We start from the raw sequence: 72,089 nt of genomic DNA on the forward strand, positions 1-72,089 counted from the left end.
TATTATCACAAACTTAATAACAAATATTAGCAACACCATGGTTTTATTTTTCAAACCACTATGAAATGAACACGATAAAACAACAATGAAACCAAAAAAACAAAATAATCTAATTGATATTTATGAACAATAACAAGTGCTTTGATATAGAGTTGTTCATATGCTACACAATAAGAAGTGCTTGATGAACTGAATAATTGATATTAATTACTCGAAAAAAATTACTCAATGATTACAGCAAACAATACAATAAAATAACCATGAATGCATTTATGAAGAAATGAAATAATACAAGTAAATAAAAAAGTTTTCCAACTCACCATTGACGGCATTTTTTTGATCGTGTTTTCTTGGTTAACAATGACAAAATTTTTGGTGAACACCGACTGCCATTTTGATCGTGTTTTCTTGGTGAACAATGACAAATTTTTTTTACCCACAACTAAATATTATGCGGAATGATAGTGATAGACGTACAAGTAATTGGTAGGTTTTCGTATTCAAAGGTGGGATAGAAATTTATCTTCTTTTTTTGATGAATTTTAATGGGTTTCCAGAATTATTAGGGTTTTTTGATGATTTTAAAGGGTTTTTATTGTTAGGAGGTTTTGAATGGTGAAAAGAAGAGGGAAGCATGCAAAATGAATTATTTGGCTTTGTTTATTGATTTTGTCCACTGGATCCTACTGACACAAGAACAATCACAGTGTCCTTTGCCTACCCTCTCTCATACTATCATCATTTTCCTTTTTTTTCCGCCAAAAACAACCCTCTTCTCTCTTCATCCCATCCATTGGATTCACTCATCCAAGGGCTCTTATAAAGACTTAGGGGCTCAGATTTAATTGTAGATCAGGTATCTTAGGTGAGTCCGTCCCGTAAATCTCCACCATTAGATCTTATGAACAAATCAGGGGCTCAGATTTAATTGTAGATCAGGTATATAAACCCAATAACTCAATCTAACACCCCATATTCATTATCACTTTCTCTCTCTTCTTTCACTCTCTCTCTAAACGAACGACGCTCTCCCTCCCTTCCTTTTTATCCAATAACACAATCTCCCCCAAATAATCTCAAACCTAATTATAATCACTTAAGTCTTCTTAAATTTCACTCTCTTTCAAATTTCCGTTCTCCTGTAACATAGATTCTCCCATATTATTCAACCTAGTGTTATAGTTATTTTTCAATTCAGGAATCAAACAATTGAAAAATCAATCAAACTCGCTTTTCAGATCCTTCAATTGAGATCGCATATTCCGATTTCCGGGTTAGTTCTAGGCCTTCTATTTACTTTCGAAATTCTTATTCTATTACAGCAATTCGATTTTGTTATTGAATTTCGAATTTCTATAATTGATGTTTAACTTTGAATTTTTGTTGATTGAATTTCTACATCCTCCATCACTGTTTAGTTTAGCTAATTTTTCTTAAATATAAATCGGATAAACAATTTGTTAGATTAGATCCACTTCTTGCATGTGTTTCATATTATTATTGTTGATTGTTCATGTTATTAATGTCGATTATATTTGTATTTATATTATTTCCGATTAAGTTAGGGTTATGACATGATTAAACTGATAATTTTTCATTTATTTGTGCTTTGTTAAATTTTGCGATTGATTCATATGATTATGTGCGATTTTATGAATTGTTTCGTATTATAACATCATCTTTATATTATTTATTGTCTATTATATGTGTTCGCAATGTTTGTCAAAAAATTAGGGATGTGACATAGTAAAATTCATATCTGCATTTATTTTCATGAAATTTGGGATATCTATGGAGATTAAATTAGCTTTCGCGTCGTAAAACAATCAACACATGTTACTATAATAGCGTTACTGTAACAATAAAACTGCATGACAGAACTGGACTTTGAATAATTGTGAAACAGTGTTACTATATAATACTGTAAGTGTGTTACAGTAATAGTGAAACTGTGTTATAATATCTTTATTATTGTATTATGTTAATTTAGCACCTTCTTTTGATGAAGTTGTTCATTATAATGTCATCATTTATTATCGACAACCATTAGAGAAGTGATTGTTGCTTTAATATTTGCATGTATGCCATATGAAAAAGAGGTTAGCTCCGTATGAATAATGGGTATTACTATATCAATGTCAAGTTTAAGCTAGTAGGAGGAGGATACCTTTATTATTATTCATTTCAATTGAAAGTTCGATTAGTTAGTTTAAAGGCTATTAGCTCAAATGGGAGAGCAATGTGCAAAACTGGTACAAAAGTATGGGTTCGAATCCCATATAGCCTATTACTTTAAGATTGTATTGTTAACTTTTCAAACAAACCATATAGGCTAATGTTGTTTATTGTATGGTCAACACCACTTGTTGCTTTACTTTATTAGAGAACTTTGTGCGTTCCTCCTAATTCCGATACAATAACCAATCCTAATTCTGCCAGTCACAGTAATAGTGTTACAGTAACATCAGTCATTCATCAAAGTAACACAATGTTACTGTAACATCTTCGCTACATTAAATTCATCAATTTAGATTAATATTACTGTAACAATGTTACTGTAAAAACATTTATTCATTAAAGTAACACGACAACAATTTTACAAGAATAATTATTTATTAGTTCATTTATTATATAAGATGGTGTATAAAGTAGTTTTGAAGTGTAATGATAAATGTTCTTTTTTCATTTTTAAAGTGACGGTGTTATTGTAACATCATTACGCAACAAAGTAACAATGATACAATAATTGTGTTACTGTAACATCATTCATTCATCAAAGTAATTAACACGGATACAATGTTAAAAAATCAAACTTTAATTATTACAATAATAAAAGACAAGTGAATACTGATCCGTCCTGATATGCTCAAATGCATGTGAAAAGCCTACAACAAGTATACATCATAATCACACATAATGTTAAAAGTCTCTACTAGTATTTCAACTTCAATATCGTTGTTTTTCCTTCGCGCCTATCTTCATGACTGATTTCTCAAACCTTTTTTTGTATACCATCTTTTTGGTGACTTTTTTTTGTGTAACTTGATTTCTCAAACCTTCTTCTTCAAATTTCCTGACATTCAAAACAAAACACTAGATCATTAATAATAAAAATATATGCAAAAGCCGGTGGTCCACTATTAGTGATCGACAATATTTGTGAGTAATAATGTTATAGTAAATTTAGTGATCAAATATACGATGTTATGACAATATTTCAAGTTCAGTTCAACAGTAAAATTACAACATCATGGCATGCAGTAACAATATTACAGTAACAATATTACAGTAATAATGTTACAGAATTACAGTAAAATTATAACAGTAATAATGTTACAGTAACAATGTTACAGTAATAGGCGGTGAGTATGTTACGAATATTAATTTAATATATCGCAATTTAATAAGTACAAAATAAAACGAACATTATCACTAAATTTTATCATGTCTTAACCCTATCTAATTTTTCGCACAAACAGTTGGAACACATAAAATCGACATTAACAACAACAACAACAACAACAACAATATGAAACGAGAATTAATTTCTCAAATTTTAATTCGAAAAAGCGAACATATAATCAATTGACAGTCTATTAATATAATTCTAGATCTAGAACAAAAACAGTCAAATTAAACCTATTTTTTTGGCGAAAAATGAAATATTCAGTTCGAGCAAAATATTAACCCTAGATCTAGAACATCAACAATCAAATTAAACATTTTCTTCATATAATTCAAAAGCGGCAATAACAACTTACAAATTAAATTTGAATTTATGTGATAACATTAAACACAAAAAAAAAAAATTAATTAACAATTTGTTCATATCAATCAAAAACAACAACAACATCAACATTAACATGCGATAACATCAATCACAACAAAATTATATAAAAAAGGCATAGATCATCGATTTGTACCTCTTCATTGTGTGAAAAACGCAAGTAGTAGAATCGTCATTGAACGACTTGAACAATTTGAGTTGATTTTTTAAGGATTTCGTGAAATTTTTACTGAATTTTTCCGTTGATTTTGGAGATTTTTAATAAAAAAGAGGAAATTATGTAAATTTTTTATATACAAAGATTCTACGTTTTACACTCCTTCAGTTAGTAGAGAGAGGAGTTAGGTTGGTAGAGAGAGAATTTTTATTATTATTATGAGGCTTAGATGACAGCTAGTTTTCTTTTATAATCTGACAAATTGTTAGGGGCGACGTGGCTTAATGAGAGCTGTTGGATCTTTAGATCCAATGATCCTCATTTACGGGACGTACTCACCTAAGATGTTGGACTCACCGGATGCTCACTCTATACATACATACAAATATATATATATATATATATATATATATATATATATATATATATATATATATATATATATATATATATATATTCGGGATCATATGAGAACCAATAGGATGTTGAGAACCATAAGAACCACTAATAATAATACTAATACTAACATTAATAATTAATAATACTAATAATTATAATAATTTTACGCTCTCAACCCCTCCCCCTCCCCCTCCTCCTCCCAAACCCTTCAATTTCAATCATTTTCCCATTTTCACTTTCTCACTCATCTTCTTCTCTCTCTTCGACCATCATCATCTCCGTCGCCATTTCCGATCGTCCTCTACGATCATCGTCGCCGATCATCTCTCTCCTACCTTCATCGTCTCCGATCATCTGCTTCTCAAATTGCGGTTCAATCCATTCATCAGCAGCATTTTCACGAGATTTATCAATCCCATTCCTAAAAATTCAGGCAATATGCTTCTCAAATTAATGGCGATTGTACTCTAATTTTATCATGCATGTATTTTTCCCCCGACATTCATCAATTCCTATCAAGCTATTAACCCTAATTTGCAGTAATTTCGCAAATTAAGGTCTTTTATTGTTATTCTATGACGAATTCTTAGATTTCTAGTCTTATTTTCGACTGCATGTTCCAGTTTTTGTTCTACGTTTTGAAAATGTGGAATTTAGATGATCTCTGTGTTATTAATGATCTATATTGCTAAGATTTGTCAATTTGCTTGATGATTTCGGATGTTTTCTAAAGGCTTAGGTTCCACGGATTATAATTTTCGAGTGTCTAGCATGATAATCTGATTGTGTCACCATTCGCATTGAATTTATTTAGAATCAAATTTGTTCATTTTTTAAGTCTTTCTTCAGCAACATCATATTGTGTCAAGCGTCAAGACTATGCATTGAACTCATTTGCATAGAAATTCAGAGTTTATATGTTGCTTATAGTTTAGTGAGTTTTGTATTTTTGTTCTGATTGCATGTTCAAGTAATTTTTTATAATTGAATTTGTGGATTTGTGAGGGTCTTTTGGTTTTTAATGATCTATATTGCTCGGATCTGAAACAATATTCCAGCTGGTAGTTGCTTGATGTTTTCAACATTTTTTAGCCAAGTAGGCTTAGGTTTTAGGATACCCGTCCTCTGTAAGTGCATGAAATAAGGTCCAGTGTGCATGAAATAGGGTTCAATGTGCATCAAATAAGGTTCTGTCCGCATCAAATAAAGTGTCACTTTAAAATCGTGATTGGTCCATTGTCGATAAGGTGCCAATGCTTAATTAGTAGAGGGCCCTTGACTCAGAAAATCTGCATATTTTGTTTACATTTTAATGCTCTTGGTTGTGCATTGGCCGAAATTTCTATTTTCACCGTGTTAACATCAGTCAATGCATTCACAGATATGAGGCGAAAGATTGCTGCAAGGAAGAAAAAAACACGAGTAAAAATAACACAAATAAAAGGAGGTAGATCAGTGAAATATTATTTCCCACCAAACCCAACAAATTCAAGCATAAATGATGTTGTTGACCAAAGTACGTTGAGTAAGAAAATTTGCATAGCTTTGTCTGTTTTTGTGTTTCATCCCTTACCCCAAAATAATGATAAGACTACATTTAATGCTCTCTCTAAACTTGGATGCAATACCTGTACTGCATGCTTAATGTGATATTTTCTGAATTTATCTTAGTGTTTTTCTGCATGCTTAATGTGATATTTCAAATGACGGAATGCTTGTACTCTTTTCCTTACTAGTTTCTATTTCTGATTTTTTCATTCGAGAGTTCAATTTGTGATGCTTGTAGGTCATTCTATTACTGGTCAATTAATTATACATAGCCAAGTATGGTCAATTGGTGCAAGGGGTGGGTAGTCAATATTGTTGCAGAAGATAAAGCACTTTTTGCCGTTAATTATTTAAGAGAAAAAAAAGAGGCTATGAGTTGGTCATTTGCTGCCTTAGTCAAAGTTCAGCTCACTGACAACTGTTATCAAGCCCAACTTGATGATGTTTTCAATAATCAACATCTAGTGACTAGCATATTTAACCGAGTAAATTGTTAAGAAGATAAGGCAAGTATGGCATTGGTCTATAGGAATTAGTCTCAGCTTTTCCTTATACACCCAAGTGCACCTCGCATTGAACATGCATATTGCCTTTCTCTACGTACCAATGATATCAATGGTGTAAAAATTATTCGTAGGGGTCCTAGAATAATTTACAAAAGACGCAAATGCTTTATGACTGAAGATTTGGCAGCTAAACTGCTCATGCATCATCAACAAGAAAAAAATACTTTTCAAAGAGAACACCTTAACGCTCTTGATGATGCTGAACGCGCATATGTGAATGAGTTGCTTCATGCTTTAGCTACGCCATCTCCAGCACGTGACATAGTAGTTGCCATTTCAACAGAGTTAACAACTCGGGCAACTTTCCCTTTTTTCGGTTTTTTCCTCGATATATAACTCAACTGCTCAGTTTGTACCACTTTTTGGCATTTTGATATCGTCATGTATTTAGGCCTTTAACCGTTAAGGTGTTAAAGTTGCCCCATTTTCAGTCTTTTGTAGTACTCTTGTATAATTCCATGTATTAAGCCACCTTTGTATAATTATGTAGTCGGGTTTTTTTCATTTTGGATGTTGTAAAACTTTGTCATGTATGGATGATATGTTTTATTAATGAAGTTTCTTTTCCTTATTTTGTTAATCATCGAGCTTTCATTGTTTCATAATTACATGAAGTTTCTGGATCCATGGAACAGCCTTTTAGATTCAACAAAAAACAATCTAAGGGCATTAAAATAACCCTGTATATGCATGAAATAAGCTGGCTTCTTAACCTACTTACTTTGACGAGATAATCCTCGCAAAACCAAGTACTACAAACAAAAACCGAACAAATTCCTCCGCGTCGATAGAGTCCGCGTATCCAACCAAAAGTTACTGAGCAAGTAACACCAGATATGCTTTCTGGTAACAACAATGGTGAGGGTTTACCTTTTCTTGTCCGTTTTAAAGATTTACAGTCCATGTCGTTTGTTCCAATATTAATGGTGATGGTTTAGGGTGCAATACCCTTATGAATGCATCAAGTAGCCTTGTAGATGCATCAAAAAGCAATCTATATGCATTAACCAACCATGTCTTGTGGTTTTCTTCTCGTTCGAATGATAATAGCAAGGGAAAGAGTTTAGGGTTGGATTAGGCGGACCCACGATAGCGGTCCGTCTAATCCAATACTAAACCCTTTCCCGTCCCGTTTTAGGATACCCGGACCCCTATTTTAAATCCCGTCCCCAAAAACGGTTCACTCTGCCCCTTCTAGGGTGTCTTTAGGTGTTCCTGTTCGAATACCGCGGTCCGCCTAATCAAACCCTAAACCCTTTCCCGTCCCATTTTAGGATACCCGGGCCCCTGTTTTAAATCCCCTCCCCAAAAACGGTTCACTCTGCCTCTCTAGGGTGTCTTTAGGTTTTCGTCTTGTTCGAATGACAATAGGAAGGGAAAGGGTTTAGGGTTGGATTAGGAGGACCCGCGGTAGCGGACCGCCTAATCCAACCCTAAACCCTTTCCCGTCGCGTTTTAGGATACCCGGGCACCTGCTTTAAATCCCGTCCCCAAAAAGGGTTCACTCTGCCCCTCTAAGGTGTCTTTAGGCTTTTCTCTTCTTCGAATGACAATAGGAAGGGAAACGGTTTAGGGTTGGATTAGGCGAACCCGCGGTAGCGGTCCGCCTAATCCAACCCTAAACACTTTCCTGTCCCGTTTTAGGATACTCGGACCCCCTTTTTTAAATCGCGTCCCCAAAAAGGGTTCACTCTGCCCCTCTATGGTGTCTTTAGGTTTTCTTCTTGTTCGAATGACAATAGGAAGGGAAAGGGTTTAGGGTTGGATTAGGCGGACATAGTACAACCCTAAACCCTTTCCCGTCCCGTTTTAGGATACCCGGGCCCCTATTTTAAATCCTATTTTAAATCCCGTCCCCAGAATTTTCCAATGTTAAAAACATGGACTAACCTTGTATATGCATCAAATAACTATTTATGTGCATTAAACAACTTCGTATATGCATGAAATAAGCTGTCTTCCTGAAGCTAATCACTGTTTGGTTTGGCGTACAATAGTCTTATGAATTCATGGACCATCCTTGTATATGCATCAAATAACTATCTTTGTGCATTAAACAACTTTGTATATGCATGAAATAAGTTGTCTTCTGAAGCTAATCACTGTTTGGTTTGGCGTACAATAGTCTTATGAATTCATGGACCAACCTTGTATATGCATCAAATAACTATCTATGTGCATTAAACAACTTTTTGTATACATGAAATAAGCTACCTTACTAATGCTAACTACTTTGACAGATAATCCTCTCAAACCAAATACTACAGCAGCAGAGGTAGAACAAATTTCACCGCGTCGACGGTGTCCGCGTGTTTAAGCCAAGGTTCACGAGGAAGTCGCACCAGATTTGTCTCCTAACAAGAACAAGAGGAAGGCTGCAGAAACAAGCAAAGGGCCAACGTAAACTACAAAAAGAAGAAAGCGTTCTGACAAGTATAAGCCTCTCCTCACTCGGATGGGCCCTTCCTTGATCACTAATTTCATCGAGTTGGGGCCATCCGAAAAGCAAATTGAAGCCATCCACGGTTGGGGTTCGGAGGTTTGTTATAGCTTAAGTCAGAACAAATCAATGGCCATTTGGCCAGATGGATTGTCGAGACATTTAATCAGTTCAACTGTTCATTGATGAACCGCGATCTTGTTATCTCGGATGAGGATGTCCACGTTGCAACTGGACTTCCTATGGGACCGATTGACATTGTTGCAGCTGGAATGTTCTGTAAGAAAACGGAGTACAAAGAGGCTGTCAAGAGGTATAAGGCTCAGTTTACCACCTCAGATATTACGAAAAAGGTTCTCTTAGATAAGATGATGGAGCAACAGGATGGTGGAGACGATTTCAAGAGGAATTTCCTCATCTATATTGTCAATGTTCTCTTGATGGGGTAGTAGGTGATCATCCTAGCCCTCGGATATTAAGCTCCCTTTAAAATCTCTCTGATGTCCCTAACATGAATTGTTCCAAATTTGCACGGTCCCATATGATCAGCAACGTTTTGTGATGGAAGGCGGCTATAGCTAATCCCCCTAAAACTTATTTTAAGGGACCGATTTTAATTTTCCAGATTTACTACTTGGATTGATGTGTTTTCATGACGAGAACGGTGCGTCTATCATTTCTCTTATAAGCGAATTGGACGGATGAGAAAATTAGAGAAAGGGTTAAGTTGGAGAAGCATAAGGGGGGCGGCTTTGGCAAGGGCTCTGTTGAACCCATATTTGATTATGTACACCTCAACATGAACGTGAACCTATACTTGTACCTGTACCTCAACCTCAATCTCAACTTGAACATGAACTTGAAGCTGAACCGGTTGATGAGAGGAAAGAATCCATCAAGGTTTTGGCAAGCACAGCCATTTGACTTGCAGACATTTATGGTGACTTTACCAAAGCAGTTAGAAATGCTAAGTGTAAGGCTCCTGCTTTCCCAGCTGTCACGCAAATGTCAAAGTAGGCAGATTGTTTATTTGAAGGATTTTCCCTTTCACAGCAGAGTACAGAAGAATGTGAAAGGGAAGGTGCTGAATGTGAAAGGGAGGGTGCTACCACGGAGAAGATGAAGGAGGATGAAGTGGAGAAGGACAATGAGAATGATGAGAATGAATTGAAGGAGAAAAAAGGAGGAGGGGGCAGTGGAGGAGGAGTTGAAGAAGGATGAGGGTAAAGTGGAGGAGGAGGAGTTGAAGAAGGAGGAGGTTGACACGAGTTGTGCAGATGATGCATTTCTAGACAATCCCACTGTCATGGCTGAATTAGAAGGGATCCTTAATAGTGCATACACTCATGTTGGCAAGGTGTTTGATTCACATCATGAAAATTTGTGGAACGAAAAAAAGGAAAAGGAAAAGAGGGATAAGGCGCTTCTGGAAGGACCGTCTTTCAGCCTTTTTAGTGGTGATGATGCACCATATAACTCTCAAGAGTTCCTTGAGTCCAGGTTGCAGGCTGCTTCAAGTGTTCCTCATTCAAGCACAACAACTACGACGTCTGTTCCAGTAGTTCGTCCTTTATCGCCAATTCTGATCTCGTCCTAACCATCGCCTGTAGTTATCTCCTCTCAAGTATCGTTGGATGAATCGTCAATTGAGCCCTCTTCTGCAACTGCCCCCTCAGATTATGCCATTGCGAGGCAGGTGGCTAGTAGAAGGGTGCTCCCTAAGAGGTGTGTTGAGGTAGCGAATGTTTACCGGTCACCTTACTTTATCAGAAACGTGGACATGGTTCGTGACTTGAGTCGATCGGAAAAACTGGTAGGAGACTATGCATTTTCATATGACTTAGATGAAGAGTACGTATCACTCTCCTATATTTCTTTAATCTTATTCGGCATATATGTATTATATTTTATTTGTATAACACTAAGGTTTCATGTTATCATAACTGTATAGAGAGGTTTTATTTAGCTGTGCGGGTAAGACTCTCACACGAAGTCTTATAAAGAGTTTTGCTTCTTGATCGTCGAGTTCATACAGATATCATTTCTGTGTGGTGTGATTATTTGAATGAGGGAAACAATTTCAGAGATCGTAAATGCCCTTGCCGTCTATTTATCACAGAGACAACTGACATAAGTGTTCCATGGTTGTTCTCAACCTTGGGCTGCAATAGACTTTTGAATGCATGAAGTAACCTTGTAGATGCATGAAATACCAACCTAGGTGCATTAAACAACACTGAACATGCATCAAATAAGTATCCAATTATTACAGGTTTTTATTCTCTAATACGGGTCGCCTAATTCAATGAACAGATTGACTCATTGGATGTCAACTTTGCAGACGTGGAGTTGGTAAGTCCTTCAAGATTTTTACTTTACCATGGCTGTTCTCAACTAAGCGTCTTTATTTTCATTGTTGTCTTTGTTTTCAATGTCGTACAGGTTTTTATTCCTATTGTTACACCCTTGCCATTTGTCTTCTGTTACCATGTTAGTAAGAAGATGTTAGAAGTGATGCACTTGATGCCTCCGTCAACTGACTATTCTCGCCATGTTAGACTTGTGGTATGTCTTCAGATCTTTTCGAAATAAAGTGCCTGATTTTCGTCTAATTTTTGTGAGAGATTATTTACTTGTCATTGTTTTACCTTTATCAGAAGAACTTGTTGAGTACGCTTTCAAGTAAGATTCCAAAGCTGGTGTCTTCATGGCTTTTTATTCCTAAGTTGTATCTTCCGCACGTTGCCGTTGATGTCGAGCATGATACTAGAATCTACCTCATGCGTCATATGGAGATGTACAACGGGGCTAAGGGACGCTTAGGTTCAAAGGTGGGTCTAAAGGGAGTAAGTCTGTATTATTTAATTCAACTTTTCCTTGTATGTGCATTAAATATGAAGGTACTGATGTTTATTTCTTTTGTTGTTATTGTTCAGACAGTTGATGTTAAACGTTATGTTGTGAGGGTTTGCAATGAAATTCTAACTTGGCGATACAACTCTTGCAAACTTCAAGTGACAGCTGCAGCAAAGGCTTATAGGAATGGCGGTCAGATTCGGTAATGCAAAATCTTAAGTAGCTTTGTTTCCCGTTTTTCCTTTTTTTCCTTTTTTTCCTCGTTAATCAAGGAGCTTTTATTTTCCCCTTTTCTCAGTAATCAAACACCACATGATGATTTATCATATACAGATGCACACTTGATCAATTATATTCGGAATAATGGGAAGAATAAGGAGTAAGTTCTAACTGACCATACATCTTTTTTTAAACTTCAGTTTTTGTCCACTCTTTGTTTTTCCGTGTTTTCTAATTACAACATGTGCATCATTAGTGAGGTCGTTGTAGAAACCGATTGGTTGCAAGTTACCCAAGGCGCATTGCAGACCTTGCTGCCAGGAAATTGGGTAATGGATATGGTTATTGATGTTGTTGGTATTCGTACTACAATCGAAAACCCAAGTGCTGTGTATATTCCGATAATCATAAAGGTATTCATACTACTTATTAAGTCAAATGCTTGTTTTTGGTTTTTGAAATTACAAAGAATTTTGACAAAGGTTCTCAAATTTCAGGGAGTTGTCGGTAAAAAGGGGTTTCAAAGTCAATACGTCCGACTTGACTACTTGCCCCTCAATCTAAACACAACCCAACTGGTAAATAAACATTCTCTTACTTTTTTTTCCATGCACTTTTTTTCAATGCACTTTTTTTTTCATTTGAAGTCGATACATCCTACTTGACAAATTTGTAATATTTCAGGCTTTCTTTCCTTATTGTGTGGAGAGATCACATTGGTTTGCATGTGTTGTTGACTTTGAGAAAAGGATGAACTTCATACTCGACTCCAGCCTGCCCAGGTGCCCTGAAGTCAGACAAAAATTTTTAGTTGAACAGGTATGATTTATTAGTTTTTGCACAAAAACATGTTGCCCCTGACTTATTATATCTGGAAGGCTGCTCAACAGTTTTTGACAGCCCAAAATGCATTGTCGAATGAAAATACTGTTGGTGATCTTTATGTGCATGAAATACCCTTGTATGTCCACGAAATAACCTTCAGCGTGCATGAAATACCCTTTTACCCTTGGAATAGCATCGATATTTTTTTTTGAAAGTTATGTCGGCACATTTAGCTGAGAGTTTATTAAACGAGTTTATTCAATTGTGAATATGATATACGAAAGGCAGCTCAATAGTTTTCGACTTTCCAAAATGCATTGTCGAATTAGAATACTTTGTGGCAATCTTTATGTGCGAAATAACCTTGTCTGTGCAGTAAATAACCTTGTTTGTGCATGACATAACCTTGCATGTGCATTAAATACCCTTATACCACAATCACAATCACAATCACTCACTGTCTTGTTTTTGTATAGCTCCTGCCTGCTTTGGATATCATCGCAAGAGACTCTCCAAGATACACAAGATTGTTGGAGATCAAGACGTTTCAGTGGGAGGTTGTGCAAGTGCCTCGACAAAAGAACGGGTATTCTTGTGGAGTTTATTTGTTGAAGTGGCTAGAAAATTTGTGTGATCAAGCATCATGGACTGATGAGCGTTCTTACGAGGTATAAATTTTTCAACAAAGTTTTGTAAACATTATTCAGTATATTTTATTTCAAGCCTTCAATATTTGTTGTCAAATGAAATTTATATGTAGGATTTAGATGAATATGCTACGAGTATGATTACACGTCTCATCAAATGGAAGCGAAACACGAGAAAGGTAAATATAAAAAACTTTCGAATGCCAAATTTAAATTTTGCCTAATTTTAATCTTCTTTTCATTAGATTCTGTCTCGGAGTGACTTTTACATAATATCCCCCCCCCGGTTTTTTTTGTAGGATTATCACTAGGTGATATTTTCTAAACACTTGAGTCGAAGGATGTGCAAAGGGAGTGACAGATGACCTAATACAACATTCGAAATACTGAGCCATTTTTTGATCTGATTCCTTGACTCGAGTGATGTGAAAAGGGAGTAGACCCTGGAATACTAGATTCTTGGTACATATTAGATTCTGCAATATGTAGTACACTAAGTCTTGAGAGTACATATTAGATTTTATAATATGTAAGTCGTGTAAGACATGAAGTCATGTTTCTGGACTAATTCTGGAAACATGTCACGAGGCAACGAAAACGAGAGACAATTTTCAAAATTGGACAACGAACATGTCACGAGGCAATGAAAACGAGAGACAATTTTCAAAATTGGACGACGAAAAAGCTGTACGGAAATCTCTCTAACATCATAAATGCATTAAAAAATGTTCCACGTGCATGAAATAAAAGTGTGCATGCATGAAATATGTAAGTCATGTGTCCAAGGTCAAATCTTAGAGTAATCTCAAGTGAACTTTTAAAATGTTGCATTTTCATTTAGATTTTCGAATTTTATTATTAACTTAGACGGCTAGGGATGTGGTAGCAAAGAAGGATGTAGTGGTAGATCATATTTCTCCGGTTTCTTAATACTTGTCTTAATATTGCGTTAGAAAATGTTTTACGTGCATGAAATAACCATGATGTGCATAATTAAACCATGTACATTTCTCCGGTTTCTTAATATTTTCGCTCGGACCGTCACTTTGAATTTTAAAGACTTGTCGTACACGAAGATTCATTTCAATTGATCACATTTTAGTGTTGGGATATTCTCATTTTGGATTACCAAATCTGGTGAAACAGTGAATAAATTAATCGCCTTAAGGTTTCTTGATACTCGCCTAATGTGTGCATGAAATAACGTTCTTTGTGCATGAAATACTGTTGTATGTGCACGAAATAATGGTGACAGGAACACTCATGTTTTACATTCTATAAGTGTACGTTACATTCATTCGTCTTAAGAAAAAAGTCCAACATCTATCAAATAAAATAAAAAGTCCCTAATTATTCAATAAGGCAAATGTCCAACATCTATCAAATAAAATAAAAAGTCCCGAATTATTCAATAAGGCAAATATCCAACATCTATCAAATAAAATAAAAAGTCCCGAATTATTCAATAAGGCAAATGTCCAACATCTATCAAATAAAATAAAAATCCCGAATTTTTCAAAATAAGGCAAATGTCGAATGCTTTAAATATTCTTTAAAAAAATTACTGTACTCATTGTCGGTTGTCCTTCGGTCACAATTCCTGCTGCCGTGGTTCGCCATCTCCCGACAAGCCCTGCATTTTCTTAACGCTTTCTTGTTCACTTCCCCAGCTCATTCTCTTTGTGAGATCAACCTTTTTCCCGAGCCTTTGTTTTTGCACTGCCTTGGAGGCAAAACCTTAATCTCACTAGGGATGCTTGTTCCTAAAAGCATCCCAATTTCAGCATTCTTGTCCTTTACCTTTGCAATACCAGTATTGCCACTTTCATCAGGGGCATTTTTTACCCTTTCCTTGAACTCACACAAAATCCCAAACAACTCATCACAATGCCCAGTACTCTATTTAACAAGTGCCACACAAGTAAACAACTCTGACAACTCACCAACTTTGTTTATTTGTACATCCATTGATGTGCAATCAGCAAGCAACTGGCCATTAGGGCCGACGATTGGCTGGAAGGTTGCTAGTTTGCTCCACCGACTAAGCAGGTAGTCACTTGGAACTTTCTGAATTCCCCGATCTTTAAAGACACACAGAGCATGTCGACAGAGTATTCCATGTCTTTCAAACTTCTTGCAAGTGCATACCACTAAAACATCATCCTTCTTAAAACCAACCTTATACGTTTTGTTTCGAACTTGATCTATGATATCTGTGTATAGAATTAGATATGTTTTATCTTTTTCTTTATCCCCAACACCACATGAATAGCAAGCTGCTTCGACTTCCTTTTGAAACTCGCCGAAAATTGTTGGAGTGTAGATTTCTTATGCATGCTTTTTTAGGGCTAATGGAGTCGACAACTGGGGGAAGGAGTTTTTTTATTGTGCAACGAGTTTCGAATGAGTTCATCTTTGTGCATCCTTCGCACTCTCAAATCTCATCCAAAACTCTACTAGGGTTAAATTAGGATTAGTGAAGTTGCTGAAAAAGTGGTTTTCTGACTCTGACCTGGAGGTTGTTCTCATCAAACCTCCTAAAAATAGGTCGCGAAAGTAAGCTGGAACCCACATATTTCTAATGTTGTACTTCTCCTTAAGCCACTCGTTATCCGACAACCCATGAGATTCAACTAGTGTTGTCAACCTTTCCTCAAATTCAGGCGGCTCCACATCTTCGCTCCAAACACATCGGTTTATCTTCTTCAGAAACTCAGTATCTTTACATATTACAGGCCCTACCTTCTCAGGCAACTTGTTCAGTATGTGCCACATGTAATATCTGTGTTGCACCTTGTCTTTCTAGGCTAATTTCATTCCTTCTTCTATCCCCGCATCTTCACCAGTTATCATACACCCCTCATCTTCATCAGTTATCATAAAAACTGGATGACGACCCCCCATAGCCTCTACGAATTTCGTAAATAGCCAAGCAAAGGAGTCCTTGCTCTCTTTAATAATAAGTACAGCCCCAAAGGCCACGCATCTCTTATGATTATCCACCCCCGTAAAAGGGCCAAATATCATCCTATACTTGTTTTTTCTAAAGGTCGTATCAAAAGAGGTCATGTCCCCGAATAGCAAATAGTTTTTAATACTAATAGGTTCAGTCCAAAACACATGTGACAATCGACCTATCTCGTCTACCTCAAAATCAAAATAAAAAGATGGACACATGTGTTTTATCTTCATAAAATGCTCAATAAGAATTTGAGCATCCCCTTCTGATAAATAATTTTTGATATCTCTAGAAATGTTCTTAAAGTCTTCCAATGACGCACCCACATTCCTATAACCTCTAACATACTCCTTGAACAACCTATACGACTTAACTGGGCCTATGTTATTTTTGGAGTTGTCAATTATCATTTTTTTTTGTGAACTACATTCAACTCTCTTGTTTGTGTCAAATGTACCATTGTTGATGGTGTTTGTGGCATATGATTATGACCTTCATGAAAACCATAAATTTGGTATTTACCCATATCAGGATCTTCCTCCAAAATTCGCTTAAATTTAATACAAGAAGGGCATTCTATCCTAGTCCTTTGCCTCCGGTGATTTTTCCCTTACGCTTCACATACTCCAGCCTTATTACACACAACGTTTTTATGCGTAACAACACCCTTTTTAGACTTTTGTGAGCTTAATCTAGTCACAAACCCACATTCTTTTGCATATGCTTCATAAAACTCAACACTTAGTTCAAGCTTATCGAATATCATACCAATAACATGCTTAAGATGGATGAGACACTCAAAAACCCGATTCGTGTTGCTTGAAGAACCTTCTGCTGCCTCCTCGTCCTCTGCCTCCTCTACTATGATATCTGCATATATGGTGCAATTAAAGTAAGAAAGATGAGGGATACAAAAGAATATGAATTACACTCTCACAAATTAGTATTGCTGGATAACCCAAATACACTCTCCCTGACCATAAACATTCTATTACATAACCACGTGTATAGAACAACACCGTTCTAACCTCCAAAGCGAGGGTGTCTTAATACTTGCCTTGTACATGCATGGGAAAATGCTGTATGTGCATGAAATAAACTTCTACATGCGTCAAATAGGAGGCAAATTGTGTTCCGTAATATACAGTTTGAGAAGTTTAACTACTCTATCCAACAAGCAAAATATAGCTTTCATGAATCATAAATTCCAACAGAATTGTACCTTCAACAAATTCGAAAGTCACAACTTCAGGAACATCATGTTCAACTGCTATTGCAGATATTTCTAATATAGGCTGACATGCATTAGCTTCAACAGTCACTCCTTCGTTTGTAATGACATTTGAAGAAGTTTGTGATAGTATTGAGCATTTGTCATTGTCATTACTGCTGCAACAAGAAATGTCAAAAATTAAATAAGCAACAATACAACAGTATAATTCATGAAATTGGGTCCCTGATTTTAACAAATGTAGGCAATTTCACAATTTATCCAACCCTAATTTCTTTATTAAGCCAATTTGATTCAAAAATTCACACATTGATGCGCCTAAACAGGAATTTGATGCACATAAACGGTCTCCAGTGTCCTGATTTCAACAAATTTAGGTGATTTTCTAATTTCTCCAGCCCGAATTTCTCAGTTTCCCCAATTTAATTCATGAAACCCTAAATTCAGAAGCATAATTTATCCATCTAGAAACTTAATAGATGAATCAAACCCTAATTTCATGATTTCAACAAATTTCTCAAATTCCCTAACCCTAATTTCTCAGTTTCCCCAATTTAATTGACGAAACCCTAAATTCAGAAGCATAATTCATCAATTTAGAAATCTAATCGATGAATCAATCCCTAATTTCACGAACAATCTAATTTAATCGATTAATTCAACTAATTTCACATTAAATAATCATCAAGATCGAAATTTTTACCTTGAATTTAAAGGCTTCATTGATTGCAGCAGCGTCAAAAGGCTGATTGTCGAAGAATTTATCGTTCGATTGTAGAGAAATTTAAGGTTTGATTATCGAAGAGGCGATGGCGGAAGGTTTTCATAGTCGACGAGATGAGTTGAAGAGAGAGAAAGAATGATGAGAGAGAAAGCAAAATTAGAAAACGAGTAAGATTAGTTGGGTTTGGGTGGGACGCGCGAAAAAGTTTGGGCTTTAGTTGAGTTAATCTCAGCCTGTGTATTATTAGATCCAAGGGTTGTTAAGTGGTTCTCATGGTTCTCATTATATGGGTGGTTCTCACCGGATCTCTACTTATATATATATATATATATATATATATATATATATATATATATATATATATATATATATATATATAGAGAGATCTAACGAGTCTCTTACCTCATTTGAGTCCTTAAGTTCTTATAAGGACCCTTAGATGGACAACATCTAAGGTGGAGATTTTTTACAAAATATAGGGCACAAAAAAAGGGAAAAGCTTGGGTAGGAAAGAGGACAACATTTCCTGCAAATTGTCCTTACCAATGATCAAAACTGGCGGACAAAAGGATATATCCTTTGTACTATATTCACACTCCCACATTCTTCCTTCCTTAACACACTTATTTCGAACTTTATTCTTTCTTTCTTCTCTCTAAAACTGGGTTCTTCCATCTGAAAACAAAGTTTTCAGCTAAAGTTCTCTCTAAATCCTGCAAATCAGCATAAACATGCAAATAATAGATGGCATCAATGGTATTTCTTCATTTTATTCATTGTTTTCAGTCACGTTTTAATATTTTCAGTTGAATAGGATGGATGAAGGTAATGATAAAATTTGCATGTCATCGAATTTGTTCATTCTTGTTATAATTATTTGTTACTGGGTTTGCAATGAAGATTGTTAGAAGTAAATCTTCATGCTGAGTTTTCATTAATTTGAGTTTTGAGTAGTATCAACGCATTCTGACAACATTTACATGAACACTTTTGCTATAGTTTTACATTTACACTTTTTAATTGTTATTATTATAGCTTTAATTTGAGTTAGCATTCTGACAACATTTACACTTTTGCTGACATTTACACTTTTAAACCATCACATTTACACTGCATTTCATTTACATTTACACTTACACATTTGGATGTTTACTTTTGCTATAGTTTTACATTTACACTTTTTAATTGTTATAGTCACCTTTTAATTGTTATTATTATATTTTTAATTTGAGTTAGCATTCTGACAACATTTACACTTTTGTTGACATTTACACTTTTAAAGCATCACATTTACACTACATTTCTGCTGACATTTACACTTTTGCTGTAGTTTTACATTTACACTTTTTAATTGTTATAGTCACTTTGCATTTTCATTGTTATATTTTTTATGTGAGTTAGCATTCTGACAACATTTACACTTTTGCTGATATTTACACTTTCAGAACAGCACATTTACACTTCGTTTCTGCTGACATTTACACTTACACTTTTGGATGTTTACATTTACACTTACACTTTTGGGACCTCATAATTTGGACATTTACACTTTTGGAATATTTACATTTATGGAACACTCCCTTTACATTTACACTTTACTTCGACTTACGTTTACACTTACACTTCATATCTGATGACATTTATACTTAAACTCTATGGACATTTACACTTACACTTCATATCTGATGACATTTACATTTACACTTACACTCTGTGCACATTTACAGACTTGCTAAACTAGAATGGAGTTCAACCTGACAGGTAGAAGCTGTGTAGGGAGGTCGAGAAGAGGTTTACACCGTACATCGGCCAGAAGTTTGGGGGGGTTGAGGACGCGGTGACTTTTTATAAGATATACGCCATTGCTTGTGGGTTTGATGTACGTAGGTACACAACAAAAAAATGGCGTGGCGGTGAGATCAAGTCAAAGCTCGTCATCTGCAATCGAGAAGGTTTCGCTCACAAGACGCCCAGTAAAGATCGGGATGACGGACTGGTTGGGGAGAAGTCACAGAGGATATTCAGGGTGACTAGAGTGGGGTGTAAAGCGAGGATACGACTATATATGAAGAATGGTCTTTTATTAATTGACCGATTTCACGAGGGTCACAATCACGAGCTTATCTCACTTAAGGACAGAGAGTTCCAGAAATTGTCGCGTAACATAACAGATTATCACAAGATGATAATCGTTTCGAACTCAAGGGTTTGTAATATATAATCACTCTCTATACTAAATAAATAATTCCATTCATGTTATATTTATATGACGTATCTGTTAATGATTCATTGGCAGCTGAAGATAGGAGCAACAAAGACATACAGAATCTACAAAGAACAAGTGAATGGATTCGAAAACATTTGAGCAAGCTTAAATGATTTTAAGAACTTCCATAGGGATCTTAAATGTTTCATTCACGAACGGGATGGTTAGTATTTTGTTGACCATTTCAAGGAAATGACTGAAACAAGAATAGGTTTCTACTTTGACTATGACTTTAACGATGATGGCAGCCTACGTAGGGCCATATGGGCGGACGGTACTGCCCGAGATAATTACAAAATTTTTGGTGATGCGGTGTCATTCGACCCAACTTACTCCACAAATAAGTATTCTATGGTATTCACACCATTCACAGGTGTTGACCACCATAAACGATCTGTGACGTTCTGTGGGGCTCTAATTGCAAGGGAAGATTATGAGTCATTTAATTGGGTTTTCAGCCGGTTTTTACAAGCAATGGGGTAAGGAACCCAAGTACATAATTACGGATCGGGACCCGGTATTATCAAATCTGCCCCTCTTGTTTTCAAGACAATGCGCCATCGATTACGTATATGTGGCATATAATGAACAAAATGCCCAGTACGTTTGGCGTCTCTAGGAGTTATTATAATGACTTCATGTGTAAAATTAATGACATTATATGGGACGATGAGCTTGAGGCAGCAGAATTTGATGGTATCTGGGAGCAAATAATTGAAGATCATGGTGTTGGCATAAATGATTGGTTTGCAGATACGTATGCTATAAGGGGACAATGGGTGATGGCGCATTGCAGAGACTTGAGGATGGCGTCGATTATGAGGACGACTTAAAGATCAGAGAGCAAAAATAGCTTTTTCAAGAGGTTTGAGCATACATAAGGAACATTGGTTGAGTTTTGGATGCGTTTTGAGAGCGCTATGGACCAACAAAGACATACACAGAAGCAGCTTGACAACATGGATAAGCACTCGTTCGCAGTTGCGTCAACACATCTGGCATTAGAGATTCATGCTGCAAAGGTGTACACTTATTCAGCTTTCCAGAAATTCAAACAAGAAGCCGTCTTCTCAATTGATACATGTAGAACAGGAGGTTTCAGTGAGAGAGGCGAGCTAGAGGTAACTACTGTCAAAGATTCATCTAGAAAGAAGAATTTTGAAGTTGCATACAATCCAGGTAGTTTACACTTCCTATGACATTTACACTTTCTGTTTTTATCTCATTTAAATTCCTATAACTTAACATTTACACTTCTAATAACTTAACATTTACACTTTACAATTCATGACATTTACACTTCCTATTAGTTTACATTTACACTTCTAATAACTTAACATTTACACTTTACAATTCATGACATTTACACTTTACATCATATGACATTTACACTTCCTATACCTTACCATTTACACTTTTCCACTTAATGACATTTACACTTTACAGTTCATGACATTTACACTTTACATCATATGACATTTACACTTTCTGTTTTTATCTCATTTAAATCCCTATAACTTAACATTTACACTTCTAATAACTTAACATTTACACTTTACAGTTCATGACATTTACACTTCTTATTAGTTTACATTTACACTTGTGGACAGCGGGGGCCCACGGGGGCGCTTGGGAGGAAAGAGGAACAAGCGTTTGCATTTTTGTATGGAGTCGCCACCAATTTTTATGGGAAATTGGAACCGTTCGAATACCTCGTGCCATGTCAAGACACAAAGTAGAGACATGAACACTAAGCAATCGTTACCCTTAGCATTCTATGTCTAGAATGACTCTCGTGGATGCCAATGAACACGGGTGTTCACGGAGATCTGGAGTAAGGGGTGAGGGTACGTATTAGGAAGCTCTTTTGATCGAACACCTAATCCCGCCCGCCTCGATAGCGGCCTCTACTAATGATTAGGGAAGTTGTCTATACTTGATATATCGTCGGCTATATGCATGCAATGCAAAATCCAAGTTTTGATCCTAACATATGAATTAATGCTAAGTCGGTGAACAATTAATTAACATACAATTGGGTCGAAGTAGGATTTAATGTCCAATTACATGTGAAAACATACAAATGATAAAAGAAATACAATAATTATAAATTACAATAATGAAAATTACATTAATTACAACGGATTAGGCGATTTATGTCGAAAATATCTTTAAAACAGATGATTTGGAAAAGACGAATAAAAGAATAAAATTACGAACAAATCATAAGGTGATAATACGATTAATAGTTAATTATAGGTAAGCTAATTAAACTAGGTCAAGGCAAAAACGGAGTTCAGGGACAGAATTCAACCGGATAACAGCAAGCAGAGTCGTTCCTTGAATAAGCGCAGCGTGACGCTACGTCTGCTCGACACAATTCTGGTCAGTTGTGAAGCCGGAATTGCGAATTGTTAATATCAATTGGTAAATTTAATGATCGATTAAATTATTTACTCGGATGAAAGTGATTAATAGGTTATTTAACATATGAATGAGTCATGAAAGCGATAAAACATGGATGAGACGGAATTAAGATGGATTAATTACAGGAGTGAACGATATTAACAAACTAAACAAATTAATTGGACTAAACTAAACATGATGAATTAATGACGAATATGCGATGAATATGACAAAAGACAGATTAAAATATATCGAAGACGAATTCCAGAAACTCGATATGAACGAATTGAATCCCTAAAGCCCGAATTGAATTTAATGACGAAAACCCGCAAATATGAGATTATAAGGGATTTAAGTCGGATTTAATGACGAATTAAACATGTTAAAGATGATGAATTATATACATGTGAATTATATGTTGTTATATCAAAGAATTAACAGGAAACAAACGAAACAAAAACAAGAATTTGACGAATTGCAGAGGACGAAGGAAGAAGAAAGGAAGCGAGAATCTGGCGGCCTCACGAAGAGGCGCGCGATTCTTCGTCCTTTCTCGACAGTCGATCTTAAAATCCGTAAAAAGAGGTTTTAAAGCACGGTTTTAGAAATCGGTTTTAATGAGGTATTTTCGACATAAACCTTACATTGATGATTACAATACAATAAAATACAATAAATAAAAGAGAGATTAACACCCTCAGACTTACATGTTGACAAAACGAGAAAGACTAAGATATCAATTAGTGATGCTCGACGCGAATGCAAAGAAAGTGCCCTCGTAAGAGGAAAACGATTAGATTAATTAAGTTGATTGATGTGGAGTTGGTCAAATTGGTCGGTCATGCAAACGAGGCTAGTACTCAGAAGGATCCGAGCTTACGTGGTCGAATGTTCAAGCACGTAGACGCCAAAAAGTAAGAACAAAGGTCTAGAATGCAAAGGGAGAAGAGAAGGGAGGACACTCGCGTGAGAAATATGAGGAGCGAAGGCTCCTATTTATACTAATCACGTGAAGGAATTAGGGTTTCGGAGACTCTTTGGAAGTGAATCTCGGAAAGATATAAAAAGATACGAAAAATTACGCAGAAAAGGGCCTGGGAAGAGGCGCAGCAGCCACTGCGTCTCTTGGAAGAGGCGCAGCACCTGCTGCGTCTGTTCCCAAGTGGTTTCCTCCTGCGGAAGAAAGATTTCCGTGTTAAGTTATGGTAGGACGGAAATAATTCGGTTTTCCTTAATATCTTATGTGAATATTACGGGAAATTGTTTACTAAAAGATGAAGATTGTGAAATATTTATAAAAATATGGAATAGAGATATCCGGAACATTCCAGAACATTCTGACTCGGGATTTAACGGTTATCAGAAAATGAAGACGGTTTTAGGCCCGGACTCCAAATGTACTCTAATTACTGTCAAAACGACCGTATCGGCACGTAGATGACAACTAAGAGGTAGATATTAATATTTGAGCAATCACTTGACGATAATCTTACGAATTGTCACAAATCGTTCCGCGTACCAAACATGCGGCCCAATCATCACCGGGTGGTTTGCGGGAGGTGTAGAAATGAGGTATCTACAGAGCCCCCACTTTGACTGAGGCTTGGACAAGGTGAAAGTCAAAGTATAGCCATCAGGTCAATCGAAGATTACAACCCGACGACTATGGCAACGCGAGGCGGTTCAAGGGGTCTGAACCAAGGACCTGTCGTCGGGAACATTTTAGAGTCTGTCGACTATCGGGGAGGGTCGTTTAAAGTCCATTAGACTACGTAAGGAGGTTCGCCAGCCATAAGAAGAGACCATACCTGAGACTTCTTCTCGAGATGCTTCCGGAGGTGCGTAGGAGCTAAGGTTAAGCATAGGAGCTAAGGTTTAAGACCTAAAGGATATATAAGGATTGTGCTAGGGTGTGGGGCCATAAAGGAAGGCATCGACGGGAAGAAGGCCAAATATAAGTTCAACTTAAGGGTAACTAAAGCTTGGGTATAGGAACTCTATTGGTTTGGGAACTTCTGTAGAACGACACCTTTGTCGAAATCTGCGGGGAAACACGAAATATTGTGATTAGCAGGACACAGGCGGGAACTGCTGAGAGAAAACTGCTTGGGTAGTCTTCGAGAAATAATTGCGAGTAGCAGGACACAGGCGGGAACTGCTGAGGGGAAATCTGCTTAGGTAGATGTTAATCCTCATGTCTTGAGAGGGACAGTACGTCCGCTTACTCTCGCTGGAGACATGATTGGAAATTATTCTTCATGTCATGAGAGGGAAAGTGTATCCGCTTACTCTCGCTGGAGACATAATGAAGGCGTTTCGAATTCTGTGGAGGAATAAATGCTCGTTGTGACAAGCAAAAGGTTTTGGAAGAAATAAATAATATGCGACAGTCTGCTGCTGGCTGAGAAATGCGGGCCGGAACGAAAGAAAATCGTCGAACGGACCAAAAGGACAAAATAGCATCGGGGAAGAGGCGCACCAAAGATGGGCCCACAAATAACGAACTAATAACGAATTTTTGAAAATCCGTATGGAGGGAACACAAGGAAGAGGCGCAGCAAGAGCTGCGTCTCTTGGAAGAGGCGCAGCTCCTGCTGCGTCTATTCCCCAAAGTGTTATTTCTGCGTAAAAACGCGATAATCAGAGGCTTATGTTCATTATTTCGAAATACAAATTCAACAATTTCTCTCTCAAATCTTCACCATTTCCACCAAGGTTTGATCCAAAAGCTTGCATTAATTATGACTAATCGAGGTATGTGTCTCATTCTTGCATTAATCTTCCTTATTTGCTCAATTTTGAGTCGAAAAAATTAGGGTTTATGACCCATTTGATCGAAAATTTGGGGCTTTTCCCCCAAATGCATTTGCCTTGTCAAATTGACATTAGAAATGGATAATTGGTAATATTAGGAACATAACCATGTATTTGTCTCGAATTTTCGTCGAGTTTTGAGCCTTTGAGTGAATTTTGAGACGGTTTTACAGCTAAACCGTAAATTGCTTCGAAAATAGCCTTAGGATTGCCCATTTGCGATGAAATTTGATATTTGGGATCCTTGAATGATGGGTAAACTTTATACCATTTCGGAATTTTGGTTTGTGACGGCTTTTTCAGGACACTTTTCTAAGGCATAATCGCTGTTATAACGAAATGCTGCCGAAATTTCGGCTCGAACCTGGAACTAGGTTTCAAATTAGGCTCGACTTGACCCAAATTACCACATGAGTGATCGGGTAGGTGGGAATATGGCCAAAGATGGCGAGAAAAGAGCGATTTCAGGGCTTCCGAAGGCTCGAAAATCCCTTAACCAAGGCTTGTCGTCACGTGGCGCGGCCTAAATTTGCTTTAATGTTGCAGGTGATGAGGCTTCTACTTCTGGGAGAGCTCCCATGGAGATATACACTGCTACTGTCGAGGAGGCTTTAGAGCAGGCCTTCACCGCTGCGGTGATGGCTGCTGGGGACGAGGTCCACGAGGAGGAGGCTGTCGAGGAGGAGGAGGAGGCCCCGAGACGGGCCAACGTTGGGCGAGGAGGTCGTCAGCTGAGAGGAGCTCCTGCGTGGGCTGAGACTTGGGAGAGAAGGCACCTGCTGTGGGCTGCAGAAGGTCACCTGTCCTACAGGACGGTGAAGAGCTTGGTAAATAGGAATTCACTACTCATTACTCATCCTCTTTCATTCATTTGTTCAAATCTCTTTCAAATTTTAATCAAAACTAAAGATAGCTTTTGTTTCAAATCACAATAGAAGGCCGGGAACATCAGGTCGTTCTCGGGTTACACGACAGCGATGGAGCACTACGAGCGGCTGTCGGCGGAGGAGCGGGTCATGATCGAGCGTGGAGGGTTCGGTTCTTTGGTGCAGGCCTGGAGGGATATCGCGAAGAGGAAGCTGCGGGCTAACCTTAGCCTGGTCCGCGCTTTCTTGGACCGATTCTGGGATACGACTTCCACGTTTCACATGCCTTTCGGTAAGGTGGGAGTCACTCTGGAGGAGTACGACATGATTTCTCGGTGCATCGTGCGGGGACCGAGGGAGGTGGAGTGGCGGAGACGCGCAAGAGGGTGGACTCGGCCGAGGCGAGGAGATTGATCGGGCCGGAACTTGTCGTCGAATCTTTACTGATCTGCGGGTTCGATACCCGGCTCCTACGTTCGAGACTACTTTGCGGGAAAGATCCCGGCGGTGACGATTGACGGGAGGGAGACGGCTCCTCCTCCTGTCACCGAGCGAGGGCTCGTTTATGGCTCTGGTGGTTCCTGTCTTCGATTTACCTCGGAGACAAGGGCGAGAGGCTGTCGATGAAGCTTCTTCCCTTCCTTTCTGACCTGAGTTCCCTAGGGCGTTGGGACTGGGTCACTGCTGGTTTTGCGGTCCTCATCCCCTTCATGAGGGCCATGGTTCGTCCGAAGGTGATGGAGATGGGGACTTCTCCTGGCGCTGTCGGGCCTGGACTACTGCTGGAGGTATGAACCTCTATTCGGACTTAAATCAATTCCTCTCTTTGTCAAATTATGAAAGATCATTATTAAATATATTGTTTCACAGGCGTGAGTGTACTCCTACTTCCCGGGCCTCGCGCCCAAGAGGACGGAGCCGCTGGAGAAGGCCTATCCCGTGGTGAGGGATTGGGTGATGTGCAGGACGAAGAGCAAGCGTTCTTCTCACAGTGTCTACCGGCGGGACATGAACGCTCTTCAGCTGGACAGCGTAAGTATCTTACTTATATTCATGTGCTTCTTATATTATCTTTTAAATTGATCATAGGAATGATTCCTTGTTTACCTTGTCACAGTGGGTGCCCAGACCTTGGGCGGAGTACCCTGGAGCGCCTCCGTTCGTGGCTGAGGTCCATCGACCTAGGAGCTCGAGCCCACTGCTCTTGAGGACGTCGATGGATCCTATGTGGTACTTGGGCGAGCCCTTGGCTCGTCAGTGCTCTCGGGACATGTTGACGGTTCCCGTCGATCCTCCCAGGACGATGTTCAGGGAGCCTTCTAAGGCTGAGAGGGAGGCGGACTTGGCTGGTGCCAGTGGTGACGCCCTCCTTCTTCCTGGCGAGGACTACTCGGCGTTCTTCTATGGGAGGTTGGCGTACTGGCCGATAGTGGTGAGCATCTTTTATTCTTCCTCTTGATTTGATTTTGAGAATTATGATGAAAGATCATCGATTAATGAGAACCATTTGACTTTGCAGGAGGTCGAGGCGGCGGGCATCGAGTGAAGGAAATGTAGATTCATATACATGTTAACATACTCTTATATGTCTAAATAATTTGTCATAAAATTAATTACGGATCTTATGCATGCAAACAATAATATAAATAGAGGAGAAATCATGTCCTTACATAGTAGATTTCGGCTATTAGGGCACAAGAGAGATCACCTTTCTCTTCTTGTTCTTGAGCTTTTCCAATGGAAGAACAAAGATCTAAGTGTAAGATCTCTCCCTATGTATTATACCCAAGGCTCCTCTTAATATAATTAATATTACAAATACTAGTTATAATATTAATCAAAGGTAGAAAATTGAACCAAAACTTTTATAAAACACTTATTTGTTTCGGTTTTTAAGAGAGAAGAAGAGAGGATTTTTCTTCTCACTAGAACTTGTATTTTGGATGAGTTGAATGAATGAATACACTAAAACATTTTAGTGTTATTAGGTGAAAATTATAGGAAAAACAATGATGGCATTGCTCTTCTCCAAACCGTGTAAGAGGAGGACATAAGGGGAGCCAATGCATGGAGAAATTGTTCTTCACAAGGAACAATAGGCTTGCATGGCTAGGGTTGCCTTTAATCATTGTGTTTTCCACTAATTACAAACAACATATAATTAGCTTAAATCCCTCTATTTTTCGGCCCACTCAATAATATGGATTCCATATTATTTTTGTCAATTGTTAATATGTCACATGTCATATGTGACATAAATTTGTTATGTATTTTTAACATATTAAAAATCAACGTATTATCAAAAATACGTCACATACAAAAATCGACTTAGTAATTTTATAATTACTTGTGCCAAAATATTTTACCATTTATAAATTACAACTGATTGCATTTATAACAATTCATCCAATTTAATTGTTACATTAAACAATTATTTCATCCGAGTAATGATACAATTCAATTACTCGGACCGTATCTTATTAAATCACATTTCAATATGATACGTAAATTTTACTTCCAAAATCGTCCATCAATTTTCAAGTAATTTAATTAACTCGCAACATTATACGATTAATTAAATAATCAATTAAGAGTGTTGCCCTTTAGGTATGACCTAGGGGTCAATCGATCACCACCGTCACACGACAGTAATGTCAAACTCTAGTCACCAATCATTACCGATATATGTTGACCGGTTGACAAGAATAATATTACTTCCCAATTGTATTCATTTTAATGAGACTTAAACATGTGATCATCATGATCAACAGTCGTGATCGCATTATTGTCGGAGGACACATATTCCAACAATCTCCCACTTGTCCTCGACAAGTGTGCGTCACCAATTCTCTTGTCCTATTACTATCTCCCACTCAATGCAAGGTGTCTTTCAGGTCGTACTTGCAAGTGATCATATCGAGAGTGGTTTCCTCGATCCGGAGAATAACTGATTGACCGGATTTATCTGTCATAGATAATTTCCGAGCGTGGCCACGCATTTCCAGTTCATTACTCCTCGAGTGGCCCTGAGATATTGTTATAACCCTGACAAGGGGTGGACAATTCCTATCGCACTCATTCCCTTCGACTAGCCACAACCATCATAACCCAAAATATGCCCATTTGACCCCATTTACGAAGGTCGTAGTAACACAAATCAAAGTTAATCTGAAACAATGCCATCTTAGGCGAATAGTCTTTAGTCAAAAGAATCGACTCATTTGAATACTATAGTAGCTCTCGCCACGACCAGGCTCTATAAACTTGCCAGAACTCTATAAGCGGTCATTAGGCCCGACAAAATGTTCCTAACAGTCTGCCTATGTGATCGACTAGTCATCTCACATGACTCTATGGCACTTGAACTTGCCATCAATCGCATCACACTCTAGTCACTTCGAGACGTCACCTCATATAAGTAACTATGGGCGAAAACAATGTTAATCCATGTTCACTTTAACGGGGTTCAATTGTCTCTACAACCCGTTTGGATATAACAATGTTCAAAGTGAGTTAATAATAACTCAAACGACAAATGTCGACATCACACTCGGGTAGTCAAAATCATATTACAACCTTGTGATGTTTATCATAAGTGTAAACACTTATTGACTGCAATAGAAGTTTAACATCTCATGTGTCCATGTGTTCAAACTTCTTACACTTGCAATTTCCTTCACATTCATGTTCTCATACCATGAATTTTACCAAGTACACATCAAGGTCCTCGACCTTGGTTTTGGTTCTTTAACTTGAAAGAACTTTCTTATCGATCATTTCATAACGAACGAATTTGCGATGAACAATACAACTTGTACCGATCAAGTATTCCTATCCACACACAATGCACTAGGTATATGTTTTGTAGAATCTTGTAATAGTTGACAAGATTATTAGCTTAGTACTTCTCACAAGTCCTAGCTTAACTAGGAAAGATTGTTTTTGAATAACCTCTTATTCAACCAAGCATCTTTCCAAAACTTCTCATTTCTCTTTTCAAGTTTGAAAGATTTGGGATTCTCATAAATCCTTATATGTGCTCGGATCTTCTACAAAATGTGCAACCTCTTATCACATAATGGAATATTCCGACAAGCACTGAAATCGCTCATCGGATTCTACTTGAGAATTCATGACGTTTCTATTATGGCTCACCAACCAATCATCTTGCTCTTATGCATATGATTCAAAATTGGACATGTACATGATTATTCTAATGGCGGAAACATTAGTTACTAATAATCATGAGATCAACCGTTCTCGTGTTCAATGAACTACCATGATCAAGCTAATGGTAATCCCATTTTCATTCATATGAATAACCTATGTGTATGTTGATGTGATGTGTATCTCTTAATACTAATCCAACATCCCTGATGTAATTGGATTCATCATTGTCCATTTTCATCCAGAATTGAAAACTCAAAGGCTTCTTTATGAAAGAAGGCATTAGCTCGTCATTCTTTAATGAGTGATGAGTCGTAAAATTCAAAAGATGATAACTCCCACTAAATTCCATGTCTTCACATGAGAATTTCCTAACTCCCACTCAATTCTACATATTTCGAAATTGACTTCTCAATCGGAATATATCAAGAATTGAAATATAAATTGCACTGCCAAGTTATTAGGATAAAACCATATATGTTCCCATCATATCTTTTCAAAATACCTATTTTGAAGTGGTCTCTTCTTAACCTTACGGAAAGAGGTTTTGAATCTCCAACACACTCATGTCATAATGATGTGTAACAATGTCATTATTCAAACATAAACAATATCTAGAATACGTCCTTCACAAATACCCTTTTGGAAGGAAATTTAACCATTTCATAGGGAGGTTAAGCAATGACATTTGTATGGTTTAACTTTTAGCAATTGAGGATATCGGTATATCAAATCTTTGCAACTTAATCTTGATTACAACTAGTATGTTACTTTGATTCATTTAGGCTCTTAAGTAAAACTCATGATTGAAACTATTTGGTCAAAATTTATCATATAGAACTTAGTCAAAAACTTGTTAAGACTTTGCATTAGTCATTTTCATCCAAAACTTCTTTTGGTCTCCTCGCGTAGTTATCTTGAGAATATACTCTTATGATTACTACACTTGGTCTCTTTAGTCATATAGAACTAACTTGAGACCATAGATCTCATCTATTCGGCATACTATGTAAATAGATATACCTTTATTCAAATCATTTTCTCTTGTGTAGATCTACATTTACACAAGTACACAATTTTATCTTGCCTTGTGTCCTCATTTTTCTCCCACTCTATCTTTAGAATGAATACACTAGACATTCAAAGATAGCATATGAGACACAAATTAATGATGTTGAAGTATAAGGAGAACTATCTCATAGATAGACTAATAGTTATTGATTTCATATGAGTTCTTGGTGATTGACATTCCTTTAAGAGAGTTCATAGACTCAAAATCGCTTCATAAATGATCATACACAAGCCTTAAGCATGTGGACATATAATGAAACCCGTCATTATAATTGTCTATTAGATCATCTTAAGTGAATAATCTTATGTTTCAAAACGCAAGCATTTAAAGATGAAATTTTAGAACATAAAGGATAAATGATAAAACGGGTGACTTGGGTTGCAAACCAAGTCACCAACATCCAAAATACAAACCATTATCCAAAATACCTTTCCATGTCGAACACGGAAACTTAAAGTTCTAAAATCCAAAACATTACTTAAAATAAGACAATGAAAAACAAAGCTCCATAAAAGCTATCCTTAGCTTCTCCATGGTTTCTCATGCTTGTTTTTCTTTTCCTTTGTCTTTGCTTGGTGGAGGCCCTATTTACAATAAAAAGGGAGATACATTATCACAACTTTGCATCATAATACCATAGTTGAATTTAGAAACATAAAAGAAGGTTAGTCATTTACCTACTGGAGTGATCTTTCCAGCTTTGATATCACCAAGGTACTTGGAACAATTTCTTTTCCAATGTCCCATGCCATTACAATAATGGCACTTGTCAAGAGGACCCTTCTTGACTTTGGAAGTGCTAGCTTCACAAGACTTAGCTTTGGTGAATGTGGGAGCTAGCTTCTTGCCCTTTCTCCCATTCTTCTTGAACTTTCCCTTACTCTTTGTGCTTATGTTAAGCACATCCTTGGGAGGGTTTACATTTATCCCCATGTCCCTCTCGGCTTGCACAAGTAACTTGTGCAACTCCTCAAGAGACACATCCTTGTCTTGCATGTTGAAATTCACCCGGAATTGCACATATGCCTTGACTTTGGACAAGGAGTGTAGAATCCTATCTACGATGAGTTCTTTGGGGATTTCAACCTTTTGAATTTTCAAGGTCTCGACAAGCTCCATGAGTTTGAGCACATGAGGGCTAACCTTTTGGCCCTCTTTGAAGTCGAGATCAAAGAATGCCGCGGCCGCCTCATATTGGACGATCCGCGGAGTTTGTGAAAACATGGTCACAAGTTTGGAGTAAATCTCATTAGCATTGCCCATTTTAAAGGCTCTCCTTTGGAGGTCCGCCTCCATCGCAAATATTAAGACATTTTTCATTGCGGCGGACTCCTTTTGGTAAGCCTCATAGGCTTCCCTAGTGGCCGCGGTGGACCTAGTGGAGGGTTCGGGTGGAGAGGCCTCGGTAAGGTAACGAAGCTTGTCGTCACCTTCGGCGGCTAATTTGAGTTGGGCATCCCACTCGGAGAAATTTGACCCATTCTTTTCAAGTTTACATCGATCCATAAAGGATCGGAGCCAAGATGAAGTAGCGAGTGGTGTAGCATTAGGAGTTGGTGTTGCCATTTGTTATGAAAAAGAAGTGGTCTACAAAACAAAATATAAGGAGTAAAACAATTGTCGTTTTAATAATACTCGTAAAAATGTATGATTTAAACAAGTTTTATGCATTTTTCTAGTGACCTCTACCCAACTAGATAAATGATTCCAAGACCCAAATTCATATTAATTTGGGCACGGTGTGGCCGATGAAACCCTCATCAATATAACTCGGTGGATTAACGTTTTAATCGATTCTACTTTTAGAACTCTTGGTCGATAATATTACATTAACATTTATCTATAGCCCAAAACACATTCAACAAGGGGACGGTGTGGCCGATAAAACCCTTATCGAAAAACTTTTGTTGAGTCCAATCCAAATTTCGAATAAATGTGTCCATGATCCAAACCCACATTAACTTGGGCACGGTGTGGCCGATGAAACCCTCATCAACATGAATTCGGTGGATAGACATTTATCACCCACTTCCCCTACGTAACAAGGTTTGTACCCCGGTGTGGCCGAGTGCACTCCCTCACGAAATAGGTTTTCATGGTTTCTACTCTTTGGTAAGGCTATGTCTCAATTAATTGTTTTAGCGAGAGGTCATGTCAATTTATTATCTATCACGTTTTAAGTGAACTAAAGCGGTGAACTACGATAATTCGAATTGACACGGTCGATATACTCGATAAAATAACAATGCATGTTTAGTTATGGCGATTTAGCGATGCATGTGACATAAAATAAAATGCAAGCATAAAAGTAAATAAATCCTAGTATGGCCTTTCCTAAAATAGAAAAACTATTAATCTATTACATATTCGGAAACCAACTCCATTGGTCCCTTGAACTTCGGTTGTGGTACGCATCTTGAGGTAACACCGTCTTTATGTATCGCCATTCTTGAAGAAATCCGTCTTTTGGAAACTCCGGAATGAATAAAATTACATAATAAATTACATAATTTCCTATTATACATTTGTAACTAAAATAAAATAAATCTATTAAATTACAAAACGGTGATACGAGATCACAATAAAATTACAACCGAATCGATATTCCCATACATTTCGGGAAATACCAATTAAAATCTAAGGCCATACTAAGTAAAATTACATAATTCAAAATTACATAAATTAAAATTATGACAATCATAAAGAAAATGCAGCATTATAATATGTATGAACATGCTCAATTTTTTATGCTAAATCGCCTTTTAATTAGCCAATATCGTATTACTCGGTTTTTACGGATTTGCGTGATTTCAACATTTTATAATCACAAAAATACATAAACTCATATTTATGCATAAGTTAATTACCCTAACCTCTTAGGACTCAAAATATAGTCTTCACTAATAATTTGACCATAATTAACCTTTATTTATAAAATTGTTCATAAATGGACCAAAAATTACAAAAATAAGCCATTAAACTTCAAATAAATCTAAAAATTTCAATTAAATTCAAAATTCAAAATTTAAATTCATGAACATTCTGGAAAAATTCCATGACACTCATAATGTTCAAAATCTTAGGTTAAAAAAAAAAATTCGAAATTTTTCCGGAAAAACAATGTTGCGGTTTATCGATTTTTAATAAAATAATCATAAAAACATGGAAAAATTATTTTCATTAACTTTTCAATTTTAGATCTGAAAAATATGATAAGATGCAACATTACACGTTTTTCCTAAGTCATAGATTATGTTTTATTAATTTTCAACTAATAATGTCACTATTTATGCTATTTTTCTTCAAAAATTCATAAATCATGCAAAAAGACTTCTTTATAGCCAATTATTTTACATACATCTTGTAAAATTGCATGTGACAACATATTAATTTTCTATGACCAGATTCGAAATTTAACTCATATTAACCTATTTTTCACTTAAATCCGAATTTAATAATGAAAAATTCATTTTTCGAGCATAATAAGTCCAAAAATTATGAAAATTTACAGGTTATCTCAAAATAATATATGTGACAACATATCCAAAAACCAAGTGAAAATTCGAAGTATAGCTAATTTTAGACCAAAAATGACATTTTTACTCATAAAATCACATTTAAATGCCATTATTGTAAAATATGAACAATAAAAATCCGAAAAATTAACCAAAATATCCTAAAACATTTTAGGACCAGAAATATTAACATGCATGTAATAATTTCGTGATATATCATAATAACACAAATTTTACAAGTTTTATTTGTTATTCATATAACTTGGAAAAACTTTTAACCAATTTGCATGCAAACAACCGTGGCTCTTGATACCGATTGAAGGAAATGTAGATTCATATACATGTTAACATACTCTTATATGTCTAAATAATTTGTCATAAAATTAATTACGGATCTTATGCATGCAAACAATAATATAAATAGAGGAGAAATCATGTCCTTACATAGTAGATTTCGGCTATTAGGGCACAAGAGAGATCACCTTTCTCTTCTTGTTCTTGAGCTTTTCCAATGGAAGAACAAAGATCTAAGTGTAAGATCTCTCCCTATGTATTATACCCAAGGCTCCTCTTAATATAATTAATATTACAAATACTAGTTATAATATTAATCAAAGGTAGAAAATTGAACCAAAACTTTTATAAAACACTTATTTGTTTCGGTTTTTAAGAGAGAAGAAGAGAGGATTTTTCTTCTCACTAGAACTTGTATTTTGGATGAGTTGAATGAATGAATACACTAAAACATTTTAGTGTTATTAGGTGAAAATTATAGGAAAAACAATGATGGCATTGCTCTTCTCCAAACCGTGTAAGAGGAGGACATAAGGGGAGCCAATGCATGGAGAAATTGTTCTTCACAAGGAACAATAGGCTTGCATGGCTAGGGTTGCCTTTAATCATTGTGTTTTCCACTAATTACAAACAACATATAATTAGCTTAAATCCCTCTATTTTTCGGCCCACTCAATAATATGGATTCCATATTATTTTTGTCAATTGTTAATATGTCACATGTCATATGTGACATAAATTTGTTATGTATTTTTAACATATTAAAAATCAACGTATTATCAAAAATACGTCACATACAAAAATCGACTTAGTAATTTTATAATTACTTGTGCCAAAATATTTTACCATTTATAAATTACAACTGATTGCATTTATAACAATTCATCCAATTTAATTGTTACATTAAACAATTATTTCATCCGAGTAATGATACAATTCAATTACTCAGACCGTATCTTATTAAATCACATTTCAATATGATACGTAAATTTTACTTCCAAAATCGTCCGTCAATTTTCAAGTAATTTAATTAACTCGCAACATTATACGATTAATTAAATAATCAATTAAGAGTGTTGCCCTTTAGGTATGACCTAGGGGTCAATCGATCACCACCGTCACACGACAAAGAATGTCAAACTCTAGTCACCAATCATTACCGATATATGTTGACCAGTTGACAGTAACAATATTACTTCCCAATTGTATTCATTTTGATGAGACTTAAACATGTGATCATCATGATCAACAGTCGTGATCGCATTATTGTCGGAGGACACATATTCCAACATCGAGCCCCCAGAGTACCCCGAGACCCTCGAGTACACTGACGCGACCGGGAGGACGACGATCTCCAAGCTGCGTGACTTTGACATAGCTGTGACGGATGCTGGCCTGGACGACTGGCAGCATCTGATTCGGAGGGTGAGCCTCTAACTTGTATAACTTTTGTGTAAGAACACATTTGATTGAGTTTGTTCAATTGTTGAAAATTTCTTTTTGAAAATGCAGGTTGCGCCGCCTCGGTTTGTGGCGTTGTGGAGGGTGGCCAACCGGCTGCGAGCTACTGCCGTCGAGGCACTTGTCGGCGGTCGAGGTCGTCAGGTATGAACCTTGCGCCTATTTCATTTATGATTTTTGATTTTCCGATTTTGCTTGAAACGATTTACATGAGCCAATTTTGTTGTTTACAGGGTGACCGCGAGCTGGAGCGAGAGTTGACCCAGTCTCGGGAGGAGACAGCTCGCTTGCTGAGGGAGCTCGAGGTTCGGGACGCCGAGATTGTCGTACTTGCGGCAAGAGTTGCAGAGTTGGAGGGCGACCAGCAGTAGTTTTGTGTAGCTTTTTTTTGTTTGTTGGCCGTATTTTGTACATTTGTACATTTGGACATTGATTTGGACATTTTTGGACTTTGTTTGGGGCTCGAGCCCCCAGTTTGTTGTACATTTCCTTTGTTTGGTGTATATACGACGGCCTGAGTGCCTTTTCTGCTGGGTTGTGTTGCTTATATCTGCAGGTTAGTTTTGAACAGGTTTGGTAGATGACGGTTTACGCCGTCATGCTGCCGAAATTTACATAGAAAACACGCAAAGCATACATTTTTATATACATATGGCCTTAATTAGCGCAAAACGAGTGACTCAAAAGAATGCAAAAAATGCAAAAATTTTGCCGGAAATGACTGGACGGTAGGGAGGGTTACCCCCTAAAAAAAGAAAAAAATAGAAATCTATAAGTTAGAAATGTAGAAATGAAATTAAGAAATTGAAATTAATATATAAATGTTGAGATTCAGTAAAATAAATGAATTAAATGAGAAATATAAAACTAAAATGAATTAAAACGAAAATTATTCTCTAAAATGATGAATTAAAATGAAAATTACTTCCTAAAATGAAAATATACAAGTGTGATAAAATGGCAAAAATGTCGATGTCGCCTCGAAATGCGTGCCCGCGAAACTAGGAAACCTGAAACATGGTAATCTTCACGTATTTACCAAAATAATAACCCGTAGGAATAGGAAATTATTCGTCATGGAATTAGGAAAGATCCAACGCAGAAAATCACAGAAGTGAAGCTGAGGAAGAGGCGCAGCATGAGCTGCGTCCCTTTGAAGAGGCGCGGCAGGTGCTGCGCCTGTTCCCAAGGTGTTCTGCTCTGACGGATTTTTGGAAACAGGAATTAGTATAAATAGAAACGTCGATGGAGCTTTTTATTCACACAAATCTTCCATCTCTTCTTCGTCTAATTACATAAAATTCTCAAAATAAATTTTCTCATCATGAATACTTTGGAGATCCGCTTGAAGGAATGGACCAACGAATTTTCGAACATGGAGAAACATGATATGGGTGCTTATAATGTTGGGTCATTGTTGAGTTTAAAACTCATCAAGGTTGTTAACCCGTTCTTGGATGCTTGCCTTGACTATTGGGACCCGAATTACCATGTTTTTGCGTTCCCTGGAGGTGATATTTGCCCATTTCCTGAAGAAATTGCTGCTATTGGTGGGTGGGATCCTGAACACTTGCCTGCTATTCCTTCTACTTCACAAGGGTACAAGAGCAAATTTAGAGACTTGCTTGGGTTGACTAGACTTGAGGTGGACCGTCTAGTGACCTCGAAAGGCGTGAGAATGCTGGACTTCATAGATCGATTCATCAACAGGGCCGACCCCACCATTTCTCATGTTGCTAGGCGGAGGGCATTTGGCTTTTGCTTGTTGCATGTGTATGTCTTCCAAGGGCATGTTGATGAAGACTTGAGAGGTGATCCCCGTCTTCTGGGCCTTGTTGAGCAAATGGAGCTGCGCAGGAGCCCAGCTTGCTTATGCTTAGGAGAGATTATTTTGGGCTTGGATAATAGGAAATCCAACCGCGATCTACCGTATTTGGGAAGTCCCGTCATTCTGCAGGTAAAAGACATTCTTCTTTTTCTTCTTTTTTTTTTGTCGTTTTTTTTTTCGTTTTTTTTTTTCGCTTTTCGTTTTTCTTTTTCGTTTTTTTTTTCTTTTTCGTTTTTTTGTTTTTTTTTTCGATGTCTAATACCCGCTTTTGGTAGGTTTGGCTTATGGAACGGCTCCGATTGATCGAGCCCCCAGTTCATGTGCTTTCCTATCATGCTCGCTCGATTGCGATGAGGACGAGGTTGTACATGGTGGACTTCACTCGGGTCTGTGATTACTGGAAAAACAAACTGAAGAGCGACGATGGCCCGTTGATTAGGTGGGTCGTACCGTGGTGGCACCTCAAATCCGTCACTGGAGTGTCTTCTTTGGATCCCACTAGGTCCGTGCGCATTCCTGGATTGGAGTTTATGGTGTGCGTCTTCCCGGAAAGGCTGATGAGACAAGTTGGGCTGAAACAGACGATCCCGAAGCTCGATACCGTCCCGCAGACTGCTATGGCGCTTACTACGGAGAGCCGAAGAGAGTGGGCCATTAAATTGGCCCAAAGAAACATGTGGTTCTTGAATTTCTCCGCCAATGCCTTGTGGGTGTCGGATTCTTATCTGAGATGGAGAAAGGCTACTACTCCGGAAGAGCGCGAGAGACTGAGGAAATGCGAGCCTGTTGACTACAAGGTGCACGAGGTAGAGAAAGAGAAAGAGAAGCATCTGACAGAGGGAGAAGAAGAAGCCGGGTTTCAAGTTGTTCATCCTTCGAAGAAACCAAAGACTACTCTTGTCGCGGAAATGGTGATTGGCAAGAGTGGAAAAGCTAGGCCTCGAGAAAGACCGTTGGTTATTAGGTCTGAAGTGGCGCAAGAGCGTCCGGCTCGAGGTCATGACAAGAAATATGATAAGAATGACAAGGGCAAGGGGAAGATGGAGGAATAGCGCGAGTCTTTATTTATTATTATTATTTATTGTCGTAATAAAAAGGTGGGGTTTTTAGAATCCTAACCTATTCTATTTTTATTATGTAGCTTACTATTATTATTAGAAAATGAATGGAAATAAAAAGGTTAAATGGTTATGAAACCTTTGTGATTTTCTATTTATTATTCTTGTCGAATTCCAAATGCAATGCAAATGTCCTTCTATTTACATTTTAGATATAACGGGTTGAATCCTGTGAAGGATTGCCTACGTATTCACTTAAAAAAAGAAATCAAACCCTTGCGCGTAGTTCAAGTAAATGTAAAAGAATAATTGTTCTAAGCAAGAGCTTGTAATGAACTTTAGAAAATAAGCATGAGCTTTTGCTTAGTCCGAAGGTGCAAATTTAGTTTATTTGATGATACGAGGATGACAAATTTGTCAAAATGCAAGAGCACAGTGACATTAGCTTATTTCAGCTTGGCCGGGGGCCGTTTATTTAGTGCCACAAGAGCGACACGTGGGGTTACGCGAGGCGCGTTTTTGTTCCTATTCTAGGCATAGTATCCTTTTAGTTGGTCAAGGTTTGTTGGGTTGGAAAACTCATTCCTGTCTAGGTCAGTGATTCTAACCGCCCCCCCTGGGAGTATGGATTTGACTAGAAAAGGTCCGGCCCAATTAGGTTTAAATTTTCCCCGTGGGTCGACAGGTAAAAGAGCTCTAACCGATTTGAGTACTAAGTCTCCTTCCTTGATGTTTCTTGGCCTAACCCTTTTGTTGAAAGCTTGTTTGATACGTGCTTGATATGTTTGCATATTATGCAAGGCGTGTAGTCTGCGTTTATCCAGGAGGATGAGTTCTTCATATCTATCCCTCTTCCAATCGGCTTCCGGGATTTGGCTTTCGAGTAAAATACGCAAGGATGGTATTTCTAGTTCGACTGGTTGCACAGCTTCCATGCCGTATGTCTAATAGAAAGAAGTAGCCGCAGTGGGCATCCTAACAGATGTACGATACCCCCACAAAGCAAAGGGTATCTTGCTTGGCCAATCTCTATAGTTGTCAATCATTTTCTTGAGAATCGTGACAACATTCTTGTTTGTCGCCTCTACCGCGCCGTTAGTCTGTGGTCTATAGGGCGAAGAGTGGTGATGCTTAATCTTGTATTTGGTTAGCAACTGCTCGGTCTCAGCTTGGAAATGTGATCCATTATCACTAATGATCTCATGTGGGCAACCATATCGACAGATGATGTTGTTTTGTATGAACTTTGCCACATTTTTAGCTGTAAGACTAGTGTAGGAAGCTGCTTCTACCCATTTGGTGAAATAGTCAATTGCTACTAGGATGAAACATTGACCTCCTGTTTCGGCTGGGGTTATCTTCCCAATTATGTCAATTCCCCATGCAGAAAATGGCCAAGGAGAGGTCATTGTATAGAGCAATGAAGGAGGGACATGTTGTACATTCCCGAAGATTTGGCAATTGTGGCAATGTCTTACATATTTGATGCAATCGGATTCCATTGTAGTCCAATAATACCCCAAACGTGTGATTTTCTTTGCCATCATGGGCCCACTCATGTGAGGACCGCATTCTCCGTCGTGGACTTCTTCCATCACCTTTCGTGCCTGTGAATGATCAAGGCAACGTAGGACTACACCAAGAGGTGTTCTTTTGTATAAGTCTCCTTACATGAGAACGTATTGGGAAGCGAGTAGGCGTATAGCACGTTGTCCCCTTTTGTTCATATCTGGTGGATAGGTACCATTAAGCTTAAAATTCAGGATTGCTTGGAACCAGGGTTCCTGTGCGATTTCCTCTTCATCGGTGATTTGGTGGACATAAGCCGGCTCTGACCGTCGTTCGATGCACAAAGGCATTTCCACCATGTGATCTGGCATATTAATCAAAGATGCAAGTTTCGCAAGAGCGTCTGCAAATTGATTTTCTTCCCGAGGTAGGTGTAGGTATATTACGTGATCAAAGAATTGAGCGACTTGGTCTATTCTAGCCTGATAAGGTGCGAGGCTTTCGCTTCGAATTTTCCAAGATCCTGTAACTTGGTTGATGATCAGTGATGAATCCCCATGTACTCGGAGGTTTTTAATGCCTAAGCTCACTGCCGCTTGTAGTCCAATGAGACAAGCTTCGTATTCTGCAGCATTGTTTGTCACCTCGAAGTCGAGTTTGACAGCAATTGGTGTATGCTCGCCTTCAGGAGAAATGAGCAACACTCATGTTCCAAATCCTCTTAAGTTTGATGCTCCATCAAAGTAAAGGTCCCAGGAGTCTACATCTGTTTGGAGTATATCCTCGTCTGGAAATGACCAAGTATCTATTGTTTCTGCGTCATTGATGGGATTTTCTGCGAAGAACTCGGCGACGGCTCGCCCTTTAATAACTTTCAGTGGCACGTATTTGAGGTCGAACTCTGAGAGCATCAGGGTCCATCTTGCTAGGCGTCCGTTGAGGACAGGTTTCTCGAAGAGATATTTGACTGGATCCATTTTGGAGTATATTTTGACGGAGTAGCTAAGCATGTAATGGCGTACCTTCTTCGTTGCCCACACAAGATCGAGGCATGTCTTTTCGAGTTGTGAGTATTTGCACTCGTACTCCAAGAACTTCTTACTAAGGTAGTAGATAACTCTTTCTTCACTTCCTACTGTTTGGGCCAGCATGGCACCCATGGCCGTTTCGGTCACTGTGAGATATAAACCAAGAGGTTGATCTCGTTGTGGTGGCATGAGCACTGGCGGTTTAGCCAATATCTCTTTGATTCGGTCGAACGCTTTCTGACAATCATCATCCCACATGGTGTGGTCTGTTTTCTTGAGCTTCTTGAAGATAGGCTCACAAATCATTGTGAGTTTCGATATGAATCGACTTATATCTTGTACTTTTCCCAGAATCCTCCGACTTCTTTTTTTCTTTTGAGGTCAGGCATTTCGATCAGAGATTTTATTTTGGAAGGATCTATTTCTATACCTCGTTGGCTAACAACGTATCCCAGGAGTTTGATGTTACCCCGAATGTGCATTTCTGAGGATTGAGTCTCATGTTGTACTTTCGTAGCCTTGCGAAGAACTTGCGAAGGTTCGCAATATGCCCCTCTCTTTCCTTGGATTTGACAATCATGTCATCTACGTCTACCTCAACTTCTTTGTGCATCATATCATGTAGGAGTGTAGTTGCGGTGCGTTGATATGTAGCTCCGGCGTTGATCAATCCAAACGGCATTACCGTATAGCAATAGGTTCCCCATTGAGTGACGAATGCGGTCTTATGCATATCTTCCATGGCCATTTTGATTTGATTATAACCCGCATACCCATCCATGAAGGATAGTAATGCATGGTCAGCAGTGTTGTCCACCAATATGTCGATGTGAGGTAGAGGGAAGTCATCTTTTGGACTTACTTTGTTCAAGTCCCTAAAATCAACAAAAACACAGATTCTCCCATCCTTTTTGGGTACGGGTACTATGTTAGCTACCCAGTCAGAATACTCGGAAACTTTGATGAACCCGACTTTGAATTGTTTGTCAACCCCTTCCTTAATCTTGAGAGCCCATTCTGTTCTCATTCGTCGAAGCTTTTGTTTCACAGGTTTGAAACCTGGCTTAATCGGAATCCTATGTTCAGCGATATCCCTGTCGATCCCTGGCATGTCTTTGTAGGACCAAGCGAAAACGTCTTTGAATTCGTTTAGGAGGTCTATGAAATCGGCCCTTTCGGTAGAGCTCAAGGTAGTCCCTATCTTAAGTTCTTGGGGTTCTAGTTCGGTTCCTACATTGATGGGTAAGGTGTCTTCTATTACTGGTCCCCCTTCCCCTTCTTGCAGTATTTCTTTGGCTACGTAGGGAGGTATTTCGATCGAGTCTGGGTCTTGGTCATCCTCAGTATCATCGTAAACAGAATTGCACTCAAGATAACACAAAGAGTAAACGAACTCGATTTATTCATATTAAAATTTGAGTAAAGTTGAAACAAAGAAGCCAACTGATCCATGGTCGGTGGCGGCAAAAGGACAAAGATGGTTGGGGCATTTCCCGAACTACTGTGACTACTCGAGGCTAAGCTAGGAGAAACAAAGGGAGTGGGGATGACGACAGGAGTAGACTCTCTAATGACTTCTCTAGACTCCGACTCTGACTCCGACTTCGACTCGAACTCATCGTCTTCTGGTTCTCCTTTGAACATCTCTCCTTCTCCAGTGGTGAGCTTGAAGAGTCTTCCTTGATTGTTGGTCCACTTGATTCATTTTCTCCATCCTTTCTACTGTTTCGCGTTGGTTTCTGTGATTAACGCGGTGGGGTTGAAGCGATCGTCTTGAAGTATCATGGTAATGATCTCATCCTGCGCGGCCCTAACAAATCGATCTTCTCCGAACAATAGGCTAACAGCTTGTTCGTCTAAGCAAGGTGCTTAACGGGTTTTGACGGTAGGAACCGTTTCTGGAGGGATAAAGTAGCAATCGTGAAAGATCTCGATTCCGGCTAGCTTCCTCTTGAGATAATGCCAAGGCTCGGGAAATCCGTGAAAGAGTTATAGACTTCCTTCTTGAACAAAGTAACCATTTAAAGTAGGGAGATAGGGTCTCATTTGGATTCCTACGTGCTTACGGTTTTGGATTTGGGCAAGCATTTCGAGAACCTGTTCTTTAGTGGGTTTGTACCCTAGTCCAAGTGGTATCCTCTTTGAGTTGCCTTCCTTGTATGGTGCGAAGGTATTTTTCCGAATGGGGTTCAAAGGTTGATCGGTCCGTTTCGTGTTCACAATTAAAGGTGTGGTCGTTGGGTCACGTCCGAATCAAAACACAATTTATAGCTTCACAAACAACTCTACAATTAGTAAAGAGGCAAGTAAAGGTCGGATCCTAAGGGACGGGTATTGAAATGAGATTTCTATTGAAACTAGTGGTGTCTTGGGGGTGTCACAAATTGGGTCGGGATGGGCGGATTCTGGCGATGGAATCCGAGCGGATTCAAGAGAAATGGAGGTGGGATCCGAGCGTCTTGCTGGAAAGCCGCACGGATTCTGCAGCTGGAGGACGGCCGGATTGGGGACAATCCGCACGGATTGTGCCTCAGCAAGGCTTCTTCTTCTTTTCTTCCCTTTTCTTCATAAATTCCTTGGGGATTTCCTTGGGGACTCAAGGATCCTTTATCAACATTGCTCATCTACTATCATATGTATAAAGGCCTTCTAATCTTGTCTCTCCTTGATGCTTGGTCATTGAATTCGATCAATTTAGTCTTGTTTTGCCATGAAAATGCAAGATTCTTACTCCTTTCCTACCAAGGGATCAAAATCTCAAAGAATATGCAAAACAAAGAACTAAAGATAAGAAATGACCCAAATATGCACTAAAAAGCATGGGAACAAGGCTAATTCGGGGGCTAAATATGCGCTAATTATGGTCACATCAAATATCCCCAAACCGAACCTTTGCTCGTCCCGAGTAAAGAGGTGACAAAGACTAGGACCATTATTTAATCTAACCTAATAACATAGCCGATATGAGACAATTAGCGGGTCTCACTCCGCCCCTTCAACTCACAACAAGACAACCATGAGGTAGGATGCCTTCTTGCAAGACAAGGTGGGTCTTGCCAAAATGGCGACACATCCAAACATTAAGCACACAAAATCACATAATGGATGCATCTACAAAAGGAATAGCCACTTCCTCATCAAGTGGCGGAGGCACTAAAGAGGAACAAATTTAAGAGCATGTAATCCTTCACAAATACTAGTTCAACAAATTACTAAGGCTAAGAGGATGGCACTAAATCACCTCCAAATGGTGTTAAACTAGACTACTTTCGTCCTCAATTTCCAAATGCTTTCGTCAAGAGCGATCGGATGGTGGTGGAATGATGATCCCTATGATGCTAGTAGCATATGACATGACAAGTCTCGAATTCTCTACAAAAGTAAAGGTCATGGATCGTCCCAAGCTCGACCAAGTGGCTTGACAAAAGGCTTTTTGGGAATGAAATGCTCAAATCTTTATTCACAATGGGTGGATATGACTAGTATTCAAAATTGTCCTCATTTCACTTTCACATTTCAAAAATTTAAGATGGGGTTTATCCCTTCCGGGCTAGTGTCCTTTGCTTTCGCCAATCGCTTATTAGGCAACCGGTTAACCTCTAGACAATAGCTTTTCGGGGTGATAGTCACTCTGTCTCTGGGCGGCCGAATTCACAACCGTGTGGGGGCCCAATTCAATGGATCCCGCACCAAAGCACATCGAAGTGGTACGCCTCCATCAAAACAACTTAAATTTCTCAACATTCAACAATTCATAACATTTGAGGGTTCCTTGGCATTAAATTACTTCCACATGACAAAATTCTTTGAAATGAGCACTTCAAGCTTTGATAGAAAATATTTTTGGGTTGCCTTACCACAAGGTCAATCAAGGTCACCTAGACAAGTTAACCAAGTCCGCATCGCATCACGGGGTTGGATAGATGACTCACATGCAAACCCTTGACTAGGCCTTGGGTCATGGGTCAAAAGACACTAGTATGACACTATCTAGGGTGTTTTACAACCATTCTAGTAGGCAAAGTCTTAAGTTGAACAAGTATTTGTAATGGCTTAGTTGCTCTTGTCAAAGTTCCTAATTAGGCATTTTTCAAAACATTTCTAACATGAACCTACATGCCTTGATGCAACTAATATAAACATCCTAATGCAAGTGATTCTATCAACTAATATGACATATAAACTAAGTGCAAGTCCTAAGTTCACATTGTTATACCGCATCAATCAAAATAAAGCCACATAGTCATTAACATAAATAGGAAAAAGGAGATTGGAAAGATCATACCATGCGGTCTTCATTATCCTCATGTCTCGGATGTGGCGTAGTCAATCAATGTGAACAAGGATAGAACAAACACAATATATACAAAACAATATATACACAAGACTATAAAGGGAAATAAACATGTTTTTGGGTTTTTCAATTTTTAAATTTTTATGATTTTCGAACTTTTTCAATTTTTTTGGATTTTTGAATGAGAGTTAAATGTTAGAATTCCCATCCCCACACTAACATGGGCATTGTCCTCAATGGCCAAAATGATGGAAATTATGCAAAGATGATGCATGATTTCTATACTAAATACAATCTATACTAAACTACACTACATGATGCATGGTTTTTGTTATGACGGAGAGGATAATTTAGATTACCTCCCGTTGTGTATGCATTAACTTCCCCAAACCGAGTTAGACATTATTGCTAATGTCCAAGGATGGGTGTAGTTCATGCACACACTATGCAATGCATGAAACTAATTTGTCATTTTGGATTTTGAAAATGGGAACAATAAAATGAGAACACCTCAATGGTACCGAGGTGTGAGTCCTCTATGGTGCTAGGACTACTCCAACAATGATCAAAATTATAATTAAAACAAAGAGAGAAATAGACAAACCATGAGAGGGTAGGAGCCTCCAAGGCTTGCTAATCTTCCATCATATCATCACCATTATCACTTTCCTCATTAGAAGTGGTCTCAATGCCACTTCCCTCTTCATTTGCCTCTTCATCTTGCTCATCATCCTTTTCTCCTTCTTCACTTGCTTCCTCATCAATGTTATCATCAACTTCTTCATTACCAACAACCTCATTGTCACCCGAAACGACCCTAGGTGCACCCGGAAATAGGACTTCTCTATCCGCCCAACTAGGCAAAGGACATGATGGGTCAAGTAGTCCTTGCCTAGCTAAGTGTAGGAGGGGTGGATATTGAGCCAAGTAAGCATTTTTCCGGTCCTAAAAGGCTTGCTTGTGCATTGCTTGCATGAGAAGAGTCAAATAATCATTTCTAGCATCAACTCCTTCCGGCTTGAACTCTTGATACTCAAAGGGGTCGGGTGGTATGACAATGGAAGAGGAGGGCATTTCAAGTTCACCCTTTTGTTGTTGAATAATATACTCGGCCTCTTTAGAAAGGGGAAGTAGATAATTGGTCCGGTGGACGCTTCGACGACAAATCTTTGAAGGCAAGGTGAACGATCTAGCTTCACTAGTGAGCCATCTATACTTGGTATCAAGAGGGTTATGAGCAACCCACTTGTACTTGTGTATCATAGTATGCAAATCAACAAGATGACCACCCTCCTTTGCTTTATACTTGTTATCCTTATTGAAGTTAGGATCAAAGTACTTAGCTAGGATAGTGACTAGGCCGCCATTGACAATAACGGTAGTGACCTTCTTCCCACAATCAATGTTGAGCCATCTATCTACCAAAAGCCTCAAAGAGTTGAAAGGCTTGGTGTGTACTCTTCCAATGTTCAAAGCCGATTCAAGAAGAATAAAATCAAGTTTGGTGAAATGGTTGGTATCTTTCCTTGCAATAATGGTGTTTCCTATGACCTTGTGCCATACTCTTATGCCCGGATGGTGGACTAAAAGAGCACGACTCGCATGAAAGTCCTCAAATTTCCTCCCGGAAATTGCCTCCCAAAGAGGGTCGGGGTCATACTTTCCATAATTCTTAAAATAACTTGGTTTATCACTAAGACCCAAAATTTCACCCAATTCTCTAAAGGAAATGCGTCTACTAACATTAGCTAGACGAAACTCGAGATTCTCCCTACTCTCAACTTTGGTGACTTTCAAAGAACTCAAAAATTCCAAGGTAAGGGAGGGGTATGTCAATTCTTTTGATTCAAACAATTTCTCTAACCCCATGGCTTTGAAAAAGGCTCTAGTTTGCTCAAGGACACCCAACTTTCCCAAGGTGTCTTCACAAATAAATTTGGTGGATTGAATTGATTTCCTAGCAAACTTGGCAAAAGTATCTCTATGGGTTTTGGAAATAAAAGTTACCTCCGGATATTGCAAAAGTTGATCAATTTCCGGAGTAGAAGATGTTGTTGCTCCCATAGAAGGTTGTTGTTGTTGTTGCACTTCCAAGTTTGGTGTTGCTACCACCATAGCCAATGCTTTCTTTGCTTGAAGAGCCTTTTGCTTTTGCGAAAGTGCCTTAGGTGCCTTTGTTGCCTTTGTTGCTCCCTTAGTCCTTGCCATTGATGAACTAACCAAGAAAAGAATGAAAAATCTTCAATTTGTAGTGTACCCAAATCGATTTAAAGGTGAAAGGCTTTGCCTTTAGGAATTCAAAAATCGACTCAAAGGTTGAAGATTTTGCTCTTGGTTTTGATTTTTATTGAAAAAGGAGTGATTGATTTGTTGTTAGAAGGATGATTTGATTTGATTTTGGTGAATGTTGTTGAGGGATTTTGTTTTTATGATGGAGAGGATGAGGGTTTTGATGTTTTGAAGTAGTGTTATGAATGAATGAATGAATGAATGAAGGTGGGAGGGATTTTATAAAGACTGAAAAATTCGAACTGCAGGGGCAATCCGTGCGGATTCTGCCCAATACGGGCGGATTCTGCACTTTCTGGGTTTGATAAAACTCGCCTAAAGACGGGCGGATTCAGAAGAAGACGCTCGGATTTGCTTGATACGGGACGGGCGGATTTGCCTGAAGACGGACGGATTTCGACCCGAGAAGTTTTCCTTGTTTTCCTCGGCGAGAGAAGACGGGCGTCTTCTATCCAAGACGGACGGATTATCGAGACGGGCGTATTGCGATTCGGGGCCCGATTCTCTTACGATCAAAAATATTTCAAAATTTCAGCTTATAGGGACGTGCGTCTTCATCCCGAAGACGCTCGGATTGCATGAAGACGGCGTCTTCTCCCAATCCGTTCGGATTCTTCCCCTTGTACCCGGATTCGATTCCATCCGTACAAAGTGCATATCTCTTATCAACCTTCTATTCTCCTTCAAATCTTGTTTTCTTCATTGTGGGGGCACTACTAAGGCACGGATAGCCTAGGCAATTGCCATCCCCACACTAAGCGAAAGCACTACACATCAATTTGAGATTGTTAGTCCCTCCCTCACTTCTCTCAAACATGACAAATATCTTGATCAAAGCAAATAAAAATCCAAAGATGACAAAAATGCAATACAAGAATTGAAATGCGAGTTAGGGAGTTAGAAATATTTACAAATGGTGGTTTAGGGAGGACTCCACCAAACTCTCATTCTTGATGAGATGTCAAGGGGGCATGTCCAAGGTGTTGTTGATGTTGCTCAACACCTTGAAAAAGTAATCGAAAGCTTGTTCATTATTATGGTAGAGGTCTTCAATAGACCTTGGCCCATGTTGTCGGTCTTGATCGATGGCATTACCAATGTAGGGATTAAAAATCCCTTCAAATTCGTCGTCCCAAAGACCACAAACTTCATTAAGTTGTTCATTGAAAATCTCTTGATTTGATGGAGACAATTCTCCCAAATTCTTCTCTTGGCCAATAAGGCCATCCTCTTCTTCTTTGGTTGATTTTGACGAGCTTTGCAAGCTCTCCTTGTCACAATTCACTTGCTCTTTGAATGGAGCATCTTCAGTTTTTTTCTTCCATTGGAGTTCCGATTTCTTCCTTTCATCCTTTCGGTATAATGATCTATCATAAAACATGGTTCATGCAAATGAGGAGCTCTCATAGTCTTGTCAAGATTAAAGGTTATGCTTTCATCTCCCACTTCTAGAGTGAGCTCACCATGTTTCACATCAATCACCGCACCTGCGGTGTGTAGGAAAGGTCTTCCTAGAATGATTGGAATGTTGGAATATTCCTCTATATCAACAATGACAAAGTCCACCGGGATGAAAAACTTCCCAATTCGTACGGGGACATCTTCCCATATCCCTAATGGTGTCTTTGTCGATCTATCGGCCATTTGGAGTGTGATGTTGGTGCATTTAAGCTCTCCCATCCCCAACCTTTTACTCACCGAGTACGGCATGACACTCACACTAGCCCCTAGATCACATAAGGCTTTGTTGATCGTTGTGTCGCCAATGGTACACGGTATTGAGAAGCTTCCCGGATCCTTTAGCTTTGGAGGTGAACTCCCTTGAAGTATTGCACTACTCACCTTAGTGAAGGCGATAGTCTCAAGCTTCCGGATCGACTTCTTCTTTGTGAGGATATCTTTCATGTACTTCGCATAGGCCGGCACGTGATTGATTAATTCCGTGAAAGGAATTGAGACTTCCAAATTCTTCACAATTTCCATGAACTTTGCAAGTTGATCATCAAATTTGGGCTTCGCTTGACGACTTGGAAAAGGAAGTCTAATCACAATGGGCTCCTTCTCCTTGACCTTGTCTTCATTTTTCTTTGAACTTTCTTCTTTTGATGATTCTCCATCTTTGGAGCTTTGCACAATTTCTTCCTTTTCACTAGCTTCCACAACTTCATCCTCAACTTGCTTCCTTGGTGCTTCATACCTTGTACCACTTCTCAAGTGAATGGCACTAACCGTTTCATGTCTAGAGGGATTACTTTGAGGTGGTAATTGCCCCTTTTGTCTTTGTGAGCTTGAAGATGCTAGTTGAGTCAATTGTGTTTCCAACATCTTGGTGTGAGCTAGGATGTTGTTGATGGTGGTTTCCTTTGCTTGGCTATCTTTTTGCATTTGAGTGAAAAATTCTTGTTGATTCTTTTGCATTTGGAGGACCGCTTTTTGGACATCAAAACCTTGGTCATTTTGGTGATTGTATGGATTTTGATTTTGGTAACCTTGGTTTTGATTGTAGAAGGGTCTTTGATTTTGGTTTCTCATGGGTGGTGGAGTGTATGTTGTTTGGGGCTTTTGAACATTTTGGCTTTTGTATGAGAGATTTGGATGGAATTTGGTGTTTTCATTGTAATAGTTGGAATAAGGGGTACCACTCTTGTATGCTTGGAAAGCATTCACTTGTTCATTTGTTCCCCTACATTCACCTTGGTCATGTCCCAAAGTTCCACAATTCTCACATATCCCACTTGGGATTGATGAGGATGCCGTCATGGCATTAACATGATGCTTTGGTGATTTTGAGACTTCTTCAAGTCTAGCCATAGCTTTTTCAAACTTCAAATTGATTGTGTCAATATGAGCACTAAGTTGAGCACCCAATTGAGTAACGGAGTCCACTTCATGCTTTCCTCCTCTAGTAGCCTTGCGAGGTCTACTATATTGTGAGTTATGGACCGCCATTTCCTCAATCTTGTTCCATGTTTGATTGTCATCAACTTCGGTGAACATTCCATTTGATCCCATGTTGAGAATGTTCCTTGAATCCTCATATAGACCATTCCAAAATTGTTGTACATAAAACCATTCGCTAAGTCCATGGTGAGGACATGAGCGACAAATTCCCTTGAACCGCTCCCAAGCTTCATACAAAGATTCTTCATCCCTTTGCTTAAAACCCGTAATTTGAGCTCTTAGCATGTTAGTCTTCTCCGGTGGGTAGGATTTTTTGTAGAAAGCTAGAGCCAACTTCTTCCAAGAATCTATTCCGAGGGTGACTTTGTCAAGGCCCTTCAACCATTGCTTCGCGGTGCCGATTAGAGAAAAAGGAAATAAGACCCATCTAATTTGGTCTTGAGTCACACCCGTTTGAGAGATTGCATCACAATAGTCGCAAAAGGTTTCCATATGAGAATGAGGGTCTTCACTAGGCATCCCTCCAAATTGGCTCCTTTCAACTAATTGGATGAAGGCGGATTTGGCAATAAAATTTCCGGTTAGATGTTGCGGTGTAGGAGTACCATTTGGTAGGTTCTCCTCGGTGGGTACGGAGTGTGATGAGAATTTAGGCATTGTAGGTTGATTTTGTGGGGTATTGTGTAATGGGTTCTCCTCTCCTTCTATTGCGAAAGGGTTGACGAACTCAATAGTTGGTTGAACAACTTCACTAATACCTCTTAAATTCCTCCTAACAATTCTCCTATTGTTCGTCAAGGTTCTTTCGATTTCACGGTCAAAAGGTAACAAATCACCTTGTGACCTTCTAGACATGCAAAATATCAAACAACTCGAAAACAATTAGAACAAACCTTGAGGAGTTTTACTTCCCCAAGGCGAAGAAAGACACAACTAATAACAATAAAAAGGAAATCTAAATCAAACAAACACCGTCCCCGGCAACGGTGCCATTTTTTATCGGTCCGTTTCGTGTTCACAATTAAAGGTGTGGTCGTTGGGTCACGTCCGAATCAAAACACAATTTATAGCTTCACAAACAACTCTACAATTAGTAAAGAGGCAAGTAAAGGTCGGATCCCAAGGGACGGGTATTGAAATGAGATTTCTATTGAAACTAGTGGTGTCTTGGGGGTGTCACAAATTGGGTTGATGTAGAAGGTCACTAACTAAAATAGCAATGAAAATAAACTAGCAAGATGAATTAAAAGGGGTGTAAACAATTGATTAAAAAGCACTAGGGTGTCATGGGATCATAGGGGAATCATGGGAATTGATCATACAAACATGTTTTCAAATTATAAGCAAGCAATTATTGTTGTGATGGATTGAGTTGGGTTATATCTTACAATACTAGGAAAGTTTGGGTCCCGGAGCCGAATCGATTAGATTGTACAACACCTACAAGTCGACTTAATCTTCCCTACTCAACAACATGCATGGTCTAATGAGACTCGAGTTGGGTTATGTCTTACAAGTCTCATTGAAAAGATAGAAGATGGTAGTAAATGCAAGGATTCATAGGCTTAGTATTTCATCAAATATAACATGTGCATGAGTTGAGATCAAAACAAGCAAGCAAATAAAACATGAAAGCATATTAATTTAAGCATGAATCATTCCCCATGTTGGTTTCCCCTAATCACCCATTAACCCTAGCTAATAGACTACTCACTCATTATCATGTTGATCATGCTAGCAAGGTTGTCAATCATACCAACAAAATGAAACATGATGAACAAATGAAAGTAATTAACAATAATTAAAAAGAGATTATGAGAATTATACCTACTAATGATTCCAATAATAAAGCAAAGATAAAAGAAGTACTTGAATGCTTGATTAAGAGGTTGTCAATCTCCCAATAATAACCCAAATAATCTTCAATTACCCAAAATAAAGGATGAACAAAAGAGAGATTAAGGAAATAAAACTTGTATTAGGACTTGATTAATTGTTGATTACAAAACTAAAGAGAGATTTGATTGGTATTAACTACTCTAATTGTTGATAAGAAGAACATGCTCTTCTAATTAGACTAATGGGGTATTTATAGTGGAAATTAGGGGGATGCATTAGGGTTAACTAAGGGCTAAACTAGTAATTACACTTTTTAGATTGAGCAGGGCTAAACTAGTAATTACACTTTTTAGTTTACCTTGCTTCATTAACCTTTTTAGAGTGTTGGAGTAAGTGTCCCCAAGATTTGTGAATTTCCTTGGTGGGGTACTTTTCTTGGATGGCTCGAGAAGGTTAACTTCGTCGGTCTTGCTAGTAGAGCCGTATGAACGACTTGTTGAACCTTGATATCCTCGACCTACCGTTTTGGAAAAGAGTCCTTTACGAATGTCATCTTCAATCCTTGTCCCTAGCACGGTCAAGTCCTTAAAAGTTTTGATATTTTGGTATCTCAAATGATTGGCATAGATGGGTTTGAGATTGTCCACAAACTTCTCCACAAGGGTAGCCTCATCCGGCCGTTCAACTAGTTGGGTGCTAGTCTTCCTCCACCTACTTAGGAAGTCGGTGAATCCTTCTTTGTAATTTTGGGTAAGAACCTCTAGAGTGCACATGTTGACTTGGATCTCGACATTATCCGCGTATTGTTTAGAAAACTCGATTGCGGCATCCTCCCAAGTAGCGACCTTCTTGTGATCTAAGGAGTAGAACCATTGCTTTAGGATAGTGTCAAGAGATGAAGGAAAGATCCTTAAGAACATCTCGGGTTTGATGCCTTTGATAGACATGTAATCCTTGAAGGCACGGATGTGGTTCAAAGGGTTCTCATGCCCCTTGAATTTAGGGATATCCGTCATATTGAAGTTAGTTGGCAATTTGGAATTGACGGCCTCATACTTGTGATGGTATCAAGCTATACCTCGCAAGTGCACGATTTTATCGTTGTACACTATTAAGGGTCGATCCCACAAGGAGCTAGGAAGACTACTAATCGTTTTAACTCTATGGTTTAGCTAAGTCGACAATAAAGGGAGAAGGTTATGCTAGAACTACTAACAACAAGGTAAAACAAACTAAATAAGTAATAGGAGAAAAAAAACAAGATAGAATAAATGGTTGTAAATCAAATATATTAAAAACCTAAGACTCGGTTCTTCCCAAACAATTCGTAATTCCACACAATCAAATCTCTAGGCTAATCACAAGGGTAGTAAGGTGAGGAGGTGACGACTCTAATTCGCCTAAGACCCCCCTCTCGGGTTCGAAATAGGACACTAGTACTACCCACCAACCTCCCTCTCGGGTTCGAAGGTCGGAATCCTTAACTCAATACCCAACTACCCCAAAAACATGCATTTTCCCAAGGTAGTCCGGTTATTTGCTAAGGTCATTAAGCCCCATCAATTCCCGGGTCATCCCACTCCCTCTCTCGAGGGTCGATTTCAAACGCTAGATTAGGGGTGTCCTACCCCGGTTCTCCCTTTCGGTCTCAACCAAGGTCAACAATAGGGTCAAATCTCGGGTATCCAAATCACAACCTAACCAACTCTCGTTGGTGGTCAAGGGTCGTAAGTCAACACTACCCAAAAGTCAACCCATAAACCATGTCATTCCTCTAACCTACCCTCACCAATTTCCCCAAATAATTAGCCTTTATGAAATTCAATTAGTGAAATTACTCATGTTGGGTCAAACCGAGCCCTAGTGGAGGACTACTCACTAATCATGGTCCTAATTGCAAAATAAACAATAAAGATGGAAACTTTGGTCACAAACATGGTGGGAGGATAAATTCTACTACTAAACATGCAACAATCCAACAATAGATGAAAAGAAAGACGATTTAATCTAATAACAAGGTTGATTAAACTAAAAGACACAATCTTTAACCAAATCAACTCAAAGATTAAGTCTTTGAGGACAACTATCCAAGGATGAACAAATGTAAGAGAAACAAAGGAGAGATGAACAATGAAAAGATGAACAATGGTGAAAATAACAACAACAAACAAACAACAACAATTTTAACATAAACAATCAAACAAACATGAAAGAAGAACAAAATGTAAACAAATGAAAATAGGGAGAGAATTAATACCAACACAATAGTGAAAGAGGAATTTGGATAGAAATAATAAAGAAGGAAATCCTTCAATCTTCTTACAAACCCAAATTCAATCACTAATTGATTGAAGAACTTCTCTAATTAAGGAAAGATTAACAAAGAGATTAACAAAGTTTTAAGCTTGAAAGGGTAAATATTCTGGATCTAGGGTTGTGTGTACAAAAGGGTTTAAGAGGGGGTATTTATAGGCTTGTCCAAGATTAGGAAGAAAAGAGGAAGAAAAGAAAGAAAAGCCCAAATTCTCGTCTTTCTTGTGTTTTTGTTTGCACCCGTTGCCGGTGCTCCTACCGGCAAAACCGTGCAAGGATTTAAAATGTCTGGCATCCGTGTTTTGCCGGTGGGAGCACCGGCAGCCGGTGCACCGGCAAAACACTTTCTTCAGGACTTCTTCTTCTTCTTAAGGGTGCGTAATACCGGTTGACCGGCTGCCGGTGCTCCTACCGCAGCGAGGTCAAGCTTGTTTTTCACCAAATTCTTCAATTAATTCCACTTGCTGTGCTTTACAGGTGGGCCGGTTGCCGGCCTGCCGGCAAAACACACTCTTCACCATTTCTTCCCCTCTTCTTCATGTAAAGGCAATGGGGTGCCTTTCTTGCCCCAATTTCTCTATACTTGGGTCGTTTCCTACAAAGGGATACACAAGGTAACAAGTATGGGCATTGGGCACAAAATGCAAGGAAAAACACCCGAAACCGACTCGATACGAGTCGGTATGCATAAAAGAAAGAGGGAATTAAGAGTAAGTTAATCGTATATCAAACCTCCCCACACTTAAACCTTACTCGTCCCCGAGTAAGTCCCAAAACCAAATGTACAAAGCATTATTATGATAGATATGGAGAGTGGATGCACAATATAAGCATCACTCAACTAAACTACTACTTAAGCCGATCGAGTATTAGCGCACTCAACGCCCCTTCAACTCACAATTTGACACCCATGAGGGGAGAGTGCCCTATTGCAAGGCAAGTTGGGTCTTGCTACAAAACTTTCGACACATTCACCATGAAAGCACGTAATCAACAAATAGAATGCATCTAACAAAATGATCCACTTTCCTCATCTAAGCGGCCGAATTTTTCAAATAACAAAACACGGTCTTGGTCGGGAGTACCGTCTCAGAAGTGCCAATCGAGGTGCCAACCCCCTAAATGTGACAAAAGCAACCCTTGTGTGACCAATGCTCAAGAAACAAATTCAAGAGCGGGGAAAGGGGAGAAAGGTCAAGTCCGCCGAGAATTACAAAACCGACACAAGATTCAACCAAAGGACCCATGACTAAGGGGACCAAGGCAACGACATCCTCACGGTTTTCACTCATCACTCAATGAAAGAACAAGGTGATTTTTGTGACAAAAAGTAACCAAAATCACTCAACTAACTCGACTAGCGAAAACGTGCCCGCAATCTAATGTGTAAAATCGTCCTATGTCCAATGAAATGCAAACAATGGGAAAATGCACAAAACATGAAGCAAGGGTTACAACGGGGCTAAGGAGAAGGTCGAAACGGGATTGGTGCAAGCACCATTTGGACATGTGGAGCTCAAATCAAGAATCATCGACACATCACATCCCATCTCTTATTGCAACACATGAGACACGTCTATGCCCTAACATAGCATTAATGACCAATACTATGCAAAAATTGCATAAACCCAACTCAAGTAGGAAAAATTTGATAAAACTCCTTTTATTTCAACAAATGGTAACGTCTACACCGTAACAACGACTCGGTTTCCCAAGCCATGCAAAAAATGTGCAAACCCGACTCATCTTTGGAAAAACATCAATTTGCCCCTTTTTATTTAGCAACGGCTTTTTCTACCCCTTTAAATGATGAGTAGGGGTGTTGCTTGCCTTTTTCTTTTTCTTGACAACAAACGAATATATACAACACAACTCATTTTTTTTATTTTTATGACTTTTTCACTTTTCTATTTTGTTTTTCATTTCTTTTCCAAAACCTCTTATTTATATATAATGCCAAATCATACCAAATTCCGACCCAAATGGATATGTATACTATCCATCACTATGCCCCAAATCACCTACTACAACACAACTACAAAAACCGACCAATTCTTGATTAAGGGAGGGTGGTTATGGGAATGTAGCTATTTTGGTGGGTTTGCCAAATGAAAAGGCTAAGCTCAAAGGGGGTGAATCAAAAAGGGAAACAATGTAGGGGAGAAAACAAGGCTATTTGGCTATGTGAGGTTCATATAAACTGATTTTTGCTTCATATCATATGCACAAAAATGTAATGCGATTTCATGATCTAAGGACGATGCGACACACTTATGCGTAATGATGTGACACGCCTCGCGAGGAGACCTACTCTCGAACCTAGATGAGGGCGGGGTATGAATGTACCCACCCTAGGAGGCTCTACCCTTACCTTTGAGTAGCTAAGTCGAGCCAAAGGTCTAGTCTACGGCCCTAGGTCTCACAAGATCGGTCCAAACTCATTGGTCAAGCCCTCCTTCCTCGGCTAACTAAGAGGCCACGGGTGCGAGTCACGAGGAGGGGAAAGGCACAATTGGGCACATTAGTTAATCATGGGGGTACTTGGTTCCCTTCCTTGACCATGTTCTTCCTTAAAAGCTTATTTACAAACTCAATGCCAAAAAGAAAGAATATGCAACAAATTTTTACATGTGAACAAATGCATGCGGAAATTTAAACAAACATGAAATGAAACGTGCAACAAATTGGCTAATCCTAGCAGCACATCAACACCAAAATTCCAAACGGTCTCCCAAGGAGACACCCAAAGCAACAAAATTCCCATTCTCCTTCAAAATATCCAAGATACCAAAAAGAAAGAATAGTAAAAGGAGCAAGAGATAGGAAGGATTATACCAAGCGGTCTTCTAGCTCCTTTTTGCCTCAAGTGGTCAATGTGCCATGCCAAAGGTTAGACAAAACATATATATACAATGCAAATTGTTTTGAATTTTTCAGAAATTTTTCAATTTTTAGGCATTTTATCTAATTTATAAACATTTACAATTATAAACAAATATTCACAAGAGTGATATTTCCCTCCCCACACTTGAGATGTACATTGTCCTCAATGGACAAAAGCATAGGGAGTGAATAAGAAAAAGAAAGGAACATATTTTTTGAATTTTTGATATTTCAAAGGGAAAATAACATATTTTTGGGTTTTTGATGTGAGAACTCCCTCCCCACACTTATTTATTTACATTACTTCCAAATGGAAATAAATGTGTGGAGGGAGTACAAATTAAAAGACATGTTTTTTTTTGTTTTTTTTAGGCCCTCCCCACACTTATTTATAGACATGGGAGGGCATATTAGTGAAATAAAGTAACATGTTTTTGGTGGTTTTTGTCATTTTTCAATTTTTAGTTGGTTTTTATTTTGAAAATGCAATGCATGCTCTATTCTATATGCAAATTGGAAATGACAATGCAAGTTATGCTAAGTGAATGCAATTACTAAATGTGACAATATATTACAAAATTGAAATCTAATGCAATCCTATATGATGCAACTAAATGAATTATCAACTAAATGCATGCGAAAAATTAAACGTGAAGGAGAGAATTTGGATAAAAGGGAGAGATCGTACTTGTCATTTGGATTGATTATGGGGAGCATACCAAAGGCTTTGGATTGAAAAGGGAGTAAAATAGGCCATCAACTCGGCCTCTCGGGACTAAGACCCCATCACATCATCATCATCTTCATCATTGTTATCTCCGGTAGTAAAGTCGGAGCTTTGAATCAAATCCTCGGGGTTGAAGGTGAAATTACCTCCACTACCGCCGACACCCGGGAAACCACCCGTGAAATCGCCACTCATATTCATCACGCCGCTATCTCCTCCCGTGAAACCACCACCGGATCGCGACGCACCCGCATCACTAGCAAAATAGGGCCGAACTCCCCCTAACCATTGGGCATCATGCCCCTCCGGTCGATGCTCGGGCCTAGGGGGAAAAACAGGGGCCGCAAAGTAATCCGGTTGGAGGTTAAGACCTCCATGGACTATACTCCCATCCTCTCTCGGGTAGTTCCCATCGGGCCAAGTGAAATAAGAGGAGTGAGGGTCCTCATAGCCCACGTAATTCCGTCGACAAAAATCATCGTAGATGGGATAAGTACCGGTAGCTTGATCATAATATATCCGGTCCAACTTTCTCCCCAAAATGTCCCTCTCACTAGCGGCTTTCGCCGTGGCAATGTCCATCCTCTCCATCCACTCGGTGAGAGATGGTGGTAAGGGAGGATAAGTAGGTTGACCCGAGGAGGAGGACTCCCCTTGTTGAAATTGCCAAGGTGGGGGTTGGTGAGTTTGCGGCATTTGGTATTGAAGGGAGGATGGGGTGTTCACTCGACGGTCTCGTGAATAAACACGAGTAGGATTAGGGGGAGGTTGGTCGGTGGGTGCCTCCGCTTGAATTGGGAGGAGGTAATCATCTTTATCTTGCTCAATCTTAACGGCGGTGACATTTGGAACCCGGATGGAGTTCTTGTGATTGATTTGCCAATATTCAAGGCCGTCGTCGGGGTTCTCTTTGAGCCACTCAAGCTTTGTAGTCAAGTAGTGCTTTGACAAGTAAGTGTCCCCGGTTATCCAATTCATCGTGGAAAGGTCAACTGGACGGTCCATGTTGCGGGCAATTCGGGTGATCATGCCACCCACATGTATCGGGGTTCTATGCCCCGGAGAACTTGCAATCTTGGATAGGTTAAGGGCTAGGTAATGAGCCACATTAATTCGGAAGGGGGTGGGTTTTGTGAACAAGTAGGAACCCAATATTTCAAGCTCGTGGGTCCTAAACACCCATGGCTCATCCACCGCAAGAACGGTGCACCCCATACATCTATGCCAAACCCGAATGACGGGATTGTGGCAACTTGTCGCGGGCCTTTTCACCCCAACTTGATCATCAAGGCCCGAAATCGCCTTCCATACACGGGAATAGTGAAAGTCAGCGGGTGGGGTATGCGACGTCGCATTTTCCAGCCCAAAAATTTGAGCCAACCGACCCAAAGTGATGTTATGTTCCCGGTTCATGAGTCTAAAGCTAAGGGTAGCCACCATGTTTGATTGCCGGTGTTTGGTAATCTTAAGACTACTCAAAAATTCCCATGTGATCCGAGGGTAAGTATACTCATGCATGGTAAATATGCCCCTCAAACCACACCCCGCAAAAAGAGCTTCCGTCTCCCTAGCAATCCCAAGGGTAGACAAAGACGGATGATGAAGAAACTTAGTAGGGGTGAGGGGGAGATTTTTGAAGAGAATAAACTTACCCTTCTGAGTTGGTGTGGCAAACTCGACTGTAGGAAAGTCCGGATCGGGGTATGTATCAGTTGCCGCTTGAGCAATCAATGCCGCTTGGTCCCTTGCTATATCTGCTCTTGTTCTTCTTCTGGCCATCTTGATGATTGGAGGAGATTGGTGAAGGTAGGAGGAAGTTTGATTGAGTTTTAATGGAGTTAGGGTTGAAAAGGGTGAAAAAAAATGGAGGAGTGAAGGAGGAAGGAAGATGAAATGAAATGAAGAAAAAGGGGTATCGCGGTTTTTAATTTGGTCAGCAGGTGTGTTTTGCCGGTTGGTGAACCGGCAACCGGTCAGCCGGTAAAACACACTCCCCTTTTTTCAATTTTTCGAATTTCTTTTCTGAAATTTTTGACCTCGCTGCCGGTGGACCAACCGGCTGCCAGTCCACCGGCAAAACACTCTTCTCAATTGATTTTCCTAAATACCAGGTGTGTTATGCCGGTGAGCCGGCTGCCGGCCTACCGGCAAAACACACTCCTCACTCAAAAATCCAACTTCCCAGCTTCAAAGTATGAGTGTTTTACCGGTGAGCCGGCTGCCGGCCTACCGGCAAAACACTCCTCTTAACCAATTTTCAAATTTTTCTAAGTCATCAGGTGCGTTTTGCCGGTGAGCCGGCTGCCGGCCTGCCGGCAAAACACACTCCTCTTCATTAGTTCTTCGTGTTTTCTGCTTGCCAGGTGTGTTATGCCGGTGAGCCGGCTGCCGGCCTACCGGCAAAACACACCATTACTTCAATTTTTCAACATTTTGGCTTGGCCTCGCTACCGGTGGACCAACCGGCTGCCGGTCTACCGGCAAAACACAACACACAGCTATTTTTCGTTGTGTTCTTCCAATTTGCTCAATTTTTCTTCGACTCGGGATTCGAGCTTTTTCATTGACCCCGGGATTCTTGTTTTCCACAACTACTCCGACGCATGATGTCGGGATTTCGGTTCAACGAAAATTATGCTTGTGTTTTTCAAAAGTGACCTCCGTCACCAATCCAAATAGACAAAATACGACTCCAAATCTCTCACTACTAGTCTAGAATACAAGTTATATACAAAGATGCATGGGTTGCCTCCCATGAAGCGCCCTTGTTTTATGTCGTAGGCTCGACGGAGTTATGAATAACAATCAATAATTTGGGAGAAAGGTGGCGATGGAGCTCACGTTCTTGATGATAGGGGTTCCGGCAACATAGTGCTTGAGCCTTTGCCCGTTCACCTTGAAGGATTGATCTCCATCGGATATTTCAACGGCGCCATGTGGAAAGACTCGGACCACGGTGAAGGGTCCCGACCACTTAGACTTGAGCTTCCCCGCAAACAACTTGAACCTCGAGTTAAAGAGGAGAACCAACTCTCCCTCCTTGAACTCTCGCCGAATGATAGCCTTGTCATGGAATCTTTTGGTCCTCTCCTTATACAATCTAGAGCTCTTATAAGCCTCTAGCCTAAATTCTTCAAGCTCATTGAGGTCAAGTAGTCGCTTCTCTCCGGCGCTCTTCAAGTCAAAGTTAAGGAGTCGGATGGCCCAATGTGCTTTGTGCTCCAACTCAACCGGCAAATGGCAAGGCTTCCCGTACACCAATCGGAACGGTGAAGTTCCTATTGGTGTTTTGAAAGCGGTCCGGTAAGCCCACAATGCATCATTGAGCTTGGTTGACCAATCTTTCCTTGACCGGCTCACGGTCTTTTCAAGGATCATCTTGATCTCGCGGTTAGAGATTTCGGCTTGGCCGTTAGCTTGTGGGTGATAGGCAAGACTCCGCCTATGTTGCACCCCATGCTTCTTAAGTAGAGCATCAAGAGTCCTTTCCCGGAAATGAGTTCCACGGTCACTAATCACAATTCGTGGAACTCCAAACCGTGGGAATATGATCGTCTCCATGAGTTTGGTCACTGATTTTGCGTCACAAGTCTTTGTTGGGATTGCTTCCACCCATTTGCTCACGTAGTCCACCGCTACAAGGATATACTCATTCCCATTTGATGAGGGAAAAGGGCCTTGATAGTCAATGCCCCATACATCGAATACCTCCACTTCAAGTATGTAGTTCATTGGCATTTTATGCCTCTTTGAAATGTTACCACTTCTTTGACACTTGTCACACTTCTTGACGTAGGTGGCCACATCATGGAATAGGGAAGGCCAAAAGAATCCATATTGGAGCACCCTTGCGGCGGTTTTTCGTGAACTACCATGCCCTCCACTTGGCATGTCATGGCAATGAGAGATTATGGGTTGGACTTCTTCGTTCGGGATGCATCTTCTAATTATGCCATCCGCACAAGCTTTGTAGAGGCACGGTTCTTCCCAAAAATATTGCTTAAGGTCATGAAAGAATTTCTTCCTTTTATGGGAGTCATAACCGTGTGGGATGACCCCGGATACCAAATAATTTACATAGTCCGCGTACCAAGGGACATCCATCAAAGCAAGTGCAAATAGTTGATCATCCGGCAAGGAATCATCAATTGGCAATCCATCCTTCCCCTTGACATGGAGTAGCCGAGAAAGATGATCGGCTACCACATTTTCCACACCCTTCTTGTCTCGAATTTCAATATCAAACTCTTGTAGCAAAAGTATCCACCGAATCAAGCGTGGTTTTGACTCCTTCTTGATTAGCAAGTGCCTCAATGTCGTGTGATCGGTGTGTACAATTACCTTAGAGCCCACCAAATAAGAACGAAACTTGTTCATGGCATATATGACCGCCAAAAGCTCCTTTTCGGTGGTGGTATAGTGTGATTGAGCTTCATCCAAGGTCTTGCTTGCATAATATATGGCATGAAGTTTACCATTCTTCCTTTGTCCAAGCACCGCTCCCACCGCTACATCACTAGCATCGCACATCAACTCAAAAGGTTCTCCCCAAGTGGGAGGTTGCATAATTGGAGCGGTGATGAGAGCTCCCTTCAACCTATTGAAAGCATCCAAACACTCATTAGTAAATTCAAATGGCACATCTTTTCCAAGCAACAATGTTAAGGGTCGGGCAATCAAAGAAAAATCCTTGATAAATCTCCTGAAAAAAACCGCATGCCCAAGAAAACTTCTAATTCCTTTAACATTAGTGGGAGGGGGTAAGGTTTTGATCACTTCAATTTTGGCTTGATCAACTTCTAAGCCCTTACTTGACACTACATGACCCAAAACAACCCCGGATGTCACCATGAAGTGACATTTCTCCCAATTCAAGACTAGACCACTCTCTTGACATCTTTTCAAGACCTTACCCAAATTAGCTAGACATCCATCAAATGAGGTGCCTACGACGGAGAAATCGTCCATAAACACCTCCATGATATTCTCAACATATTCGGAAAATATAGCTAGCATGCATCTTTGAAATGTGGCCGGCGCATTGCAAAGCCCAAAGGGCATGCGCCTATAAGCAAAGGTGCCAAACGGGCACGTGAAGGTGGTCTTTTCTTGGTCATTAGGGTGAATCGGGATTTGGAAAAAATCCCGAAAACCCATCAAGGTAGCAAAAATGAGAGTGTTGGGCAAGTCTTTCCAACATTTGGTCAAGGAAAGGGAGGGGGAAATGGTCTTTCCTAGTTGCCTTGTTGAGGCGCCTATAGTCTATACACATTCTCCACCCGGTTGTGACTCTTGTTGGAATTAGTTCATTCTTATCATTGGTGACTACCGTGACCCCGCCCTTCTTTGGCACAACATGCACCGGGCTCACCCATGCACTATCGGAGATAGGGTAAATTATGCTTGCATCATAGAGCTTCAACACCTCCTTCCTAACCACTTCTTTCATAGCGGGGTTAAGGCGGCGTTGAGGCTCAATGGAAGATGCACTCTCATCCTCCAAGTGAATGCGATGGGTGCAAGAAGAAGGGCTAATCCCCTTAATATCATCAATTGAGTACCCAATGACATCCTTGTATTTTCTCACAACATCAAGTAACTTTTGCAGTTCGGTGTCATTGAGTGCACTATTGACAATAATAGGGTAAGTGTCATTAGGGCCAAGGAAAGCATGTTTAAGAGTAGAGGGAAAAGGTTTCAACTCCACTTGAGGAGGCGTGGATCTCTCCTCCTTTTTACCATCTCCTCTCAAGCTTTCAAATTCTTTGTCCGGGTCTTCTTCAATTGTAGCCTCCATAGCCAAAGCATATTCCCGGTGCTCCTTGCAATCCTTTACCTTGCCCTCAAGGAACCCTTGCAAACCCTTGTCTTCATCAAATTTCTTCATATCAACCCATTCTTCTACCACATCAATCATATAACAAGACTTTTCTTCCGAAGGCTCTTTCATAGCCTTGTTCAAGGAGAATTCAACCTTATCCTCACCCACTTGCAAAGAAAGCTTCCCATTCTTCACATCAATCATGGCATCCCCCGTAGCAAGGCAAGGGCGCCCCAATATGATGGGAATATTTGAGTCTTCGGGGATGTCCATTACATAGAAATCACATGGAAATGTAAGTTTCCCCACCTTGAGCGGGACATCCTCCACAAGACCAATCGGGTATCTTACCGACCTATCCGCAAGTTGGAGAGAAACCCTTGTTGGTGAAAGCTCATAACCTTTCAATTTCTTGAAAATTTTGAGGGGCATAAGACTAATGCTTGCCCCCAAATCACACAAGGCCCTCTCAATGTGCACGGTCCCAATCTTACAAGGTATGGAAAAACTCCCCGGGTCTTCAAGCTTTTGAGGAGCCTCATTCATGAGAATTGCACTACACTCCTTGGATAAGTTCACCGTAGTTGTCGGGCTCAAGGAGTTTTTGTTTGAGATGAGCTCCTTCAAGAACTTTCCATAGCTTGGAATCTCCTTTACGGCATCAATGAAAGGCATGGTGATGTTGATACCCTTCATCATGTCCATGAACTTCCCATACTTTTGTTCTAGTTTGGCTCTTGCTAACCTTTGTGGAAAAGGAATTGGTGGCACATAAGTTCTTACAACTTGTTGTTGAGGCTCTTCAACCACCTTTGTTGGTTCATCAATCACTCTTGGAGTTTCCACAACAACCTCCACGAGTTCATCTTCTACCTCCTTTTCTTCAATTACCTTAGGAGGTTCAACCACAACTTGAGGTTCAATGACATTACCCGGTCTACTACTCTTCCTCTTCTTGACAAATTCCCGGTCTTCCAAATCTCGACCACTCCTCAAGTGGATAGCATTCATGGTTTTGGGATTTTCCTCGGTTTTACCCGGGAATTTCCCTTGGGAGGCTTGTAGTTGGCTCATTTGGGTAGCCAATTGGGAGATTTGGTTGTCCGTCATTCGTTGAGAAGCTTGCATTTGGGTCCTAAGTTGGTTGATGGATGAGGTTGTCTCGTCATGTTTTTGAGTGGAATGGTTGATGAATTGTGTTTGAGTATTGACAAGTTGGTTTTGGGAAGTCATCAATTGTTCCATCATGAGTTCCAAGCTTGACTTTGGTTGGGTGTTTTGTTGGAAAGGTTGGGTGGTTTGTTGGAAAGGTTGGGTGGTTGGTGGGTTAAGTGATTGAAATTGTTGCCTTGGTTGGAAGGTTCTTCCTTGGAAACCCGGTGGACCTTGATTGAATGTTGTGTTTTGTTTTTGAGTTTGGAAGTTTGGTTGTTGTGATTTTTGTTGGAAGGTTGGGTTTTGGACATTTTGAGAGCCATAGGAGAAGTTTGGGTGGGCTCTCAATCCGGGGTGATATTGGTTGTTGTTAAATGCTTGCTTGGCCGGACTAGACTCCCATATCCCGTTCACTTGCTCCATACAACTTCCATCTCCAACCACCAAAGGACACTCATTGGGTGGGTGTCCTTGGTCTCCACAAAGCTCACAACTATAGACTTGGTTCCTCATAGAAGAATTGCTAGATGTTTTGCTTGAGCTCATCAAAGCAACTTGTTGCTTAAGCTCTTCTATCATCTCTTTCACTTCTACATTGTTGGCCGATTCGACCGTTGACTTCCCTTTCCTCTTGTGCCTATCATTGTTCCAATGAAAGGTACGAGAAGCCATTTCTTCAATAAGCTCTTTCGCCGTCTTGTGGTCTATCTTATCCAAAGCTCCCTTCCCCGAGCCGGAATCAAGGTTCATCTTCATCTCAATTTTTAACCCTTCATAGAAATTGTTGATGAGCTCATCATCCCCAATACCGTGGTGAGGACATAGCCTTTGGAGGCCCTTGTACCTCTCCCATGCTTCATAAAGGGTCTCATCTTCTTGTTGGGTGAACCCTTGGAGCTCACTCTTGATTCTTGCGGTTCGTTGGGGTGGGAAATACTTGTTGAGAAAAGCCTTAGAGACATCGTCCCAAGTCCGAAGAGAGTCGGGTTCACAACTTTTAAGCCATTCCTTGGCACTTCCCCTCAAAGAGTAAGGGAAAAGACTAAGGCGTACGGCATCTTTCGTGACTCCATTGGCCTTGAACATGTCACAACTATCCAAGAACTCGTTGAGATGCTCGTTGGGGTTTTCGGTGGCTCCCCCTCCGAATTGGTTCCCTTGGACAAGTTGTAGCAAGGTGGCTTTCACATCAAAATTGTTGGCTTGAATAGGTGGCTTCACAATACTCGGATTTACCACCTTTTTCGGAGCCAAGTTATCTCTCATAGGTACCGCGGCCATTGTTACTTCCGTTTCCAAGGTTGCAAAAGGATTTTCGAAAGTTTCAAAGACCCGTGGTTCTTCTTGAAGGTTCTCAATTACTGGATTTTCTTGAGGAATCGGTGTTTCTATAAGCCCTCTTCTACGGAGTGAATTTAGTCTTCTCGCGGTTGCTTCGATCTCGTGGTCAATCGGGCGTATTGGTTGACCTCTTCGAGCTCTCCTAACCATGCAAAAAGTCCTACACACTTAAGAGAGGGATTAGTAACAAAAGACTTAGTCTAAACAAGAACGAAAACAATTAATATCTAGCCGAACTCCCCGGCAATGGCGCCAAAAACTTGATGGAATCAAGCTATACCTCGCAAGTGCACGATTTTATCGTTGTACACTATTAAGGGTCGATCCCACAAGGAGCTAGGAAGACTACTAATCGTTTTAACTCTATGGTTTAGCTAAGTCGACAATAAAGGGAGAAGGTTATGCTAGAACTACTAACAACAAGGTAAAACAAACTAAATAAGTAATAGGAGAAAAAAAAACAAGATAGAATAAATGGTTGTAAATCAAATATATTAAAAACCTAAGACTCGGTTCTTCCCAAACAATTCGTAATTCCACACAATCAAATCTCTAGGCTAATCACAAGGGTAGTAAGGTGAGGAGGTGACGACTCTAATTCGCCTAAGACCCCCCTCTCGGGTTCGAAATAGGACACTAGTACTACCCACCAACCTCCCTCTCGGGTTCGAAGGTCGGAATCCTTAACTCAATACCCAACTACCCCAAAAACATGCATTTTCCCAAGGTAGTCCGGTTATTTGCTAAGGTCATTAAGCCCCATCAATTCCCGGGTCATCCCACTCCCTCTCTCGAGGGTCGATTTCAAACGCTAGATTAGGGGTGTCCTACCCCGGTTCTCCCTTTCGGTCTCAACCAAGGTCAACAATAGGGTCAAATCTCGGGTATCCAAATCACAACCTAACCAACTCTCGTTGGTGGTCAAGGGTCGTAAGTCAACACTACCCAAAAGTCAACCCATAAACCATGTCATTCCTCTAACCTACCCTCACCAATTTCCCCAAATAATTAGCCTTTATGAAATTCAATTAGTGAAATTACTCATGTTGGGTCAAACCGAGCCCTAGTGGAGGACTACTCACTAATCATGGTCCTAATTGCAAAATAAACAATAAAGATGGAAACTTTGGTCACAAACATGGTGGGAGGATAAATTCTACTACTAAACATGCAACAATCCAACAATAGATGAAAAGAAAGACGATTTAATCTAATAACAAGGTTGATTAAACTAAAAGACACAATCTTTAACCAAATCAACTCAAAGATTAAGTCTTTGAGGACAACTATCCAAGGATGAACAAATGTAAGAGAAACAAAGGAGAGATGAACAATGAAAAGATGAACAATGGTGAAAATAACAACAACAAACAAACAACAACAATTTTAACATAAACAATCAAACAAACATGAAAGAAGAACAAAATGTAAACAAATGAAAATAGGGAGAGAATTAATACCAACACAATAGTGAAAGAGGAATTTGGATAGAAATAATAAAGAAGGAAATCCTTCAATCTTCTTTCAAACCCAAATTCAATCACTAATTGATTGAAGAACTTCTCTAATTAAGGAAAGATTAACAAAGAGATTAACAAAGTTTTAAGCTTTAAAGGGTAAATATTCTGGATCTAGGGTTGTGTGTACAAAAGGGTTTAAGAGGGGGTATTTATAGGCTTGTCCAAGATTAGGAAGAAAAGAGGAAGAAAAGAAAGAAAAGCCCAAATTCTCGTGCTGCTGTGTTTTGCCGGTGCACCGGTTGCCGGTGCTCCTACCGGCAAAACCGTGCAAGGATTTAAAATGTCTGGCATCCGTGTTTTGCCGGTGGGAGCACCGGCAGCCGGTGCACCGGCAGCCGGTGCACCGGCAGCCGGTGCACCGGCAAAACACTTTCTTTAGGACTTCTTCTTCTTCTTAAGGGTGCGTAATACCGGTTGACCGGCTGCCGGTGCTCCTACCGGCAGCGAGGTCAAGCTTGTTTTTCACCAAATTCTTCAATTAATTCCACTTACTGTGCCTTACCGGTGGGCCGGTTGCCGGCCTGCCGGCAAAACACACTCTTCACCATTTCTTCACCTCTTCTTCATGTAAAGGCAATGGGGTGCCTTTCTTGCCCCAATTTCTCTATACTTGGGTCGTTTCCTACAAAGGGATACACAAGGTAACAAGTATGGGCATTGGGCACAAAATGCAAGGAAAAACACCCGAAACCGACTCGATACGAGTCGGTATGCATAAAAGAAAGAGGGAATTAAGAGTAAGTTAATCGTATATCAACTTGCGATTGTTCTCCCTATAAATGTCATCCCCTTTAAGGTACATCAATTGCTCCTCTAAGTATTGGAGTCTTTTCTCGGCTACAGTTATCCCCATGAGAGGATTTTCATCCTTGGATTCGTTATCGGAGTCACCTAGTACTTCACTTTCATGAGGAGGCAACCTTCCCTCTACGGCATAGATACGGCCCTCGATGAGCTCAAGGCGGTCATAGACTTGATCTTGGGTAACTTGCATTTGGGCTAGCGCGGCTAGGATTCGATCATTACCATCTTGAAGTTGGTGGAGATTTGTTTCGCTGGATCCAGGCATCTTGAAAACTGGATAAGAGATCGACGACGAATCAAAACACGATCGACCATTCTACCACACTTGCTAAAAGAAGAAATGTTTTGACTCGTGAAGTGGGTGTGTGCCACTTGTGTTGAGTGAGTTTTGAAGAAAGACAAGGTTTTTTGAAAATGTGTGTCCTAGTCAACGATAGTGTAGTTGTAGGAGTGGACTCGAAGTGAGGTTTTGAAATGGGCTTGTGGCCCGAATTTTGACACGACAAACGGACAGAGTTTTGACCGGATTTTGCGCTAATTGAAAGCCTATTTCAAAATTTTGTTTGAAAATGGGTTTTGATTTTTGAAAAATCGTCATGGTTTTGTTTAGAAATGGCAATCACGTAAGGTACAAACATTTACACAAGCATTATAACGGGATGCTGAGTGCATTTAAAAGGGTTTTGGTTTAAAGGGTGGGTTGCCATACCGAACCATCAAACCCGAAGTCTGTGGAGAGGCTCGTACCAAACAAGAGTAAGGCCGATTCCTAGTCCATTTCCTCAAGTAGTGAAGGCCCTTGATACAAACAAGAGTAAGCATCATGGTATGGATGACGTCAATCGCTATCCATCCTTAGGCCCAAATAAGAATTAGGACCGTTTAGACGGGACGATTGGTCGAATGGGTTGGGTTGGGCCTAGGAAGGTCAATAAAACGGTCTAGGAAGACCGAGTTATGAAAAAACCGACAATTGTCTTGTACAAACTATTCCCTAACCTTGTTCAAGTTTCACCCTTGCTACAAGTAAGTGTATTATCCCAGTGAGTCGCCAAACGTGGACAGCGGGGGGGCCACGGGGGCGCTTGGGAGGAAAGAGGAACAAGCGTTTGCATTTTTGTATGGAGTCGCCACCAATTTTTATGGGAAATTGGAACCGTTCGAATACCTCGTGCCATGTCAAGACACAAAGTAGAGACATGAACACTAAGCAATCGTTACCCTTAGCATTCTATGTCTAGAATGACTCTCGTGGATGCCAATGAACACGGGTGTTCACGGAGATCTGGAGTAAGGGGTGAGGGTACGTATTAGGAAGCTCTTTTGATCGAACACCTAATCCCGCCGGCCTCGATAGCGGCCTCTACTAATGATTAGGGAAGTTGTCTATACTTGATATATTGTCGGCTATATGCATGCAATGCAACATCCAAGTTTTGATCCTAACATATGAATTAATGCTAAGTCGGTGAACAATTAATTAACATACAATTGGGTCGAAGTAGGATTTAATGTCCAATTACATGTGAAAACATACAAATGATAAAAGAAATACAATAA

At 39.5% G+C, this 72,089-nt stretch overlaps 2 protein-coding genes and 2 non-coding genes across 4 annotated transcripts; 3 read left to right on the forward strand and 1 right to left on the reverse strand.

Moving 5' to 3' along the window:
- Positions 1–15,115: 15,115 nt before the first annotated feature.
- On the reverse strand, positions 15,116–16,219 carry LOC141590110 (protein FAR-RED IMPAIRED RESPONSE 1-like). The gene is made up of 3 exons (XM_074410721.1): positions 15,979–16,219; positions 15,392–15,657; positions 15,116–15,343 (listed from the first exon to the last, which is right to left on the reverse strand). The coding sequence occupies exons 1-3, from the start codon at positions 16,217–16,219 to the stop codon at positions 15,116–15,118; spliced, it is 735 nt and encodes a 244-aa protein (XP_074266822.1).
- A 4,597-nt stretch (positions 16,220–20,816) lies between these two features.
- LOC141590111 (protein FAR1-RELATED SEQUENCE 7-like) lies at positions 20,817–21,477 on the forward strand. Its single transcript, XM_074410722.1, has 2 exons — positions 20,817–21,103; positions 21,378–21,477. Exons 1-2 carry the CDS (start codon positions 20,817–20,819, stop codon positions 21,475–21,477), a joined length of 387 nt encoding a protein of 128 aa, XP_074266823.1.
- A 30,827-nt stretch (positions 21,478–52,304) lies between these two features.
- Positions 52,305–52,411, forward strand: LOC141593478 (small nucleolar RNA R71). The gene has a single exon (XR_012521558.1). It is a non-coding gene; the product is annotated as a small nucleolar RNA R71 (small nucleolar RNA).
- Positions 52,412–67,669: 15,258 nt separating this feature from the next.
- Positions 67,670–67,776, forward strand: LOC141593708 (small nucleolar RNA R71). Its single transcript, XR_012521777.1, has one exon. It is a non-coding gene; the product is annotated as a small nucleolar RNA R71 (small nucleolar RNA).
- Positions 67,777–72,089: the final 4,313 nt, after the last annotated feature.

This window comes from Silene latifolia, chromosome 7 (assembly GCF_048544455.1).
Source record: "Silene latifolia isolate original U9 population chromosome 7, ASM4854445v1, whole genome shotgun sequence".
In the NCBI taxonomy this organism is placed as follows: Eukaryota; Viridiplantae; Streptophyta; class Magnoliopsida; order Caryophyllales; family Caryophyllaceae; genus Silene; species Silene latifolia.

What these genes read in the sequence shown, in the direction of transcription:
- LOC141590110 (XM_074410721.1), bottom strand. Translation starts at nt 16,219, where the DNA reads ATGTGGCACATACTGAACAAGTTGCCTGAGAAGGTAGGGCCTGTAATA. An exon ending in TCGCGACCTATTTTTAGGAG is followed by an intron (nt 15,658 to 15,978) that starts GTTTGATGAGAA and finishes TTCTATACACAG; the next exon opens with ATATCATAGATCAAGTTCGA. An exon ending in TGGATGTACAAATAAACAAA is followed by an intron (nt 15,344 to 15,391) that starts GTTGGTGAGTTG and finishes CTTGTTAAATAG; the next exon opens with AGTACTGGGCATTGTGATGA.
- LOC141590111 (XM_074410722.1), top strand. Translation starts at nt 20,817, where the DNA reads ATGACTGAAACAAGAATAGGTTTCTACTTTGACTATGACTTTAACGAT. An exon ending in CGGTTTTTACAAGCAATGGG is followed by an intron (nt 21,104 to 21,377) that starts GTAAGGAACCCA and finishes ATTGGTTTGCAG; the next exon opens with ATACGTATGCTATAAGGGGA.